At 55.1% G+C, this 68217-nt stretch overlaps 3 protein-coding genes across 6 annotated transcripts in view; 2 read left to right on the forward strand and 1 right to left on the reverse strand.

The window, feature by feature from the left end:
* Window positions 1–8340: 8340 nt before the first annotated feature.
* FLNC (filamin C, gamma) lies at window positions 8341–34218 on the forward strand. 3 transcript variants are annotated; one of them, XM_006861114.1, is made up of 48 exons: window positions 8341–8922; window positions 13190–13438; window positions 15107–15204; window positions 15332–15482; window positions 15568–15686; window positions 15819–15896; window positions 16110–16272; window positions 16385–16585; window positions 17805–17942; window positions 18255–18381; window positions 18527–18663; window positions 18879–19072; window positions 19160–19273; window positions 20098–20241; window positions 20456–20579; window positions 20740–20900; window positions 21106–21196; window positions 21287–21456; window positions 21638–21755; window positions 21851–22113; window positions 22442–23039; window positions 23767–23940; window positions 24048–24210; window positions 24390–24550; window positions 25112–25279; window positions 25358–25481; window positions 25812–25968; window positions 26042–26231; window positions 26369–26392; window positions 26493–26740; window positions 27344–27442; window positions 27704–27803; window positions 28014–28154; window positions 28406–28534; window positions 28631–28804; window positions 28934–29095; window positions 29181–29384; window positions 29735–29887; window positions 29971–30093; window positions 30197–30439; window positions 30563–30832; window positions 30925–31062; window positions 31289–31404; window positions 32325–32457; window positions 32595–32771; window positions 32961–33179; window positions 33715–33924; window positions 34031–34218. In XM_006861114.1, exons 1-48 carry the CDS (start codon window positions 8568–8570, stop codon window positions 34216–34218), a joined length of 8181 nt encoding a protein of 2726 aa, XP_006861176.1. In that variant the 5' UTR covers window positions 8341–8567. The 3 variants fall into 3 exon arrangements, with proteins under 3 accessions (XP_006861176.1, XP_006861177.1, XP_006861178.1); XM_006861115.1 differs by lacking the exon at window positions 27344–27442 and having other exon boundaries at window positions 8395–8922; XM_006861116.1 differs by lacking the exons at window positions 26369–26392; window positions 27344–27442; window positions 30197–30439 and having other exon boundaries at window positions 8631–8922; window positions 28937–29095.
* A 4091-nt stretch (window positions 34219–38309) lies between these two features.
* On the forward strand, window positions 38310–40523 carry ATP6V1F (ATPase, H+ transporting, lysosomal 14kDa, V1 subunit F). 2 transcript variants are annotated; one of them, XM_006861117.1, is made up of 3 exons: window positions 38357–38519; window positions 40114–40189; window positions 40316–40523. In XM_006861117.1, the coding sequence occupies exons 1-3, from the start codon at window positions 38357–38359 to the stop codon at window positions 40521–40523; spliced, it is 447 nt and encodes a 148-aa protein (XP_006861179.1). The 2 variants fall into 2 exon arrangements, with proteins under 2 accessions (XP_006861180.1, XP_006861179.1); XM_006861118.1 differs by lacking the exon at window positions 40114–40189 and having other exon boundaries at window positions 38310–38514; window positions 40322–40523.
* An 8462-nt stretch (window positions 40524–48985) lies between these two features.
* The window catches only part of KCP (kielin/chordin-like protein), a 37446-nt gene continuing 18214 nt past the window's right edge, over window positions 48986–68217 (reverse strand). The window contains 30 exon segments of the mRNA XM_006861220.1: window positions 48986–48997; window positions 49126–49218; window positions 50463–50624; window positions 50698–50982; window positions 53050–53261; window positions 53388–53694; window positions 54061–54225; window positions 55076–55177; window positions 55261–55372; window positions 55447–55619; window positions 55857–55999; window positions 56752–56851; window positions 56975–57054; window positions 59415–59535; window positions 60202–60284; window positions 60540–60713; window positions 61103–61196; window positions 61290–61372; window positions 62305–62395; window positions 62620–62705; window positions 64109–64285; window positions 65854–65964; window positions 66213–66401; window positions 66498–66591; window positions 66715–66797; window positions 66932–66965; window positions 66967–67160; window positions 67522–67615; window positions 67728–67834; window positions 67913–68065. Coding sequence (XP_006861282.1) covers window positions 48986–48997; window positions 49126–49218; window positions 50463–50624; window positions 50698–50982; window positions 53050–53261; window positions 53388–53694; window positions 54061–54225; window positions 55076–55177; window positions 55261–55372; window positions 55447–55619; window positions 55857–55999; window positions 56752–56851; window positions 56975–57054; window positions 59415–59535; window positions 60202–60284; window positions 60540–60713; window positions 61103–61196; window positions 61290–61372; window positions 62305–62395; window positions 62620–62705; window positions 64109–64285; window positions 65854–65964; window positions 66213–66401; window positions 66498–66591; window positions 66715–66797; window positions 66932–66965; window positions 66967–67160; window positions 67522–67615; window positions 67728–67834; window positions 67913–68065 — 3914 coding nt within the window.

Consider the following 68217-nt stretch of genomic DNA (forward strand, 5'->3'; position numbering starts at 1 on the left):
AGGTTATGGCTTCATTTTGCACATTTCATTTTTAAATCTATTTCCTCCCACATTGTACTGTAAGCAGCAAGAGAAATCAGGCTACCCCTTTATAAGTGCTCCTTAGAGGCCAAGATGGCCAAACTTCGTCTCTCATACTTTGGACATATTGTCAGGAGGGAACAGTCGCTAGAGAAGGATGTCATGCTTGGTAAGGTGGAGGGTCAGAGAAAAAGAGGAAGACCCCCAACAAGATGGATTGTCCAGGTGGCAGCATCGAAGGACTCAATCAAGTGTGGCAACAGTAGTGAGGTTGGTCCAGGATCAGTTGTTTCATTCTGCTGTGCATAGGGATCGCTATGAGTCGGTGCCGACTCGATGGCACCTAACAACAACAAGCCCCTCACTACTCAAAGGATGATCCACAGACCAGCAGCCTCAGCTGGGAGCTTGTTAGGCAGAATCGCAGACCCCACTCAGATTACTACTGATACAGTAGCTACATTTTGGCAAGATCCTTAGGTGACGTCCATCCACAGTGACGTTTGTGAGGCATTGTTCTAGTTCATTATGTTAGGGTCTATGTCCTTAGCTGTACGCTATAGAACTTCCTGCACAGCCCACCTCGTGCCACTGCCAGTTTCTGCTGAGTATAATGTGGCGCTGTGGGTTACTGCGCTGGACTGCAAAGTCGGTCTGAACCAAAAGGTACAGGTGGTTCAAGCTCACCAGCCACTCCTCAGAAACACTATACAGGGTCAGGACTATGGGTCGGAACTGACTCGACAGCACTTAACAACAATACTAAGAGCTACTTCTTATCTACCGTAGCCACCAGTTGGCTGGAGAACACATTCAGTGAAAACCACTGGACTCTAGAAGTCAGTTTCTGAGAATCACTGTAAGTACTAGTAGGTGTGTTTAGATTTGAATTAGAAGTTAAAATGTATGATAGGCAGATGGCCTCTTCTGGACCAGACCTCTAGTCTGGTTTCTTAGTTATCTAGTGATGCTTAACAGAAATGCCACAAGTGAGTGATTTTAAAGAACCAATTTACTTTCTAATGGTTTAGACGGGTAGAAATCTAAATGTAGGACACCGGCTCTAAGTTAAAGTTTTCTGTCCCCTCTAAGGGCAAATCCCTATTTCTAGGCCTGGAGTTCTTTAGTTCTTTGATGATCTCCACATGACATCTATCCCTATACTGATATGACCTCATTAGCATAACCAAGAAAACATTTCCAAATGGGGTTACACCCGCAGGTATTGGGATTAGGATTCACAACACATCCTTGGGAGACAAAGTTCATAACATTTTACCCTTTGCCAAAATTCACGTCCTTCCCACATGCAAAACACATTCACTATTAGATGATCCCAAGGAGCTCTAGTTAAGAGTCGGGCTGCTAACTTCAAGGTCAGCAGTTCGAAACTACCAGCTGTGCATGGGAGAAAGATGAGGCTTTCTGCTCCTATAAAGAGTTACAGCCTTAGAAACCCTATGCAGGGACACTATGAGTCGGAACCGACTCCACGGCACACCACCACCACCACAGAAGTCTTATCCCATCCGAGCATAACTCTAAATCCAAAACCTCATCGTGTGAATCATCTAAACCTGAAGTATACATAGATGAGACACTGGGCATACCCCATTCTGGGGCAAATTTTCTTTTCATCAGTGGGCCGTGTGACACCTTGAACACAAATTATCTGCTTCCATACAATAATAAGGAGCTCTGGTAGCATAGTGGTTATGAATCGGACTGTGAACCACAAGGTCAACAGTTTGAAACTACCAGCTGCTCCACAGGAGAAAGATGAGGCTTTCTGCTCCCATAAAGATTTACAGCCTTGGAAATGCTGTTCAGGGTCGTTATGGGTCAGAACCAACTCGACAGCACTTAAAACAACAACAACAATGTACAATAATGGAATAGGCACAAGGTAGACATTTCCACCCTAAATGGGAGAAATTGGAGGGGAAGAAAAGGGGTTATGGGCACCAAGCAAGTCCAAACGTGGCTTTCAAGGCTTGAAAAGAATCCTGTTTTCCAGAACTACCTGAGCATTGGCCCCACTCTCCAGACTCAGAGTGTTGATCCCCTTCTCTGGATTCTGGATGGAAGCCTCTTGCCCCTGGCTTCAGCCCCTCCTTTCTGGCCCCCTGGGATGTCAACCTAGCTTCGTCAACTTTGGATAACTCCATTTTCTTGATCCAACTGAGCGGTGGCCCCAGCTCCTTGGCCTGGGTGACTCTGTTGTCCTACCTCAGGCATAGCAACCTCTGAACTTTGAGAAAGACCCTGTCCTCCAGAATTGAGATGATGGAAATCCACTCTGAACCTTGTTAAGTGCCATCGAGTTGGTGCTGACGTATAATGACACTGTATAGAGTTTCCGGAGCAGAAAACCTCCTCTTTCTCCCAGAGCTGCTGGTGGGCTCAAACTGCAGACTCCGTGGTTCACAGTCCAGTTCCATCATACAGAGCAAACCTAGGAGGTAGTTTTCTCACCCTTTGGAACAGGCAGTCTTGCGTGCCATGGTTCCTCCGACAGTTCTGCTGATCTCTGAAGTGTTCCTGAGATGGTGCCTGCCTTTTTTTGTTGGACAACAGATGTTTGCAACCAAGCTGCTTTGTTGGTTCATTTTCTGCCTACAGGATTCCAGGGGAAAGAGCCCTGGTGGCACAGTGGTTAAAGTGTTTGGTTGCTAAACAAAAAGTTGGCAGTTCAAAACCACCAACTGCTCCATGGGAGAAAGATGTGGCAGTTTGCTTCTGTAAATATCTATAGCTTTCAAAGCCCACTGAATAGTTTCCATCTTGTCTAGACAGGTCTGGTGAAAGGAGATGGGGATAAGATTCTTATGATTCAATAGTGAGTAATTGTTATCATAACTAATTAATTATGACTGTCACAACTGTAAAGGTAGAAGTTTTCTAACAAAAAGGAGGGAGTGGTTAATCTTACAGTCCAGGAATAGAGAACCCTAGGACCATCAAGGAAGGAGAGCACAAGCAGAATGTGGGACCCTATCCAGAGAAGCAGCGACATCAGAGATGGAGGCAGAGATGGTGACATGGAGACAGAGCAGCTGATTACTCCAGACTCGGAAAGAGAAAGGCTGTGTGCTGGCGGCCAGGAGTCAGGCTTACAGAATGTACCCTTTGGTTGTTTAAATGATTATATATTCCTGAGTGTTTTTGTGTACATCAAAAACACAACAAAAATAAAAAAAGAAATGGAGGGTATAGAAGCAAATACTGTTGAATGATGATTCGTGGAGGGGATTGTAATCATTGCAATGAAACAAAATACAAAAAGATGAATGTAAAACCAATGTTCTCCCATATAAACTATCACTCAACTCACAATAAAAACTTAAAAAAAAAAAAAAGCTACAGCTTTCCAAACCCAATGAGCAGTTCTCCTCTGTCCTGCAGGGTCACTATGAGTCTGACTCAACTCGATGGCAGTGAGTTTTTCTTTTCTTAGGATTCCAGGAGACAGGCAGCTTGCCTTCATGTTGTACTACCTCTTCCCCTTTCAGCGTGCACTGACAGGATTTCTGTAGTGCTTTATTAGACCCATCAGGTACAGACTTAATTTCTTTAACAAAATATTGTTCTTAGTTTGTACAACAGAGTGGTCCATATCTTTAGGTTATGGCTTCATTTTGCACATTTCATTTTTAAATCTATTTCCTCCCACATTGTACTGTAAGCAGCAAGAGAAATCAGGCTACCCCTTTATAATCTTGCTTAGAAATATCAAATGCACAACTTCATTACTTACACATTCACTGAACATAATTCAAACAAGTTCTTTGCCACCTTAAAAAAAGCATCACTTTTGTCCAGTAAGTAACCTGTTCATCATTTCCTTTTAAAGTTTCTCCAGAAGCACATTCAACATCCACATTTCTACTACATTCTGTTTACAGTGATGCCTCTGTTGGCTTTGTTGTTGTTAAGTACTGTGAAGTTGGTTCTGACTCATAGTGACCTTGCACAGGGTTTCTGCAACTCTAAATCTTTATGGGTGCAGAAAGCCTCATCTTTCTCCTGCAGGATACCTGGTAGTTTCAAACTGCCGACCTTGAACTTAGCAGCCCAATTCATAACCACTGCACCACCAGAGCTCCTCAGGGGCCCAAAATCCTTGTCTCAGCTCTCTCACCCCAGCGCTCATTGGTTCCTTGGCCACCGCCACATGGCTTCTAGCCTTCCCCCACTGTGCCAGCTTCTCTCTGTGTCTAATCAGTTTTGTTTTTTTTCGTATCTCAAAAGTCATTAGGTTTAAGACATAGTCTACATTGAGATATATGTGGTCTCATTAACAGAACAAAAACTATTCCCAAATGGGATTACATCTGTAGGTACCTGGGAGTCTGACATATATTTTTTTGGGGGGGGGGGGGAGGAATACAGTTCAATCCTTAGCACAAGGTGTTGGCAGGATGTGACCTGGCCTTTCCCCATATCTTTTCCCTCAGAATACAGACCTCTTCCCTTTGAGACACTTACCTACCCTTATGTGAATATAAGCCCCTCTCTGTTCATTTAAGAACTTTACTCTTCATTTGGCTTGAACTTTGTGCCTCCTGGTCTTGTTGATGCACATTTTGTTGAATGTGGAACATTCTCTCTGGAGCTAGTTCAAGAAAAAAGAGAGAGGATTAATTTTAAGTTAACAGGGGTGTCTCATTGGAACCACGGGAAGGCATGCAGCCTGATGTGTGTACAGAGAGAGACAAGGACTCCAGACCCCTCAGGAGCCCCCATTTCTCACCTCTGCTGCCTGGTGTGGCCTTTCTTCTCTCTCCCTAAAGGCCAGCCCCCTCTGCTGCCCTGTCCTAGTGTGTGTGCTAGAGCACGCTGCCTGCCACTCCCCCCAAGGACTAGCTGCTCTTGGAGTCCGTTCTAGAGCTCAGAAGTGCTGCCGGCCCTGACTGGCAGGTGGAGGGTTAGGAGAGAGTCCCTAGGGAAGAGGCAAACAGAGTACATATCCTAACAGCGGGTATATACACTGGGTATAGAGGATTCCTGGTGTGGCACTGCTGTGGGTTAATGTGCCAGACTGCAAAGCCATTTGAACTGCAAGGTCGGCGGTTGACGCTCACCAGCTGCTCCTCGGAAACCCTATACAGGGTCGCTATGGGTCGGAACCGGCTCGAAGGCACTTAACAACAACAACAATAGAGACAGAGCTGTGAGGAAAGGATTCATCAGAATCCAGTTGGTCCCAAGATAACCAGCAAGGGAAGCAAATGACTCTTTTTGAGCACTGTATTCATCATTTTACATTCCATCTTTTATCTTCACACGTAAAAAAAAACCCTGAAAAAATTATTAAGTCCATTACATAGATGAAAAAACCGAGTCCCAGAAATATTGTACACTACTAGCCCACGGTTCCAGAACCAGAAGTGGAGAGAGGCTGGAATTCAACCTATGGATCCTTCCCTTCTACCACACTGTCCCTAGCACCACTGATAGGTCAGCATGCCTTTTGAGCCTGGATAGCTTCATTTCATCACTGGGAACTGTGGAAATGGCCCTCGAGTCTCCCCCAAAAAACCAGGATTTTCTAACCTGGCAGATTGGACCCAATGATTTGGATTCTGCTCAGCCCAAGTTAAATATGGCCAGTGTTGGGACTGAGGAGCTCCTTGATGGGGAAGGCAGGATAGGTGAAAGCCGGGGCAACCTGGTCTCCGGAGACAGATCAGCAGGTGGTGAGTCAAGGGGTTATAAACAGACCGTGGCCCCAGCCAGTGCATCCCCGTATTCTTAGCTGATGAAACCCCCTGTAAGCCCCTCCGTGTGCCCCTGCTGGTTCAAGGAGGAACAACACATGGACCCTCCTCAGGGAGGGGGCCTCACTTGGCAGGCCCCAGGACCAGCATTGTGCACGGTCTGTTCCGGCCCACATGGCAAGGCCTAGGGCCTGGGCTCATGGGCTATATTGAGGGCTGAGTCACCAGCCTGAGCCTGGGTCAGGCTGTGACTGGCTGGCTGGGGACTGAGTCAGGCCCCGATTTATCCTGGAGAGCAACAGGCTCAAATTTCCGGGGGGCGGAGGGGGACTGCTAGAGTGGGTGCCAGGAACCATCCCTTGGCACCCTGAATGCTCCTCTATGACCATTCAGCCAGTCCCCTGGCCAGGCACACTGGTATCTCCCAGAATGACATAATGAGTCAAAGGGAAGAGTGGGGGTGACTACTTGGGAATTCTTTTTCCACTTGCTGGCTTCTGTCTGAACTCTCCTCACCTCAATGGAGGCTCCTGGCTGATTGGGGGACCTCAGGGAATGCCCACACACAGGGATTTGAAAAGGAACTGCCAGCTCCAGATAACTCCATCTTACCCCTTTCTTCCTCCCCAGTAGCTCAGCTTCTCCATCAGGGTGGCAGAGTTCCTGGCCCCTTAGGTTTGAATGTCAAAGGCCTTTTACACACACAGTTTCCTGGAGAGACCCCACTATTGTGCCCCCAGAAGCTGGGTCTCTCTCCATAGAGGAGCTTAGCTTGTCAAATGGATAGGCAGCGCTGGTGTCTGATGGGTGGTTTGGGACACAAGATGAAGGTGGCTTGGGGAGAAGGAGAGTTCTGGAGATGGGGAGAATGTTTGCCAGTAGGAGAGTGGAATTCCTGAGCACCTAGTCACAGGCAGCCATCAGAACATGAGCTGCTAGGCCCAAGCTATTTTTATCTCTCCTGTCACTATCAGGGCCCCCAGAGTGCCCCTCCCCCAGCCACGCACAGCGGGCCCTTCTCTACTCCTCTCCCGCCCTACCTAGGGACCCAACAATCTCATTAAATGAGGAGAAAGAGAAGTCATCATGGACCCTGTCCCAATCCCAAAGTCCTAGAGTCTCTCACAGCTCCTTAAAAGGGACTGACCTCATTCTGCCCTTGGTGTGAGAGCCCCCAAAGATGGCCACACTCCCCTTTCTTTTCACCAGGTCTGTGGGAGGAGAGAAAAGGGATACAACGATTCACCTATCTGGTCCCAGAATCTCTCTCTCTCTCTTATCATATGACTTGAGTTGGAGGTTGCCTGGCTTGAAGAAACTTCTCAAGCTCAGATATGGCTTCCTACAGCTCAGTTTGCTGTTGTGATGTGAGTTTGCCTGCTTCTTCCAGACCCTCTCACCAAAATGTCACCCAAAACCTACTGGGTCTGGAAGGATGAGAAATCTGAGGAAAGATGAACTAAAGGGGAGACCAGGAGACAAGGAATTCATGTTTGCTATAGAATTGCAGGATATATCTTCTTTTCATGTAAACATATAGAATGTAAATACATTCTCTAGCTCTTTCTCCTCATCCCAGGCCAATTCATCTGTGTGCCTCAGTTTCTATGCCATCACCATTCCATCAGTCCTTGGCTCACTCTGAGCCCTACCTAGACATCCTGGCTGGCTCCAGTTCTCCCTTTCAACCAGAGCAAGCATGCTCCCCCTAGATGGCTCTTGGCAGGACTCTCCCTGTTTCTGTCTGGCTAACCCGCCCCCACTCTGGAAGCATCTACCTGTGGCCAAAATGGGCACCCTGCCCAGGGGGTTCCCTGGCACTAAGGGGGCACAGTTTTTCTCCCCCCTCTCACCACATCACCACATCGGTTGAGTCAGACGAAGGAGTACAGTGTGACTCACTGAGTACCCTTATCCTGAGCTCAGCTTCATTCTTAAAGGATGAGGCCAAATGGGCCGCTGACAGGGATACTGAGTCAGGGGAAGAAGCTTCAGTCTTCTCCTGAGTCCCTGGGTTCGGGTCCCAGATGGGGCCTTTCCCTCTGTCAGGTGGAGCAATGAGGACAGTCTCCTTCCTGGGCAACCTGCCCCTTATTCTCATGCATGACCCCATAAACCCACTTCTCTGCCCTGCCCACAGGTGGACAATACCCTGGGCCCTGAGCCAGGCCTTCCAAGGCCTGTTAGCAGCCCTGCCACCAACTCGTCCAGAATTTTCCGTCAAAGTGCTCTCTGTGTTCTCACTCTAACCATTGGCCTCAGTTTCCCCATTCACTCTTTAGCACTGGAGGGATGTGGAGGGGGTATAATTCATCTCTGACGAAAAGGACTAGTTTGGGTGTCGGGGTGCGGCCTCTCTGGCGCCCTCAGCCCCTGGCCCGCAGCCCCGCACGGGAAGGGGGGCCTAGAGGCGAAAGCCCAGCTTCCCCCGCGCAGCGCGCCCTCCCGCCGTGGGGGAGGGGAGGGGAGAGGCGGAGAGGGAGGCGGGGCGCCCCCCACCCCCACCCCCCCGCGGCCGGGCGGCATTCCTAGGAGGCCGGCGCTCTGACGTGGACTGGGGGCCGCGGGCTTCTTAAACCCCCCGGCCCGGCCTGCCGCACTTCCCGAGCACTGCTCCGCCCCCGAACGGAGAAGAGAGCCCGGAGCTAGGAGGCCCGCGAGCTGCCCGCCCAGCGCGACCCAAGTGAGAGAAGTTGCAGAGCGCGCAGCCCAGACCCCTGATCGCAGTCGCTCCCCGACAGCGCAACCAGCAACCCCAGCCCACCGACCCGGCCCGAACCCGGCCTCCTGAACCCAGCCTCAGCCCCTACCCGCCCGACTGCCAGCATGATGAACAACAGCGGTTACTCAGATCCCGCGGGCCTCGGCCTGGCCGACGAGGCGGACGAGATGCCGTCCACCGAGAAGGACCTGGCGGAGGACGCGCCGTGGAAGAAGATCCAGCAGAACACATTCACGCGCTGGTGCAACGAGCACCTCAAGTGCGTGGGCAAGCGCCTCACCGACCTGCAGCGCGACCTCAGCGATGGGCTGCGGCTCATCGCTCTGCTCGAGGTGCTCAGCCAAAAGCGCATGTACCGCAAGTTCCACCCGCGCCCCAACTTCCGCCAGATGAAGCTGGAGAACGTGTCCGTGGCCCTGGAGTTCCTGGAGCGCGAACACATCAAGCTCGTGTCCATCGGTCAGTGCGGGCAGCCAGGGCACAGTGGGAGGTGCCCCAAGGGGGAGTTGTCCCCTGGGGCAGGATGCACAGGTGCTGGTGGGACTGGGAGCAGGGGCCGGGCGGCCGGCAGGGAGACACCCCGTCCCGCGTCCCCGTACCGTCTGACTTAGGCCGCTGCCTTCAGGATGCTCAGGACCCTGGGCACCCGGGGTCCCCCAGCGAAGCCAGACCTTGTAGTTCCCAGCCCTCCAGCACCCCACACTCCCACCAACCCACCTCTGCTCAGTGTCCCTGTCCCTTCGTTGAGCAACTGGGACTCCCCCCAAAACAAAGCAGGTGGCCTCCCAACTTTCCAGCACCTCCACGAGAAGGTGGACACGGCAAACAGGTCCCCATCAACGCCTCGATCTACAAGCTCCCAAGTGAGGGGGAGCTGGTGGCCGACAGTAGGTCCAGGCCCACTTGGGGCGCGTGCTCAGTCAGCGCCTGGCTTCCGCGGGGGGCCAGGGCCTGCCTGACTCGGCCTCCAACTCCTAAAAAGGCCCGGAGCTGCGGCAGCCCGGGGAGGGGGCTCCGGCCGGTAGCCGGCCGCAACCCACCCGGAGCCGGGGATTGGCTGTAGCTAAGGGTCTGGCCGGGGCAGGAGGGGAGGCCTGGAGGAGGGAGTCATGGAGTGTAACCAGATTTGGAAGGTGTGTTGGGAGAAGGTGGGGGTGGGGAGGCACTTTAAGCCTGGCGGCTGAGAAGCCTAGGGTGGGCTTTGAGTGGCTAGTAGCGCCCCCTGCGCTCCCAGCCCCGCAGTCACTAGGGCAGGCTGGGAGGCCCAAGGAAGACCCCACCCCAGCCCTAGGGTGAGCGCTTAAGAGCCCTGCTGTGATTTACACCGAGAGGACCCATGTGGGGTACATCCCAGGGCCCTGTGAGAGCAACTTCACAGGGAAATGGCCAGATAACCTAAGAGACACCCCCAGATCATGGAGTGTCTGTCCACCCCCACTCTCCCTCAGGGCCATCTCTGGGCCTCCTGAATTAGCTGCTGAGGTCAGTCAGGGCCCTTTGCCCTGTCCAGTCCCCTCCCTCGGCTTTACCCCTCCTGCCCCAAGATGGCCCCCCCAGCCCCCACCCCAGCCGCCTGCTCCAGCCTGGAAATAGCCCTGCCTCCATGACACAGCAGATGTCTCTGAGCTTTACGAAGGACAAGCCTGAGGGCAGGGGTGGGGGAGGGGGCCCTGGGGTGCGGCGGGGGTGTGGGGGGCTGCAGACTTTGGGAGTGAGTGTGGAGGGAGTGACCGAGCCCATCCACCCTTTCACCACCGCCCTATCCTGGGATTTGAGAGGTGGGACTGAGTGTCCCAGGTGGGGTCTTCCGCTCCGCCTCCCTCCCTCTTTGGTCACTCTCCAGGCCTCATCCTTCCGGAACTCACCTCTCCCTCCCTCCCTCCTGGCAGTGCTGGGCCCAGTCCCTGGCCTGAGAGGTGGAGGGGCCCCCTCAGAGCCAAGGGGGAGGAAGCACAAGCTGGTCTGGGGGCGGGAGGGAAGTTTCTCCATCCTGCTGAGAGTTAGGGGAGCTGGTCCCCATTTGGCCCTAGTGGCTCCCTTGCCCCGATGAGATAAGCTGTCAGGAGTTCCACTGCTGGGGCCGAGACTGGAGATTGGAGTTGCCAGTCCTGAGTGTGAAGGGACAACCCGAGGGACGTCTGCTGCCTCGGGTTCCCCTCTTCTCTTCTCAAGTAGTGACGGGAAGGGGGCTGTCAAAGGGGCCCAGGCAGGGTCTCAGAACTGAAGTTGAGCATCTGGGCCCCTGGGGTTGGGGGTGGGCTGAAGACTCACCACTTCCCTTTCTAAGGAGTTAGGGATTGGGACCTGTGTGTTGGGGGGGAAACAGGGGGCAGGAAGTCCACCTGAGAAAGTGGGCTCAGGCTGGATTGAGGGAGCTGTGGTCCTTTGCTCCCCCCTCCAGCCTACCCCCCTCAGCCCCTCGGAACAAAGAGGCCTATGAGGCAGCTCTGTCCCGCAGCTGTTCCCCAGTTGCTATTCCTTCTCCTGGAGCCAACAGCCGAGGGAGGGGCTGGAGGGGGCAGCAGCTGTCCCAGCACCTCCCTCGGCCGGCCCAGTCTTCTTTCCTCCTCCCCCTTAGCTTGAGGCCTGGGGGGGCTCTAGGACTGTCTGTCTGGCCCCTCCCACCCTTTTGGGGGTATCTCCCCCTGGCGAGAAGCAAAGACTAGAGGGGGTGTGAGAGAGGAAGCCTGGCTGGAGCTGAGCTCCCCTCCCCAGGCCTCAGAGGGAGAGGAGGGAGAGGAAGGTCACTGCTCCCAGTGTGGGGCTTGGGGCTGCTGTCCCTCCCTTGCCCTGAGTCGGACCACTTGCTGTCTGGGCCTGGGCCAGTTGCTGAAGAGAAACCTCTCTCTCCTAGTATGAATGAGCGCTCCACACACTCCCTCCCTCCCTCCAGGGGTCATCCCCAGCTCACAGGAAGGCCTGCTAGGCGGGCAGCAAGACTTTGGAGACTGTGAGAGGCCAGGCCAAAGGGGCACTGAGGTGTCAAACTGTGTGGCCCTGCTGTGGGCCCGGGTGTGTTTGTGTGAGCTAGAGAGCCGAGTGCGCCGGGAAGCCGGCAGCGAGTGTGTCATGGAATTCGAAAGCTGCCAAACCATTGTGCTGCGGTGGAGCCAGGGGAAAGGGGGCGGGCCAGGGAGCTGCAGGGAAGGAAAGATGAATCAGTGAGTGGGGTGGGGATGAGGGGCCTGGGGATGAGGGGCCTATCTGCCCCACCAGAAGGGCTGGGAGACTAAGGTTCCACTAGGCAGGTGGGGGTGGGTGGGGGGTACCAGAGTTCCCTTGGGTTTCCTTCTACCCTCCCCCCAGATCTAGGAAGAGGAGAGAGGAAAAGATGTAAAAGAGGGAGCCTGCAGCCCCACCCTCTCCTATCTCTCAGGCAACATCAGTAAACAAGGCTGAGTCTTCCGCCCACTCGGAACCTCCTGATACAGCCCAGATTGGAGCTGGAGGCTTTCAGACCTGCATTGTCCTTTACAAACGGACTGGATTTCAACCATCTATTCTTCAGGCCCCAGCTCCGGGATATTTCCCTCTGGCTGCTCAAGGGGAAGTAGGCCCATACAGTCTGGGAGCCAGTTCTGGGCCATAGTAATCCTCAAAGGAAGTGATGAGTGGAGCTTCTGAGACTTAAGTCCACATGGGTAACATTTCCCCTGGCTCTTGTCAAATCCCACTGCCATCCAACATTTGCAAACATGACTTCCAAGCCTTAACTGAGCATGGTGCTGGACACCCTCTCTTCCTCCCAAAAGTCTTTCATGACATTTGGGATGGAAAGCAGGTTGGTCCCACTTCTCTCCAACTTCAGATTTTAAAAAAATATTCATTCACTCCATATTTATTGAGACACACTCAAGTTCCAACCATTGAAAACCCCCATGGAGGACAGTTTTACTTTGAGTCAGCTCAACAGCGGCAACTGATTTGTTTTATTCCAGAGACAATACCAGTTTGCACTTACTGCCTGTTGTCTGTCTCCTTTCATGCTCGACGACATTAGGTTAGATAAATCCTGTACTCCATGGGGGTTTTCAATGGTTGGTATTTCAGAAGTAGGTAGCTCTCCAGGCATTTCTTCCAAGGAGCTGTGTACTCAAACCACAAATTTCTTGGTTTTCAACAAGCACCATAGCCATTTGCACCCCCCAATTTATATAAAACTCTAGAAATTGCAAACTAATTTACAGTGACAGATGAGTAGTTTTCCCTGGGAAGAGAAAGGCAAAGTGGAGCAAGAGGGAGAGATTCCCAAAAGGTCAGAGCAAGAGAACATTTTAAAGTGATGGGTAGGTTTACTGTCTTGATGTGGGCGATGGCTTTCTGGCTTTCAGTCAAAGCTTATCAGATTTATATTCTTTAACATGTGTGGTTTATAACACCTCAATAAAATTGCTAAACAAGCAAAGAAACCAAAAAGAGAAGTATCTGCCTCCAGGAGGCTTAGAGTCCAGTAGGGTCAGACTGATCCTGGAGAATTACAGGATGCAGCATCCTGTAACAGGTAAAAGTACCTGTGCAGGTACACCCAGAGCAGCAGCCTCATTCTGAAGGAAAGGGCCCTCCCAACGAAAGGAGCTGGCAGCTCCACCTTGCAGCAGGGAGAGACATGGCAGGCTGAGAAGAGGTGAGATCTAGAAATGGGAGGCCATAGCTGGGCAGGTGCGGGAGACAGCTTGGGTCAGAGGGTGGGCAACCTGAGCCCTGCTGGTCCTCCTCCACTCTGCAGATAGCAAGGCCATCGTGGATGGGAACCTGAAGCTAATCTTGGGTCTGATCTGGACGCTGATCCTGCATTACTCCATCTCCATGCCCATGTGGGAGGATGAGGATGATGAGGATGCCCGCAAGCAAACACCCAAGCAACGCCTGCTGGGCTGGATCCAGAACAAGGTGCCCCAGCTGCCCATCACCAACTTCAACCGTGATTGGCAGGATGGCAAAGCTCTGGGTGCCCTGGTGGACAACTGCGCCCCTGGTGAGTGAGCTGGTGGGTGCCTCTCAGAGCCCTCAGCTGGTAGGAGCTGGTCCTGCTAAGGCTCCAGGTGGTCAAAATGCACCCCTCCCCCAGCTGAGATTTATGCTGTAGTCAGGTTCCCTGTAGTCAGTGTGGCAGATTTGACAAAGTCGGGAAGGGCTTCTTGTTGTTGGTACGTGCCATGGAATTGGTTCGAACTCATAGCAACCCTGTATGGAGGTTCCCATTTCACAGACAAGCATGCTGGGGGCCAGCGACTTATCCAAGGTCTCTCGGCTCAACTGACATAAAGGAACCTCAGCCCCAGACCTGCACACCCTGCCCCATACACTTTGTACTTAGCGCGATCCTGAATTGTGTGTGGTATAACCACCACCACCACCACCGCAGGCTAAGTCAGTTTGAACCTCAAGGTGGGCAATTCAAACTCACCAGCCGCTCCTCAGAAACCCTATACAGAGCTGATATGAGTCGGAACCGACTCAACAGCACTTAACAACAAGCAGCTTTGAAGGTGCCCTGGTAGCAGTGGGTTTACGCATTGGGCTGCTAAACAAAAGGTCAGCAGTTCAAATCTCCCAGCTGTTCCACTGGAGAAAGATGGGGCTTTCTGCTCCTGTAAAGATTTACAATCTTGGAAACGCTATATACAGCGTCGCTATGGGTCAGAACCGACTCGACAGTACATCACCACCAAGCAGCTTCGAGAAGAGACTGAGGCCCAGGATGATGTGGACTGAGGCTGGTGTGGTCAGGCAGGGGCTGGTCAGGGCCACGAGGAAACTGAGGCATCACAAACTATAGCCCCACCTTATGTACTATGTTGAACTCATGGGTGAATCCTTCCCCCACCTCGGGGTCAGCTGGGGAGCAGAGGGTGGGAGGCGGGGGCACTGGCCACCTGGGAAGCATTCCTAGCTGTTGAGCCACTGCCCACAGCTGGTGTGGCTGCCAGCGGTGAGCTCAGCTGCTCCGGCTGGTCATGCATTTCAGACTTGGAGCCCGTCCCCCTCCCCACCAGGGAGTGTCCCCTCCTCTAGCCCTAACCTAGACCAGGCACCCCACGCCCTTCATTGGAGTGATCAGCATTCTTTCTGTTAAGAGGGCTGGACTCTGGGCAGCCATAGAGAAGAATACATTCTTCATGCCTCAGTTTCCCTGAGTGGTTGTTTAGCAGGAGAGGAAGTTTTCTGCACTGAGACAGGTCTGGGAAGTGCTTAGAGAGCTAGGACTTCAGAAGAGCTGTGAGGAGATCTAGGGGAGAGGTCGGAAGCATATATGGGGTCAGGACAGTGACCTCCTCTGTTCACCCCTGGGGTAGCACAGTGGTGTTGGAGGGGTTCGGGAGGGGAGCCCTCTAGAGCTGGATGTTCAGGGTCTGTACTGCAAATTAGGCAGGAGGCTGGCGCAAGGCTGGTGCCAGGCTGCATCAGCCAGGCCAGAAAGGCCTCATTGTTGGTGCTAGGGAGGGCTGCCTGCTCTGAGCAGAGATGGGAATCCCAGCTGATGGGTCACAGCCTCGGCGGGTCAGCAGGTACCTGATTGGTTCAGGGACCTCAAGCTGACTGAAGAGGGATGTGGACCCACAGCCAGTGAGAGTGTAGGGTGAGTAAATGCATGCACCCTGGGTAACTGGTCTCCCCTCATCATCCTGCCCCATCTCTCTAGGTCTGTGCCCTGACTGGGCAGCCTGGGACCCCAACCAGCCTGTGGAGAACGCCCGGGAGGCTATGCAGCAAGCGGACGACTGGCTTGGTGTGCCCCAGGTACCCTAGCAGAGGCAGGGAAGGGCTGAGGGGGAGCCTTGGGTCTACAAGGATACTGGCCAGGATGCAGTTAAGGGTAGAGCTGCTAGTATGATGGGCATGTATAACCTGTTCTTCCCTGTGGCAGGTGATTGCCCCCGAGGAGATCGTGGACCCCAATGTGGATGAACATTCTGTCATGACCTACCTGTCCCAGTTCCCCAAGGCCAAACTCAAACCAGGAGCCCCTGTCCGCTCTAAGCAGCTGAACCCCAAGAAGGCCATCGCCTATGGGCCTGGTAGGTGCTCAGTCTGGGAGCCCTCCCAGGGCAGCTGTGCCCCTGTGGGATCCCCTCAGTAACTCGGCTATACCTCTGTCCCCAGGCATCGAGCCCCAAGGCAACACCGTCCTGCAGCCGGCTCACTTCACTGTGCAGACCGTGGACGCAGGCCTAGGCGAGGTGCTCGTCTACATTGAAGATCCCGAGGGCCACACTGAGGAGGTACAGGGGCCTAGTATGGAGCTGGAACCTCACACAACAAAGCCAATAAGAGGATGGGCGAGGCCTCACCTTGGGGGCGCTGCGTGGGGCTGTGAGTTCAGGAAAGACTTACAACCTTCTTCTTCCCATCAGGCCAAGGTAGTCCCCAACAATGACAAGGACCGAACCTACGCTGTCTCTTATGTGCCCAAGGTCGCTGGCTTGCACAAGGTATCCCTATAGGCCCTCATCTGCCCTTCTGTTCCACTCACATCTCTACTCAGGCCAAATGGACCACCTCTCTACTCACACCTCCCTCCTCCCCCAGGACACCACCCACCCATTTCTTCCCCTCCTCGACCCTGCTCTGCTCTCCGTTCCATCTCAGGCTGCCTTGCCTGCCCCCCGCACCCCGCAAACTAATCTTTGACTCCTGACCCTTAGGTAACCGTGCTGTTTGCTGGTCAGAACATAGAACGCAGCCCTTTTGAGGTGAATGTAGGCATGGCCCTGGGAGATGCCAACAAGGTTTCAGCACGTGGTCCTGGCCTGGAGCCTGTGGGCAATGTGGCCAACAAGCCTACCTACTTTGATATCTACACTGCAGGTAAAGATGGATGGGCAGCCCTTGACTGAGGGCTAGAGGAGATATCCCAAGGTGCGGGTGCCCTGGCCGCAATGTTAAGTGGGCACTGACATGTCGCCTGTATCCATGGCAGGGGCCGGTGCTGGTGATGTGGCCGTGGTGATCGTGGACCCTCAGGGCCGGCGCGACACAGTGGAGGTGGCCCTGGAGGACAAGGGAGACAGCACATTCCGCTGCACGTACAGGCCTGTGATGGAGGGGCCGCACACAGTACATGTGGCCTTCGCCGGTGCCCCCATCACCCGCAGCCCTTTCCCTGTCCACGTGGCCGAAGGTAAGGGCCTTTCACCCTTCCCCACGATCACCCTCCCTGGGGCTAGTGCAGCTGCCACCAGGTTCCGAGTCCTGGGGTTTATGGGAATTGAGGCTCTAGGTCCTTAGCATGTTGGGGGCTGTCTGAAGGTGTCAGATGGGCAGAAACCCCAGCTAGGGGTTGGGCTCTGAAAAGACTCCCATCCCATCATCTCTCTGCTCTTGGGCCTTGAGGAGGCTACAGTGAAGAATACCAGCAGAGGTGCCATGTTGAAAGGGTTGAAGGGGTACTGTGACAGGCAGGATCTGTGGAGGGCCGTCTGCACACACCTGGAGGCCTCTGCTGGTAACCCCCCACTTTTCTCCCTGCCACTCAGTACCCCTGCCATCACTCACCCCCATCCATACCCATCGTCCACCAAGCCAAGAGAGTGGTGCCACATTACTGCACTCCAGTGAAGGCTGGGTCAGGCATGGCCATAGCTGACCGGCCTCACCTAGGCTGTGTGGCAGGGCCCAGATGGTGTGGAATCACCCCGTTCTGTGGCATTCTGTGATAGGCCCCAGGTTCCATGCCATTGCCTGTGTTCTGTGGCACAGTTTCTTTGTCACTTGCCTGATGGTTTCTGTGATCGAGTCTAAACTCTGTGCCATTGCTGTGTTCTACGATGGGCCCTGGGTTCTGTAGCAGGTGGGATTGTAAATCCTGCCTGCTCGTGGCACCCTTGAGTCCTATGCCATTGTCTGTGGCCCGTGGCAGGCTGCGATCACCACTCTCTTGTCTGTGTGCGTTGGCAGGTCTGAGTTCTGTGGCAGGCTAATGTCCATGCCTTGCCTGTTCTGAACCAGGCTTCCTGTCACATGGACACAACTGAGTGTGCATGGCACGACTTTGTTCCCAAGGTGCTCTGGAGGCTCTAGGTGGACAGCCCTCTCCTGTTTCCTTAGTCCAGCTCTCTGTCCAGGCTCTGTCGTGGCTTTGTCTCAAGTGATAGTGACTCAGAATCCTAGCCAGAGGGTTCACTGGGAACTGCCTGCTCAGGAAGCTGTGGCCAGCTACCTGTCCAGCATGGCTCCCAGTAGCCCCAATTGTGTGGGAACACAATGGACAAAGGGTAGGGGTGCATGAGGCCTCAAACTGTGCCTTGGTTGGGGTCAGCTGGATAGTATGGAGTAAGGGGTGAGGGGCTAAGGCTCTGCTATGGCCCCTAGCACCCCAACCTGTCTCCTCCTCCCCTCAGCTTGCAACCCCAATGCCTGCCGTGCCTCTGGCCGGGGCCTGCAGCCTAAGGGCGTGCGTGTGAAGGAAGTGGCTGACTTCAAGGTCTTCACCAAGGGTGCTGGCAGCGGGGAGCTCAAGGTCACGGTCAAGGGACCAAGTGAGTGCTGGAGCCCAGGTTGGGGGTCGGGTGGGGGAGGAAATAGAGACAGCAACATCCAGCTCCAAGCCTCCTGGGGGAGAACCCTCTCCTGTTTCCCAAAGAGACATGTTGAGAAGAGGCCACAAGACCTCAGTTTCTCCATCTGTGAGTGGGAATGACTCTCAGCCATTCACCAGGCACAGAGGAGACATGTGGTCCATGTCTTGGGTTTTAGCTCTGCTGGGCCTGGGTGTCCCTGAGGGGTCTGGGTCAAAGAGTGCAGAGGCTGGGTTTCCCACAGTGCTGACCCCCGCCCCTGCTTCTCCTCAGAGGGCACAGAGGAGCCAGTGAAGGTCCGGGAGGCTGGGGATGGTGTGTTCGAGTGCGAATATTACCCAGTGATACCTGGGAAGTATGTGGTGACCATAACCTGGGGTGGCTATGCCATCCCCCGCAGGTAAGCACCATACACCCCTGCCTTCCTCCCTAAGCCATCTTGGGGTGAGCAGAGGGAGCAAAGAAGCCGGGGAGCCTGAGGGCAGAGAGGAGGGGCACCTGCACAGGGACACTCTGGCCCTGACACAGCTCCTCCTCTGTCCCAGCCCCTTTGAGGTACAGGTGAGCCCAGAGGCAGGAACGCAGAAAGTGCGTGCCTGGGGCCCTGGCTTGGAGACTGGCCAGGTAGGCAAGTCGGCCGACTTTGTGGTGGAGGCTGTCGGCACAGAAGTGGGAACACTGGGTGAGTGACTGAGTAGCAGAAGATGCGGATGCTGGGGCTGGGGTGATGAGGGGCCCTGGGAACTGACAGAGGATAGCAGGTGTGGATAGGAGGTGGGAATGCTTAGGAATGCCATGATGAGTCCCAGAGATGGTGTGCAGGGTCCACCAGGGCTTGATGGAAAGGAGATGGCCCCTGAGTCCCCTGACAGACCCCCGGGCCTGCCTCCCTTCCAGGCTTCTCCATTGAGGGGCCCTCCCAGGCCAAGATCGAGTGTGATGACAAGGGTGATGGCTCCTGTGACGTGCGCTACTGGCCCACGGAGCCCGGCGAGTACGCTGTGCATGTCATCTGTGACGATGAGGACATCCGAGACTCGCCCTTCATTGCCCACATCCAGCCAGCGCCACCTGACTGCTTCCCGGATAAGGTGTGACCCCCCTGCTCCTCGCAGCGGTCCTAGGGGCTAGCTGACCCTTCTCCAGCCTCACCAGTCTTCTGCTCTTGCCTCTGACAGGTAAAGGCCTTCGGGCCCGGCTTGGAGCCTACTGGCTGCATTGTGGACAAGCCTGCAGAGTTCACCATTGATGCCCGCTCAGCTGGCAAGGGAGACCTGAAGCTCTATGCCCAGGTGAGACATTGCCCAGTCTCAGCTGCCCTTACTCAGAGCCTCCAGGCAGGAAGTTATAGCATTGGGGCCAGTTCTCAGGGGTCCACATGTACAGTGTTGTTGTGCACTGGTGACTCTGTTCCCACTCAAAGCAGCCCTGTAGGACAGAGTCCAGTTCTCATCTTTGCAGGAGTAGGCTGGCATATCTTTTCTCCCAGTGAGCATCTGTGGTGGCTTTGAACTGCCACCCTATGTTCCGAAGCTGAGCACTTTAACCATTCTGTCACTAAGGGCTCCTTTCAAAACCTTACTTTAACCACGATAATAGCAAGACTTACATGTGCAGTAACCATTTACAATGGAAGGATGATCTCATTGAATAAGTCATTGATTTAAGTCAGATTTCCAAACTAGTGTCCATGGTCCCTAGAGGTTAATGAACATATCTGAAGGATCCAAGAAGATGACTCATCTTTAAAAGGGCATTATATGGGATTTGAAAACACGATTAGCCTAGCCTCTCGCCCACGGAGTGGCCATGCATCTGTTTCAAGGCCCCCACAGTGGATTTGGTTTGGGATTTTTTCTCCTCCTCCAGCACACTTCAGAAAAGAGAAAACCTCAGCCTAGAGAGGGCTTGGAGCCTGGTCTCTTGGCTCCCAGGGTGGGCCCCGGCCACTAGAGCTCGTGGCACTGGCCAGGGCCTGACGTCACTTGGGACAGGCAGTGAACCTGCAGCGGGTGGGCAAGGAGGATAGTGGGTTCTGACCTGAGGCCAGTAGAGGGCGCAGGAGCTCCAAGGAGCCCAAAGCCCACTGAGAACCCTGCTCTGGGGACATCCACAGGATGCCGAGGGCTGCCCCATCGACATCAAGGTGATCCCCAACGGCGACGGCACCTTCCGCTGTTCCTATGTGCCCACCAAGCCCATCAAGCACACCATCATTGTCTCTTGGGGAGGAGTCAACGTGCCCAAGAGCCCCTTCCGGGTTTGTCCTCCACACCCTGGCCTGCCCCATGTCCCCTGCCAGGGACCCTGAGCAAGGGAGGGAGGGTGGTGTCCCACTCAAGAATTGCTGGCTGTCCCTGGGCCCCGTTGACCCTCTTCATCGCTAGGGCCCCACAAAGAGGCTAAGACTGGTCCAAGGCTGGGGAGGGGGCGGACATTGAGGAGGATTCCTGAGCATGGTTCCTTTCTCACAGGTAAACGTGGGAGAAGGCAGTCACCCCGAGCGGGTGAAGGTGTATGGCCCCGGCATCGAGAAAACGGGTCTCAAGGCCAATGAACCCACCTACTTCACTGTGGACTGCAGTGAGGCAGGCCAAGGTGGGAGCCCAGCCCATAGTTTGGGTAGGATTGGAGCCTGGGGGTGTGGCATGCTGGGGTGGGCTGGGCCAGAGGCGGGGCTAGGGCTCTCCAGTGGGACCAGTCAGGTGGGAATGTTGTTGAGCCCCCCACTCACTGTCAGGTGACTGCCTCTCCTCAGGTGACGTGAGCATTGGTATCAAGTGTGCCCCCGGCGTGGTAGGCCCCGCAGAGGCTGACATTGACTTTGACATCATCAAGAATGACAATGACACCTTCACAGTCAAGTACACACCCCCAGGGGCCGGTCACTACACCATCATGGTGCTGTTTGCCAACCAGGTACCCCAGTCCCTTGGTGGGGCTGGAGTTTTGAGATGCTGTCACTTTGGGATGGGGTGGGAGTCCAAGTCCACAAAGATGAATGGGAGAAGGTCCTGTGGCTGGGTTGGTGGGGTGCAGAGGAGTCCTCTGGGAACATCCTGCCCCCCTGGGGACCAGCCCTGATGAGGGATGCAGACCCCTGACCAAGCCTTGCTCCACCCAGGAGATTCCTGCCAGTCCTTTCCACATCAAGGTGGACCCCTCCCATGACGCCAGCAAAGTCAAGGCCGAGGGTCCTGGGCTGAACCGCACAGGTAGGCATGTGGATAGAAGCCAGTCTAGACTGGCTTGTGCTGGGGTCAGCAGCCATCAGGCCCTCACCAGTGTCTCTGGGGGGTCCCCAGGTGTAGAAGTTGGGAAGCCCACTCACTTCACGGTGCTGACCAAGGGTGCCGGCAAGGCCAAGCTGGACGTGCACTTTGCCGGGGCAGCCAAGGGCGAGGCTGTGCGGGATTTTGAGATCATCGATAACCACGACTACTCATACACAGTCAAGTACACGGCTGTCCAGCAGGTACGCTGCCCCCCACCGGCCTGCCCACCTGTCTCGACTGACCTGGGGTCCAGTCTCCTTCCTCAGGTCTGGCCCTTGGCCACCTCCCATCTCCTCTCTTGTTGTGGGTGTCTGAGCCAAGGGTGACAGTGCCAGGTTGTGTCCAAGCCACCCAGTTCTGACCCACTGTTGTCCCCAACAGGGCAACATGGCAGTGACTGTGACTTACGGTGGGGACCCTGTGCCCAAGAGCCCCTTTGTGGTGAATGTGGCACCCCCACTGGACCTCAGCAAAGTCAAAGTTCAAGGCCTCAACAGCAGTAAGTGGGCAGGAGCCTCCAGGGGTGCTGGGGGGAACGGCGTGAAGGGGGGCCGAAGACGTCTCTGCTCACGGCGACCTTTGCTCCCTATGCAGAGGTGGCTGTGGGGCAAGAGCAGGCATTCTCTGTGAACACACGTGGGGCCGGCGGTCAGGGCCAGCTGGACGTGCGGATGACCTCACCCTCAAGACGGCCCATCCCCTGCAAACTGGAGCCTGGGGGTGGGGCTGAAGCCCAAACAGTGCGCTACATGCCCCCTGAGGAGGGACCCTACAAGGTGGACATCACCTATGATGGCCACCTGGTGCCTGGCAGCCCCTTCACGGTGGAGGGGGTCTTGCCACCTGACCCTTCCAAGGTGAGGAGACAGAGTTGATGGGTGCTGGGGAGGCCATGGCTGAATCACAAAGCCAGAGGGACTTGTGTATCTGGGAGTGGACACCACCAGGGACCCAGGGCCAGAGGTCTCCCTACCCCAGGGCCTGGCCTTAGACAATTAAAAGTCAGTCTTGAAGCCAGACCGGTTGGAGGGTCAGGTCCACTAATTGGGCTCTTTCAATTTCTCTCTGCCACCCTTTCCTCTTACCTACTCAGCCTGCACTCGCTGCTACGACAGAGGGGCTGAGTTGGGGGTGTGGCAAGGGAGCAGCCAGACACAGGGCACTCACACCTTGCTTCTCCCTCAGGTCTGTGCTTACGGCCCTGGTCTCAAGGGCGGGCTGGTGGGCACCCCAGCGCCATTCTCCATCGACACCAAGGGAGCTGGCACAGGTGGCCTAGGGCTGACCGTGGAGGGCCCCTGTGAGGCCAAGATCGAGTGCCAGGACAACGGTGATGGCTCGTGTGCTGTTAGCTACCTGCCCACGGAGCCAGGCGAATATACCATCAACATCCTGTTTGCTGAAGCCCACATCCCTGGCTCACCCTTCAAGGCCGCCATCCAGCCCGTGTTTGACCCGAGCAAGGTGCGGGCCAGTGGACCAGGCCTGGAGCGTGGCAAGGCCGGCGAGGCCGCCACCTTCACTGTGGACTGCTCGGAGGCGGGCGAGGCTGAGCTGACCATCGAGATCCTCTCTGACACCGGCGTCAAGGCCGAGGTGCTGATCCACAACAACGCCGACGGCACCTACCACATCACCTACAGCCCCGCCTTCCCCGGCACCTATACCATCACCATCAAGTATGGTGGCCACCCCGTCCCCAAGTTCCCCACCCGTGTCCACGTGCAGCCCGCTGTGGACACCAGCGGCATCAAGGTCTCAGGGCCCGGCGTGGAGTCGCATGGTGAGTGAGGGCTTAGGAGAAGAATCTCTAGAGTTCTGAAGAGGAGCCCAGGGGGAGTGTGGGACAGGAAGGGGAAATTTACCTCTGCTCTCATATGTTACGTTATGTCTTGTCCCACCCTCAGCACCCAGGCCTCTCCCTCTGTGCACTCCCCCTGCTTGGTCCTGCTCCCCACCTCCTTTGAGGCTCTCTTCCAGTGCCTGGGGTGGGGTGAGGATTTTCCTGGGGAGATCCTCTACTTTCATTAGATTAAGGGTACTGAACTCAAAAAGAGGGTCACTGTTAACCTACTAAGTGAGAGGTAGGTTGGTGGTTTGGATCTACCCAGAGGGGCCTCAGAAAAAGATTTCCAATATAGCAACCACCGAAAATGCTCTGGAAGCCAGTTCTAACCGGAATCAGCTTGAGTTGGGGGCAGCTCCACCACAGTGGGTTTGGTGTTTGGGTTTGGGGTCCAGAAGGCTAAGAACCCTGCTCTAGAGGTTGCCGAGGAAACGTGAGAGACAGACAGTGCTCCTTCTGGTCCACCCAAGGGAGAGCCCCCAGCCCTGGGGGTCAGGGGATCCTGACATGAACAGGCTGGCACTGAGCTGTGTATGGAGCTAAGGCAGAGGCTGTGGACGAGGCTCTTCGAGCTCACAGACTGAGGGGAGGCACAGCTCTGGGGTGGGGGACTATACAAGAGCTGCCTCCTCACCATGCTGAGTACTCTTTTCTTGGAACCCAGGTGTCTTGCGTGAGGTGACCACTGAGTTCACTGTGGACGCCAGGTCTCTAACAGCCACAGGAGGGAACCACGTGACGGCACGTGTGCTCAACCCCTCTGGTGCCAAAACAGACACCTATGTGACAGACAACGGGGATGGCACCTACCGGGTGCAGTACACAGCCTACGAAGAGGGTGAGGGGCTAGCCAGGGTAGAGCAGGGGTCCGGGCCATAGTGTCCTGGGTGGGCAGAGCCGAGTGAGTGTGCTGCCCCCCTGTAACCCCGCCTACCTGGCTTTCAGGAGTGCACCTGGTAGAAGTGCTGTACGATGAGGTAGCTGTGCCCAAGAGCCCCTTCCGAGTGGGCGTGACTGAGGGCTGTGACCCCACCCGAGTGCGGGCCTTTGGGCCAGGCCTGGAGGGCGGCTTGGTCAACAAAGCCAACCGCTTCACTGTGGAGACCAGGTATCCTTTCCTTGTCTTTGACCCCAAGACTTAGGGCACCCAGGGGTGATCCAAGGGCAAACTCTCCCCAACATCTCAGGTCTGCCCTTAGCTTGACCCTCAGCTAGCCCCCTCAGTCTGCTGTCCTCTCCCTCCCCACTCACTGGCCCTAGCTGAGCTGAGGGTCTGTTGTCTTGCAGGGGAGCCGGCACTGGGGGCCTAGGCCTGGCCATCGAGGGCCCCTCAGAAGCCAAGATGTCCTGCCAGGACAACAAGGATGGCAGCTGCACAGTGGAGTATACCCCCTTCACCCCTGGAGACTATGATGTCAACATCACCTTCGGGGGGCGCCCCATCCCAGGTACACAGAGAGGGCCACGAGAGGGGGCACAGGTACTGGGAGAGAGCCTCAAAGGAGGTGGGGAGCAGGGCCAAGCAGGGGGAACATGGGAGGGGGCGGCTTGGGTGGTAAGGGTGGGCTAAGAGCCAGGACTGGCTGATGCTAATCACAGCCCCTCCACATCAGCTCGGGTGTCCTGGCCCCTACCTGGGTCCTTCACTGTCCAGGCAAGGATAGCCTCTCCTGCCCTCTGCCCACAGTGTCTGCACAGCAGAGACACTCCCCCCCCCCCCACACACACACACATCACTGGGTGATTCCCCCTTCAGTGACTGCTGAAATTTGGACATTTTCTCCCCAGAACTGACCTCACTGATGTATGTTTTATTATCTTAATCACAAGTCAAACATGCCTGTCATTTGACATAGTCCACCTTTGACTTATTAGTGATTTAGGAAGGCCTTGCTCAGGCCTGCGGCCCACATGAGTGGGGGCAGCCCAGCCTTTCTTAGAAATGCATAGCAAGTTAGCCCCTACTCACCCACCCCTCATCCAGAGGGCTGACCCCCTTCTCGTTGCAGGGAGCCCATTCAGGGTGCCTGTGAAGGATGTGGTGGACCCCGGGAAAGTAAAGTGCTCGGGGCCAGGCCTGGGAGCTGGTGTCAGGGCCCGCGTCCCCCAGACCTTCACAGTGGACTGCAGTCAAGCTGGCCGGGCCCCCCTGCAGGTGGCTGTCCTGAGCCCCACAGGTATGGACTGGTCTGGGGTCAGGTGAAAAGAGGTGGGGCGGGGTGCTGGGAGGCTCTGCTGACATGCCCCCTGCCTAGGTGTGGCTGAGCCCGTGGAGGTGCGTGACAACGGGGATGGTACCCACACTGTCCACTACACCCCAGCCACTGATGGGCCTTACACAGTAGCCGTGAAGTATGCTGACCAGGAGGTACCACGCAGGTAAGGTCTGGCTGTAACTCTGGTGCTATGACAGCCACAGCTGTAGGGCCCTTATACAAGCTCCACCCTATCCCCAGCCTGCTCTGCTTTCCTGGGATTCCACCCTGGAGCCACACAGTTAGGCCCTGGGGGAGGGCTGTGAGCTGGAGAGGGTGCCCTGTGGACCCTCCAACAAACTACCACCTGCTCCCTGCCAGGGAGGGAATAGACACACTCCCCAAAACTCAGGGTGGGAGCTGGCCCCCTTCTTTCCTGCCCATGCATGAGGGAGGACACCAGGCCAACATGATGCAATGCCCCTGCTGATCCTATCCCTTCTGCCTCCTCAAGCCCCTTCAAGATCAAGGTGCTCCCAGCCCACGATGCCAGCAAGGTGCGGGCCAGCGGACCTGGTCTCAATGCCGCAGGCATTCCTGCTAGCCTCCCGGTGGAGTTCACCATTGATGCCCGGGACGCTGGGGAGGGACTGCTCACTGTGCAGATCCTGGTGAGTCCACAGGCCCCCACCCCCCTAGGCCAGCCCTGGCTAGGACAGGCCTTGACCTCTGCTGCTCCCCTAGGACCCCGAGGGCAAGCCCAAGAAGGCCAACATCCGAGACAATGGGGACGGCACGTACACCGTGTCCTACCTGCCAGACATGAGTGGCCGGTACACCATTACCATCAAGTATGGCGGTGATGAGATCCCTTACTCGCCCTTCCGCATTCATGCCCTACCTACAGGGGATGCCAGCAAGTGCCTCGTCACAGGTGGGCACCCACCCGCTTCCTCTGCCCCTGCTCCTAGCCCACATCTCTGGATGACTGGTCAGTGGACCTGTCCCTCCCATCCCAGCCCCACCCCCACCCCCGGGTTTGCACAGTCTCATGCTCTTTTCTTGTTACAGTGTCCATTGGCGGCCACGGCCTGGGTGAGTGCCCCCCTCTTCTCTCAGGAGGGTCGGGTGGTGTGGTGTGGGATGGCAGGGAGTCAGCCCCCACTGGCCCTGACTTGGTGTTTCTGTGTGGCAGGTGCCTGCCTGGGACCCCGCATCCAGATTGGAGAGGAGACGGTGATTACAGTGGACGCCAAGGCAGCTGGCAAGGGCAAGGTGACCTGCACGGTGTCCACTCCAGATGGGGCAGAGCTCGACGTGGATGTGGTTGAGAACCACGATGGTACCTTTGACATCTACTACACAGCGCCCGAGCCGGGCAAGTACGTCATCACCATTCGCTTCGGCGGCGAGCACATCCCCAACAGTCCCTTCCACGTGCTGGTAAGCTCCCGGCCACACAGGCAGGCTCCATGGGGCCAGGGGAGTGGGGTGGGCCCAGGCCCTCGGCAGTCGAAGGAATCGCAGACCTGCCCCAGGTCTGATGGTCTTGGGCCAGGTGCTCCGGGACCAAGTCTCCCAAAGTGGGTGGGGGGCTCAGCCTACCTTGGAGGAACTCAATGTTCCTCTGGACCCTCAGGCCCACCCTCTCCGGCTCCACCCACCAAGAGGTGACCCTGCAGGAGGAAGCAGAGAGTGAGAGTGAGACACTCAAGGTCTCCAACCTGGCCCCAGAAGCATCCCAGGATTTGGGGTCCCTGGGTGGGTCTAGGAGTCCCTGAGTGGCGCTGGACCGCTAACTGAAAGCTCAGCCATTTCAAAGTTCCCCCCTCCCACCCCGCTAACCCCCCGCCTCAGAGGCACTGTGGAAGAAAGGTCTGGCAATCTGCTTCCAAACAATCACAGCCATGAAAACCCTACAGGGCCGTTCTGCTCTGAAACACATGGTTGCCATGAATCCAAATCAACTTGATGGTTTTGGATTTGGGGCCAGTCCAGGCTGAATGTCAGCTCCCAGTCCTGCCACACTGTGCCTTGCCTCCCCAGGCATGTGACCCCCTGAGCCCCGTGGAGGAGCCCTCTGATGTGCTGCAGCTGCACCCGCCCTACGCCCCCCAGCGGTCAGGCGCCTATCCCCCACACTGGGTACTGTCGCCTCTACCAGGCGGACCCTGGTGCTCCTCTTCACTCTCCGTCACTCTTCCTTCTCGTCCTCAGCAGCCTGGGCCTCTTGGGGAGCAGGTGGACTCTGGGCGGGGCACGCGTCTCTTCTCCTGCAGCTGACACGTCTCTACTGCTGTTCGGGCTTCACCATTAACCATCTTCTTCCTTCCTGAACTCTCTGACTTGAGTTCACATGCCCCAGGCCTTCCCCAGCCAATGCCTACTCCCTCTTGCCCATCACAGGCCACTGAGGAGCCCGTAGTGCCCGTGGAACCCCTGGAGTCCATGCTACGACCCTTCAACCTGGTCATCCCCTTCACTGTTCAGAAAGGAGAACTGACAGGTACTGCCTGAGAGGTGAAAACCAGGCCCAGACAAGGGACAGGCGCTACCCAAGGCCACACAGCAAGCTAGCCACAGTCTGCTGTTCCAGGCTGGCACTGGGCACCAGACCTCAGGGTGGACACAGAACCACGTGGGAGTGGGGGCCCTGGGCCAGCAGGGGTTTGCAGTGGGAGCAGCCAGGGTCCATGCTAACTGTGTCTGCCCACAGGGGAGGTGCGGATGCCCTCTGGAAAGACCGCACGACCCAACATCACTGACAACAAGGACGGCACCATCACCGTGCGGTATGCACCCACCGAGAAAGGCCTGCACCAGATGGGCATTAAGTACGATGGCAACCACATCCCCGGTGAGTGTTGCTGCAGCTGCAGCGTCCTTCCTGCCTTCTTCCCTCCGAGGGCCTGTGAGGGAAGCGGGGCTGCTGGGCTTCCCACAAGCTGCGGTGTGCAGACACCAAGCTGGGCCCTGGTGGAGGCAAACTCCCAGGAGTCAGGTCCTTGCGGCTTATCATTCAGGAGGAAGGCTGCTGGGGTGTCAAGGTGGGCTCAGGCAGCCCTGTCCTCCCCACTGACCAGCCTCCTGCTCCTGTGCCTCCCACAGGGAGCCCACTACAGTTCTATGTGGATGCCATCAATAGCCGCCACGTGAGTGCCTATGGGCCAGGCCTGAGCCACGGCATGGTCAACAAGCCAGCCACCTTCACCATTGTCACCAAGGATGCTGGGGAAGGTAAGGAAGCTGTGGGCCCAGGACTGGGATGGGGCACTGGCCAGGCACTGGGCAAGAGGGCAGCATCTGTTAACTCAGCTCTGCCTCCATCTCCAGGTGGTCTGTCCCTGGCCGTGGAGGGTCCTTCCAAGGCAGAGATCACCTGCAAGGACAACAAAGATGGTACCTGCACTGTGTCCTACCTGCCCACGGCACCCGGAGACTACAACATCATCGTGCGCTTTGACGACAAGCACATCCCGGGGAGCCCCTTCACAGCCAAGATCACAGGTGGGTGGGCGCATACATGTGTGTGGCCTGTGGTTGAATCTAGCAGAGCCTGCCAGTTCTCCTGAGCCCCACAAGGGCAGGGTCTGCATGGAGTTACAACTACCTGACACCCCCCCACACACCCTCTAGGAGACGATTCGATGAGGACGTCACAGCTAAATGTGGGCACATCCACGGATGTGTCCCTGAAGATCACAGAGAGTGACCTAAGCCTGCTGACCGCCAGCATCCGCGCCCCCTCAGGCAATGAGGAGCCCTGCTTGCTCAAACGCCTCCCTAACCGGCACATCGGTGAGCATGGTGCTGCCTAGGAGCTTGGGAGAGAAGGGGTACCCTGCCAGGCCAAGGCCCGCACCTGATGGCCCTATCTCCACAGGGATCTCCTTCACCCCCAAGGAGGTGGGGGAGCATGTGGTGAGCGTACGCAAGAGTGGCAAGCATGTCACCAACAGCCCCTTCAAGATCCTCGTGGGGCCATCTGAGATTGGGGATGCCAGCAAGGTTCGGGTCTGGGGCAAGGGCCTGTCGGAGGGACACACCTTCCAGGTGGCAGAGTTCATCGTGGACACTCGCAATGCAGGTGTGTCTTCACCAGGACCCCTGTGCTCTCTACCAACAGCTGGTGCCTCTTCCCTGCTTGTCCAGGCTCTGACTGTTGGGGTTCACATTCTGGGGACTTGATGTCCCATGTCACTCCCAGGGGCAAGTCCAGCTGTCCTGAGCATTTCTCCCTCATTCCCTGGAATTTTCCAGACCGCCTACCGGATAGTCCCCACCTCACCCTCCTCCCAATGAACCATTGGTAGCAGTTAGTGTGCACCGGGGGTGCCCATCCTGTTCAGAGCCTGCTGTTGGGACCAATGGTGGCGGGTGGCAATGGGCGTGGTGGGCAGCAGGGCTGGTGGAAGACACATCCCTTGCTTTCCCCAGGTTATGGAGGTTTGGGACTGAGTATCGAAGGCCCTAGCAAGGTGGACATCAACTGTGAGGACATGGAGGATGGCACATGTAAAGTCACCTACTGCCCCACGGAGCCCGGCACCTATATCATCAACATCAAATTTGCTGACAAGCACGTGCCTGGTGAGGCCCTGGGCTGCAGAGGGCAGGGGAGGCCAAGAGGCTGGTGGTTTCGACCTGAGACACTGACCCCTTCCTCCCTGCAGGAAGTCCCTTCACTGTAAAGGTCACCGGGGAGGGCCGCATGAAGGAGAGCATCACGCGACGCAGACAAGCTCCTTCCATCGCCACCATCGGCAGCACCTGTGACCTCAATCTCAAGATCCCAGGTACAAACAGCGCAGGGCTGGGCCTGGCTCCAGAGCAGCCCTTGGAGTCTCCATCCTGGTTGGTCCCTCCTCACCTCCTTCCCTCCTTCATTGCACCCTGCAGGCAACTGGTTCCAGATGGTGTCAGCTCAGGAGCGCCTGACACGCACCTTCACGCGCAGCAGCCACACATACACGCGCACCGAACGCACAGAGATCAGCAAGACACGAGGCGGCGAGACCAAGCGGGAGGTGCGGGTGGAGGAGTCCACCCAGGTGGGCGGAGACCCCTTCCCCGCTGTCTTTGGGGACTTCCTGGGCCGGGAGCGCCTGGGCTCCTTCGGTAGCATCACCCGGCAGCAGGAGGGTAAGCAGGGGACAGCGGGCAGCAGTGCCAGAGTCTCCCGTCCTCTGGTCAGCTGGCCAGAGCTGGTGGGAGCAGAGGTGGGGGGCAACCCTGCTGAGGCCCTGACAGTCCCCATCCCTGTAGGTGAGGCCAGCTCTCAGGACATGGCTGCACAGGTGACCAGCCCGACAGGCAAGACCGAAGCTGCGGAGATCGTGGAGGGGGAGGATAGCGCGTACAGTGTGCGCTTTGTGCCCCAGGAGATGGGACCCCACACGGTCACTGTCAAGTACCGTGGCCAGCACGTGCCCGGCAGCCCCTTCCAGTTCACCGTGGGGCCCTTAGGAGAAGGCGGAGCTCATAAGGTGCGGGCCGGAGGCACAGGGCTAGAGCGAGGGGTAGCCGGCGTGCCAGGTGAGTGGCAGGGGTCCTGGAGGCTGTAGGGCCCTGGGCAGCCTGAGTTCAGCAATGGTGCTGACAGTCTGCCTGGCCCTTCCTGTCCCCAGCTGAGTTCAGCATCTGGACCCGAGAGGCTGGGGCCGGGGGCCTGTCCATTGCTGTGGAAGGGCCTAGCAAGGCAGAGATTGCGTTTGAGGACCGTAAGGACGGCTCCTGTGGTGTTTCCTACGTTGTCCAGGAGCCAGGTGGGTGGACCTTCCGGGCTGTGTCTGCACAGCAACCACAGAAGACCCCTTACCTGGTCCCTTGCTTTTTCTCTGTACAATCTCCCTCCACTCTATGCCCTGGGAACCTGTGTCTGTCTCTAGAGCTGAGGCCTGGTCTCAGGAATCAGTCCTGGGCTACAGCAGGCGGGGATGGTCCTGGTCCTGCTGTCCACACCCTGGGTGCTGACTGGCCTCCCTTCCTCAGGTGACTATGAAGTTTCCATCAAGTTCAATGATGAGCACATCCCAGACAGCCCCTTCGTGGTACCTGTGGCCTCCCTCTCAGATGACGCCCGGCGTCTCACCGTCACCAGCCTCCAGGTGTGTGTCCCCTTAGAGCTGGATCTCAGCGTTCCTCCCTCCCCTCCCATGGGTCTGGGACAAGGGGATGTACAAGCCCAGAGACAGTCATGCTGTGCCAAAGGTCCCTGCCTCAATGGCTCCAGGCTTGTTCTGCCTTTTAGTCTTGTCTCTGTCACCACCTGTCACTGTGTGTTGCTGAGATAGAAATCTAAAGAAACTGCATTTTGAATACACTATGAGCATAAGATAAATACAAAATCAGAGTAGGTGTGTTTTTAGAGTGGGCATGGACGTCAGCACCTGAACTTGGCTCCCCTGTGGCCTCTGGGAGGCCTACTGGGATTCCTGGGTCCCTGGGCTCCAGAAGTGAGGAAAGAACAGGGTCTTCCTTTTACTGTGTCCTATGCTGTACAGGGTCGCCCTGAACTCTTATGGGCCCAGCCCCCTTCCCCAGAACCCTTGTATCTGCCCCTTCAGTTATTTTAGCAGTTCCTTAGTTGGCTCACCCCCGGGCCTACTCTCATCCCTTTCCCTGAGCCCTCCCTGAGCTTACTCCACTCCTCCCCAGTGGTCCACCTCCTCCAGGAAGTTCCCTGGGCCTGCCCAGACCATACTCATATTGCTTTATCTGAGCAGCTTGGAGCTCCGTCCACACAGCTCTGTCAAGCACTTCTTGCCCACCATTGGGCCTGCTTTACAGCGTCTGGGACTTTCTTCCCAGCCTGGACAGGGGCATGCCATCCCCTCATCCCAGTGCCATGCTTGACATGGCCTGTGTCCTAGCAGGTGGACACTGAGGGTCATAGACCTAGCCTCTGCCTCCCACCTCCCACCCCAGCCTGTGGAGAGCAGCCCTTCCAATGGGGCTGGAGGCGGGAGCCCCTGGGCTGAGCTGCAGAGCGGCCCCCTCAGACCTGGTCCCCTTATGACTTCTGCAGGAGACAGGCCTCAAGGTGAACCAGCCAGCCTCCTTCGCAGTGCAACTGAACGGTGCACGGGGTGTGATTGATGCCCGCGTTCACACGCCCTCTGGCGCAGTGGAGGAATGCTATGTCTCTGAGCTGGATAGTGGTGAGCTGGCCCTGCCCACCTGGGACTCTGCCTGCCCAGGCTGGGACTCTTGGGGAAGAAGGGGGAGGGGCGGGCTGGGGCTATCAGGGAAGAAGGACAGAGAACAAAGGCTGACCCACCAACCTGCTGTCCCACAGACAAGCACACCATCCGCTTCATCCCCCATGAGAACGGCGTCCACTCCATTGATGTCAAGTTTAGTGGTGCCCACATCCCTGGCAGTCCCTTCAAGATCCGTGTTGGGGAGCAGAGCCAGGCAGGGGACCCAGGCTTGGTGTCAGCCTACGGCCCTGGGCTCGAGGGGGGCACTACTGGTGAGTGTTCTGGCCTGGGATGAACAGGGGTCCCCGGGATCTTCCTTGTCCCATGCCACCTTGCCCTGATGCAGGCACAGTGAAGAACTGGGCCTCAGTCTTTGCAGAAGCTGCTGAGGGCAAACAGGCCCTGCCTCACTCGGGGCTGAAAGCTTCCCCACTACAGTTCTGCCACCTCTGGTCCCGCAGGCGTGTCGTCAGAGTTCATTGTGAACACCCTGAATGCCGGCTCAGGGGCCTTGTCTGTCACAATTGATGGCCCCTCCAAGGTGCAGCTGGACTGTCGGGAATGTCCTGAGGGCCATGTGGTCACTTACACTCCCATGGCCCCTGGAAACTACCTCATTGCCATCAAGTACGGTGGTCCCCAGCATATCGTGGGCAGCCCCTTCAAAGCCAAGGTCACAGGTGAGTGCCCCAGGGTGTGGCCAGTCCACTCAGGCCAGCCTGCAGCCCAGCCTAATGTCTGCACTGTCATTCTCATTGGTTGTGGACACGTGATGATGAGTAGAGGGGAACTCTCCTGTGGGGTTGTGGGTCATCACCTTCACCAATCTTCCTCTCTCATTACTCCTTCACCTCAGTGGCTCCTTGTGCTCAAGTTCTTTCCTCCTGACTTCCCATCTTTTCCTAGATGACTGAATACCCACAAGCTTCCATTTTTGAAGCTATTAAGGATTAGTTAGCTGTATCTTCCTTTTTAAAGATGTCTTCACCTGTGACATACCTGTTTCCAGACAAAGCCTGGAAGATAGGCCTAGACTGGAGCCAGGAGCTTGGACACGTGTGGAATGGGGCTGTCGTTCCTGGGACGTCACAGCTGGGGATTTAGGCTGGGGCCACTTTTCTGGATAGCCAGGACCCCAAGTGATTTAGCTTTAGGGCGGTCAGTGCTGACTGAGAGCCCACTACTGACGACCCTCTGACCGGGCTGTTCCCTCAGGTCCCCGGCTATCTGGAGGCCACAGCCTTCACGAAACATCCACGGTTCTGGTAGAGACTGTGACCAAGTCATCCTCAAGCCGGGGCTCCAGCTACAGCTCCATCCCCAAGTTCTCCTCAGACGCCAGCAAAGTGGTGACGCGGGGCCCCGGGCTGTCCCAGGCCTTCGTAGGTCAGAAGAACTCCTTCACCGTGGACTGCAGCAAAGCAGGCAGGCTCCCGTGGAGAAGAGGAGGGAGGGCTGAAGGGTGGGAGCCAGGGCTGCTGGGAGCATGTGGCACTTGGAGTGAACCCATCCCACTTGCCTCCCTCTCTAGGTACCAACATGATGATGGTAGGCGTGCATGGACCCAAGACGCCCTGTGAGGAAGTATATGTGAAGCATTTGGGCAATCGAGTATACAACGTCACCTACACCGTCAAGGAGAAAGGGGACTACATTCTCATTGTCAAGTGGGGTGATGAAAGTGTCCCTGGAAGCCCCTTCAAAGTCAACGTGCCCTGAATCCAAAAGTACCTCCCCCAGCCTCAGCCTCCACCTCCAACCACTCACACTCACACAAACCCGGATGTTTCATACCCGGGCACACACGCGCAGTCAGACACCACAAATGCCTGCCTGGGGTGGGAGGCCAATGGCGCACCTCCCCTTTCATTGTGCCTGAAGTGTCAGAGGGCCTTGTGTGTCCCAGGGCAGTGGCCCTCCCCTCAACTAGGCCCTGAGGGCCAACTGGGGCTAGGCCCAGGGACAGAGGCTGGGACATAAGGCTGGGCCCCGAGTTTTCTGTGGGGTTGAGGCCAGTGGGGGCCTGTGTGTGTTGGGGAGGGGGTCCTGTGTGTGTGAGAGAGACCACCTCAACCCATACTACCCATCAGGCCCCCGGCCCTAAGAACAGTGCCTGACCCCTCTGGCGCCCCCACCCCCAGAGCATTCAGGACTTGAGAAGAAAGCGCAATAGGTGGAGACAACAGACGGAGCAGCAGCGTGCATCAGGATGGTGGGGTGATCCCCCACCCAGGCCAGGCTTTCTGGGGGACTGAGTTCTCTCTAGTCCTTTTTTTTTTTTTTTTTTTACGGTTGCACAGCTCTGCCCCATGGGGGCCTTTTGTACACACTGCAAGGCCCAGCTTTCTGGGGGGACTTTTGCACGTGTCATGCGGCTCAGCCGGGAACCGCGTAGGTGGAAAACTCCAGACCCAAATAAAGTTTGTGGCCAATCAATCACAGAGGCTATGATTGTTTCTTGGGGGTAGCCTTTTCATGGCTGGCTCCTCCTCACCAGTGGGTACCAAATCAGGCCCTGGGAGGCTGAGACCAACTGGTTGTACCCCAGAGGACTGACCTGAACCAAGGGAAAGGTCCTGGGACAGAGGGCCACCACTCTGGGCCATCTATTTGACAAGTTCTGAGACATTGGTGGAACTGTAGGATAAGCACTGCTATCCACGAGGTTGATGATTGAAATCCACCAGGAGCTCTGTGGAAGATGAAGATGGCTGCTCCGGTATAGTCTCAGAAACCTACATGGGGCAACTGTGAGTCAGAATCACTTGCTGGCAGTGGGTTCGGAACATTGGTGGAACTCAAGGGGACTCAGGAATACAGGCTCAGTCCTCAAGAGGGCTGTCTGGTAGAAGACAGGTGGACACGGTGTTCTAGAAGACTGCCCTAACCACTGGCGGTCCATTTCAGTTGTTTTGAAATTAGGACTTCAATACAGTGAGCCACCGACTCCATTAGGAAGGCCCCATACAAACCCAGAAGCCTTTACTCCAGCCAGTTCCTGGGTCAAACCTAGGTCTGCGTTTAGCCACCCTCTCTAGCTCTGACCAAGACTTGCTCAGGGCTCCTTCCTGAGTGCCTGAATCAGCCTCCAAACCAGTCTTCTGGTCCAACCTGCTCCTTCCAGCCTTGGCTGCTGCCAGAGAGAAGTCCATACCGGCTGGGTTGTGCCCCTTTCTGGGTTAGGGCCCTTCTGTGACTCCTGCTGGCTCCAGGTGGAAGTTGACTCCCTATAAGACCTCTCAGATCCACCAGTCTCCAGCCTCCCCCACCCATTTATTCCAGAACCCCTGTGTGCCTACTCACCCTTCCACCTCCAACTTTGTGGCCTCTAGTTTCCTGGGCACCCAGGATGCAGTTTGGACCCTCTTCCTGGAAACATCATTACATCCCCCCACCCCCACCCTCCTCCTCCTCCTCTTTCTGAACAACAGAAAGCTGTCCTGGGCCCATCCCTGCCCCTCCTGGAATAGCCCCCTCAGCTCCCATACTTCTCTAGGTCACATCCTGGTCTGTGACCAAGTATCCACCGGTTGGTCTCCCCTACCAGACTATGAGCTCCCTGGCTCTGGGGGGGTGGGGGTGTATCACAAATGAATAGACCAGTGGGTAACTGAGTAGCCAGAACAGGGCAAAGAAGCATTTCACACAATCATCCCACTGCACCCCCACCCCACCAAATTAAGACTAGCCCAAACATTCAGCACATAATGCTGGGTCTGAGAGAGAAGATACCAAGTACAAATGCCTCCAGCTCCTCCCTCCTCCCTCCTCACCTCTTCACACAGTAACACATCCACCTCCTCATTCCTTTAGAAGTTTCTTTCTTTCCACCTCCAAGTAAGAGGTACCTCCTCACTGTGTGTTCTGGATCCCACTCCTTCCGGAGTCCTCCAGGACTATGACCCCCGCCCATGACGTTTGCACGTCCTCAGTCCTTCAGGGAGCTCCTTGAGGAACGATGTTTTATCAATCTTGTGTCCCCAGCCCCTTGTCATGGGTACACTGGGGGAATGGATAAATGCTGGTTGAACGGAGTGAGCAGGGATGACTGTGTACTACCCTAGATCCTTCCTTTGTGACAAACCCACCAAAGGCGGCCTCAGAGGCCTGTTCTGGGTCAGGTACTGAGCCACGTGTTTGTACACACGCCCTTTCTCATGATCTGGTCACTTGCTGCCCTCTCAGATATGAGGGTTTGCTCTCCACTGGCTGACTTCCTCCAGTTTGCTCCTCAATTGATTCTAGTCACTCTAACCCAACCACAGGTGCACCCTGTGCAGAGAATCCTCACAACAGTCCTGTGTGGTGGGCATATTATTATCTGTGGAAAGCAAGACTTTCAGGGATGAGTCCAAAATTACACCTCTGAGATCTGATCCCAGGTGTGTTCAAATCCCAAGGCCTAGCCCTTAAATATAACCACTAGACCAGACTCTGGAGGCCTGGTGTGACAAGGGTTAATGAGCTGGGCTGCAGAGTCAGTTTGAACTGCAAGGTGGACGGTTCAAACTCACCAGCCGCTCCTCAGAAACCCTACACAGGGTCACTATGAGTCAGAACTGACTTGAAGGCACTTAACAACAACAGACCATATACTCCCTATACTCCAAACTCCTAAATGACATGCCAGACACCAGGGGTGAGGGAAAAGTAGATGTTTCCCTTCAACCTGTTCCTCTCACAGCCACTTTCTGACAGTGTTACTCCCATGCATAGACCGTCAGAAACCAACCGTCTGCCATCCCTTCCCAAACGCATCCAATCCCAAAATCAGTTTTGCCCATTCTGTCTCTAAAATTGCTCAACTCCTTCCACGGCTCCACATTTCCTGTTGCCACTCCCTCCCTGAGTTCCAGCCACCACCATCTCTCTACGGTGGTACCTGCAACTTGTCTCTCCTCCTTTAGCCTAGACTTCGCACCTAACGCAGTCACTGTTGTTGTTGTTGTTAAGTGCCGTCGAGTCGGTTCCGACCCATAGCGACCCTGTACAGGATTTCCGAGGGTGTAAATCTTTACGGGAGTAGAAAGCCTCATCTTTCTCCCGTGGAGCGGCTGGTAGTTTCGAACCGCTGACCTTAAGGTTCACAGCCCGATTCGTGGAGGTTCAAGTCCACCCAAAGGCGATATTGATGATGGTAGTGAGCCATGGAGTTGGTTCCGACTCATAGCGAGTCTGTATAGGGTTCCCGAGGCTTTAGAGGAATAGAAAACCTCATCTTTCTCCTGAGAAGCCGCTGGAAGATTCTAACTGCTGACCTTGTGATTAGCAGCCCAACTCTCAAGCCACAACGCTACCAGGGCGATATTACCTTATCGATTACAATTCTTCAATTGGCTTACCATTTAATTGCCTGTTCATTTGGCTTTATCTCAGGCAACCATATCATTATTAACTTGTCCATTCTTTTATTAATTGAACAAATAGGTATTGAATAACTTAATTATGTGCCAGGCACGATATAGACCTCGACCTTATCCTTGAGAATAGGAATTTTGTGTAATTCTTTGTGGTGTCATTATTCAACAATGCTAGGTTCAATACGTTTGTTGAAAGAACAAGTGAACCAGAGACTATCCGGAAAAACACGAACGAGTAACTCCACAGTGAGAGTTCGGGTGCACGGCCTTCTGGGATTCGTAGTTCCTTGGTTACGGCCGTTCTCTTTATGGCGCAGGCGTATTCAGAGGGACTTCTCCATCACTACCACCCTCTTTACTATTAATGCGCAAGCTCCGTAAGGCGGGGTAGAAGAACTGCGCATGTCTAGAGGGTGGAGGTGAGACTGAAAACGCCTGCGGAGGCGGGGCTTCAGTTACTTCGGAAAGACCTGGGTTGAGCTCCGCCGGTTGTGAGGATGGCAGGACGCGGAAAGCTCATCGCGGTGATCGGAGACGAGGATACGGTGACTGGCTTCCTGCTAGGGGGCATAGGGGAGCTTAACAAGAACCGTCACCCGAATTTCCTGGTGGTGGAAAAGGATACAACCATCAATGAGATCGAAGACACTTTCCGGTACGGTGGCTGGCGAGGCCTGGACAGGCCCTTCTGCTACCTGGAGGGCGTGGGGAAGGGGTGGAGTGGCGAAGGGTTCGACTGGAGCCAGCGCTGGGTTTTGCAGACGTGGCCGAAGTGTCAAGACTCCCCACTTTCGGGGGTCCCGGAAGTCTGAGCGCCCTTTCGAAGCGAAGGCCTCCGTCCTGCCGTCGCTCTAGGTTCCCGTTTGGGGCTCGGTGGGGCCGGGGCTGTGTCAGGTGCACGAGTTCGCCCCTCATGTGACAGTGAGTCAAGAAAGGAGGGAAGCTGAGCTCGTGACGGGCGCCGGGTGCCGCTCCTTGTCCCAGCCTGTCTCTGCCTTGGCTGGGCGTCTGGAGCGCTCAGCCCCCAAAGGCCCTGCCTCAGCTCCTCTTCCCCACGGTCAGGTCATCGGAGAGCAGGCACCTAACTTTGCAAGCATTCGGCTCTTTTGTGAGTTGGCCCCAAAGGAAGCACACACTGTGTCGTCTAGGCAGTGTGCTCGGCCTTTCTTGTGCTTTCATATCCATTGTTAAGCGCCGTCCAGTTGCTTAACAACAACAAAGTGGAGAAAGGTAGAGTTCAGAGAGGGACATACCCCAAATAGAAAGAGGCAGAGCTGGGATTTGAACCTAATCCCAACCCTCCCTCCCTTTTTTAAGAGGGGGGTTGTGCCGCTGTCTGCGACTACCTTGGGAATTTCCCGTTCGTCTTGATCATCTTCCTCAGATTATCAGGACTCTACCTGCCCTACTGCTGAGACCTTCAGCAGCTCTTGTACTTGAAGCCCTGACTTCCTGCCTGGGTGGAAGGTGGTGATTTAAGGTGTAGGGGTGAACAGGTGTCCTGGTGACTGGAATTGAGGGTGCCAGCCTTGTATTCTGCCCCTCATCCCTTTTCTTAGAGCCCCTGGGCCAAATCTCAGGAATAAACCACGCCTAGCTGTTTTCTCCTAAACAGCCCAGCCCAGAGCTTTGGCTGAGACTGGTTCCTTCTGCCTGGGGTCTGTCAGACTCTGACAGGGGACAGTGCTGCCTGCTAACGTCTGGGCAGTTTGATCAAGTGACTCAACTTCTTATGGAGGACAAACTACTACTTAGAATTTTCCATGTTTCCAATCAATCAGGATCTTAGAAACCACCAAGTCTGTCCAGTGCCTGGTGTGTTACTGAATGGGTGAATGAAATCATGGATGGTGGAGAATCTCAGTGTCAGGCTGAATCTGTGTGGAAAAGATGATTTCCCACCTATGTCTTCTTCCACCCCCAGAGAGGGCCACTTTGTTTCTTACCTTTCCAGTATTTTTCATGTAAATACAAGGGAAAACACATCTATATTCTTAACCACCCCCTTTCTTACACAAGTTGTCCCCTAGCCAACAGCTAACATGCTTGCCTGCTAACCAGAAGCTTGAGAATCAAGCTTACCCAGAGTCGCCTTAGCAGTCTACTTAAGAAATTCAGCCATTGAAAACCCTGTGGAGCATCATTTCTACTCTGGCACATGTGGGGTTGCCAGGAGTCACATGAACTTGATAGCAACTCATTATCATACACAAGGCAGCACATTGTATACACACACTCTGGTCTTCATTACCAGTTACTGGGAGCCTTCCCAGCAGGGCAGTAGAAGGCAACGCCGACAGACATGGCCCTCAACTTCTGGAGTGCATTGACTTGGTAGAATTGAGTGAATGTTTGACACCAATTCTTTCTACAGCCCAGCCTCATTACCCAGAAAGGGCTGCATGGGCAGCAGAGTGGCCCTTGAGCTGCCCTGGACATCTTTTTGTCATCTCTCCCTATAGGCAGTTTCTAAACCGAGATGACGTTGGCATCATCCTCATCAACCAGTACATCGCCGAGATGGTGCGGCATGCACTGGATGCCCATCAGCGCTCCATCCCTGCCGTCCTGGAGATCCCATCCAAGGAGCACCCCTACGATGCTGCCAAGGACTCCATCCTGCGCAGGGCTAGGGGCATGTTCAACGCCGAAGACCTGCGCTAGGGCTGCCCCCATCTTCCAGCCCCACCCCCACGTCTGGACCTCTCCCCAGTTTGGTCATCGCCCGTCTGTGCGTTCTGAGCCTCTGATTTCCCACTTCTTGCTTGGTCCTACTCCAGAGAAGCTGGGTGTCTGGCATTAAAACCAAGGCTGGTAAGAGGAAGCAGGTGGCCTGACCATCTTTCTTCCCCTGCACTACCTCCTCCCTGTGCTGTTATGAAGTGTCATCGTTGATGTTAAATTAAAGTAATATTCTTGTTCTCTCTCTAAGCTGTGGGCTGGTGCTAAGAAGGCCACGTCAGGGTTGTTGGGAGAGATTAGACTGGCAGGGCTGGAAAAGGTTCTGCTAAAGACCCAAGCATGGTAGCACTGGGCCAGGAAGTCATAACTCCAGGACTGGTCCTCTGAATCCAAGACTGGCTTTGTGGGAAGGATGGAGGAGACATAAAGCCCGCTGCCTCGACTTGAGATTGCAATGGGCTGGGCTGGGGGTCTGGTGAAAATATAGCACACCTCACAGACTGAGCCTGGGCCTGCAAGAAGTCTGGGGAGTCAGGACTCTTCTGCCCATGTGCACTGGCATGAGGCTACCTCAGGAAACAGGCCAGGTGTGCTCTGCTGAGGGCATGGAAAGTTGAACAGTGACCCTGTGTGAGGTGAGGCTTGGTTGCCAGGTGACTGTCCCTGGGCAGCCACCCCGGCTGTCAGAAGGAAAGCCTCCATTGACTCTGCTGGCCCCTGGTACTGCTGCTTCCTGGCCATCATGTCACGCCAACTCAACATGGACACACTGCGCCAAAACTTCTGGAAGGAGGAGTACCTGAGGGAGACGATGTTGCGTTGTAACTGGTACCACAAATATGGGTCACTGGTGAAGGCCAGGCAGAAGGCGAAGGCTGCTGCCCGCCTACCCCTCAAACTGCCCACCCTGCAGCCCCAAGCCCCACTCTTACCCCCACCTGTCCCAAAAGAAGTCCCTTCCAAGGCCTGCAGCCCTGTCCAGGAGACTCCTTTCCAGGCAGAAATGTGCCCAGTACCGCTTGCTACCCGGGCCCTGCTGTATGAAGGCATCTCCCACGACTTACAGGGGCGCTACCGCTACCTCAACACCCGAAAACTGGACTTGCCCGAGAAGCGCTACCTCTTTCCCATCACCACCAACTTCGCATATGGCTGGCAGCTGGGTGAGCCCCAACATTCAGAAATTACACATCTACTAAACACTGAACACTTAGCATGGGCCAGACGGTGCTCAGTATGAGGCAATGAAATGTGGCCTGGACATTCTGTGAAGGGGCCAGACCACAGACAGCAAGGGCCAAACCCCATGATGACATGAGGGAGTGACTGGGTAGACGTCTAGATTGGGTTGAGGAGAGGTGTTCAGGCTGACCCACATAATAAGGTGCTTAGATTTGATTCTCGGGGGGTGGGGGTGCTGGAGGAGGGTTTTATGCAGGTGAGTGATACCGGTCTTCTGGCTGGTCTGTGGTGGTGGTGATTATGTGCCATGGAGTGTAGATAATGGATATTTCAGGGGAATGAGGAGAAGCTGCCAGAGAAGTCACTTCTGAAGATGGCTAGGATTAGGGCACGAGCACACGAAGTGAGAGAAATGGAATCAGTATGTTTGCGGGGGGCGGGAAGGGATCAGTGCAACTGATGTGTATTCAATGTGCGAAGAAGTGAAAAGATCAGTGATGACACCCAGGTTCTGGGCTGGAACAGCAGTGCTGGGGAAAACTGGGAGAGAAGCAAGGTTGGAGGGTATGGGACTGGTACGTTTGGGCCACGGTAAGTCAGGCTGTGGACACTAGATGTAAATTCTGAGGTCAACAGAATATAAAACAGCAAAACCAGATACCCTTGGGTTGCCTGTTACTCATAGTGACCTCATGCACATTGGAGTAGAACAGTGCTCCATAGGTTTTCAGTGGCTTGTTTTTCAGCAGCTCACCAGGTCTCCTGAGGTGCCTTTGGGTGGACTTGAGTCTCCACTTGGTTAGCAGTCAAGTGCATTAACTGTTAGTACCACCCAGGGCCTCCCATTAAAATACATGAGAGTGAGTGGAACTACCTCTGGAACACAAGTTACTGGAAGTGGGGGGAGGGGGGCAGGGAGCTGGTGTTTGTGGGAAGACTGGCCCTCTGCCTTTGTGAGGTTAGTCTAGGGCATCAGCTGGGAGAGAGGAGCGGGCCTTGAAGCAGTTAGAGATGAAGAGTAAAAACTTGGGGAGAGCCTGGGTGGCCGCCTGGTGTGCAGTGCCTCTTGGTTCCCTGTGGTCCTAAGTTTAAAGTGAGACCACTAGTCTTTCTCCAGCTGTTTGAGTTGCAGATGCAGAAAGGGTGGATGGATGGTCAGGAGTAACTACAGCTGAGGTTTTGCCGAAGTTCCCCATTCTCCCCAGGGTTTTAATGGGGAAATAAAAGAGCAGCTTTCTAATAAGAGCAGTAGGTGAGCCCCACAAAGGGAGCAGGAAGTCCCATTCCCAGACAATCCTAGCTGTTTCCAGAAGGGCTGGTCCCCCTAGACAGATGACCCAGGGACTGAGGGTGGGGGTTGCTGGTAGTGGGTGGCTGACTATGATTCCTTCATAGACCGCTTGCTACATGCTGGTGCCTGGTTAGCTCCCAGTATTTTCACAAAGTCCTCTCGGAAACATCTCTTTACTTCTTCACACTTCACAGGCAGGGTACTAGGGCTATGCACACAGCCAGGGCCCCCTCTTCGGCCACCCTTTCCCAGGAACCCACTCCTTTTCTTCCCAGGCCCCCCAGTGAAGCAAGAACTGGTCTCCTGCAAAGTGTGCCGCATCGAGTCCTTCTTCCGAAAGAACGGCGCCTTCGCACTGCTGGACTCCCGCGACCTGGCCCTCTGACCTTGGGCCGGGGAGGGAAGATGAAATAACAAACTTGCTGAGGCGAAGCCATTGTGTCTGTGTGTCAGTTCTTGGGTCCTGAGGTGGCAGAAATTCCCTCCCACCTGCACTCGCTGACTTGCAGGTGGCCCCCTCACTCCACCCCCGCCCCCACTCCTCAATCACCCCCTGGAGGATCCAGCAACGACCAGAGTCCAGCGGAGGGTGAGCCCCTCTCTCCAGAAGCCGGCTCCTCGGCGCCAGGGGAGCACAGTAGCTCCTGGAAGTTCTGGGTGTTCCTGGGGGGAGAGTGGTCTGTCACAGCAGATGCCAAAGAGCGGGTCGCCCCTCACCGCCTCTTCCTGATGACTCCTCACCTGGCCCCGAAGGCCCGTAGCCTCCCAGTCCTCTCCCTGTGCACCTGCAGCAGCTGTTCCCGCAGCGCGCGCCGCTGTCCTGCAGCGTCCTCCTGGGCGGAGCCGAGCACTGAGCGCCTCCTCCCACTTCTGGGGTGGCCCTCCTCCGGAGGTGTCTTTGCACGAGGGTGGGCACGGACTTCCAAGAAACCCTGAGCCACGCCAAGCTCGCCCTCACCCCCTGTCCCGGACAGGATGGTAGTGGTCCCCCCGGGGGCTTGCCTGTGACGGGAACTGAGCAGGGCTGAAGGGTGGTCCCAGGGGGTGAACCCGGTATTGGCGGTTCCTGGCGAAGTTGAGACGTTCCAGGACCTGGGCGGGCACGGGGCGTCGACGATCAGCGGGCCCACCCCCAGTACCGCCCACCAGTTCAGCCCCGGGCCTAACGCTGTGGCGCACCCGGAGCCGCTGCAGCTCTTGCTCCTGGCGTAGCCGTCTCCGGGCCACGCTGTGCAGCTCCATCAGCCGCTGCAGTGCGGTCTCCCTCTGCACCTTGCTCACACCCGCCGCCGCTGCCGCCTCGCTGCCCTGGGGCTCGGACCACAGGGCCTTCGAGGGCTTGGGGTCCTGGGCCGCATCCCACAGCTCCCCGAAGGTGCCTGGGGGCCCCGCGGCACCGCCTGTCGTCAGGACTCTCACCTCACCCACTTCGCGTTCCGCTGTGCCAGGGCCTCTTTCCAGGGCCTGCAGCCCGAGCGAACCGCGTCTCAATCTTGGAGCCCCGGGACATGGGGCAGGGGGCTTCTGCTGCCCGTAGTCCCCGGTGCTGGGCACCTCCAGCATCGCCGCGCCTGGGAGCCGAGACCGTGCCGCGGGTCCCAGCAGATGGGGTGCCCTTGACTTTCCCACGGCTGGAACCGGCTCTTGGCTTTGACGATTGGTCTTTCTCCTTGGGCCTCGCCTCTCCCTTTCCCCAGGCTGGGGGATCTGCTCTCCCCGAAACCCGCAGACTTTCCTCGGGGAGCCCAAGGAGTCCCCCCAGAGCTGTGTGGGCGCTTCCCCCATGGCCACGTCCCAGGCCCATGGGACACTGCCTTCCGAAGACGGAGGGATTTTCGGTTCCTGACCCTGAGGGGCCTCCTTTCTATGACACTTGGGACTGTTTCCTCTCTCACCCTCAGACGTCTCCCCCCTCTGACCCTGCTGAGGTTTCTTTCTCGGACTCTGAGAAATTTCTTGGTTCCTTGCTTTCTGATCCTGAGGCTCCTCCTCTCTCTGACCCTGTGGGGTATCTGTCAACAGTTTCTCAAATTCTTCTCTCTCCTGGACCAGGCCCTCAGGGGGATCTTGGGTTTCCGACAGACCCGAGGATTCCTGGACTCCTTGAGCAAGCTCTTTCCCGTGGAGACGCCTGGATGGTGGTTGATGGAACCTCTGGGTTTGAGGCTCAATTTGGGTCCTGACTTCCGGCTGGGCCAGGTGCTGGGAAGGAAGAGTACTTAGAGAATTTTCCTTAAATCCTCCTGAGGGATTCTGGTTCTAGAGCCACTTTCTCCAGCAGAGCCTGGAGACCCCAGTAGCTTGGACTTCTCAGTGTGCCTCACCTTCCATTATACCCCTGGATTCAGTAAACCCATTTTATGTGATGTCAAAGGGGCTTCAGCAGTGGTGCTGTCTTCCCTCTGAGGAGAGGTGGCCATGATTCACCTCATCCCAGCATCCCTCACCCAGGCAGACCCCAGCCCTGCTATCCCCTATCAACCCTTTCACCTTCAACTCTGAGTGTCTCAGCTCCCCAACGGTCCTGCTGGTGGTGAGGTCCTGATCCTGTAGGCAACCTAAGGGAGAAAGAGCAACGTTTGGGAGACTCCCTGCTCATGCCCCTCCCCTTCCCAAATTAGCTTTCACCTGAATTGGAATCCAGGAAGTAGGTGAACTGAGGGCGTGTGCTTGAATTCAAAGTTGGTACAATTCATGCCACCCTTCATTCACACAACCTGCCACATGCCTGCTTGTCAACTTGACCTGCCAATAGTCAACTCCATCTTTCTCATCCTCTCACCCAGAGGAGCCAGCATACCGTCTTCCCCAAAGTTGACACTGGGTGCTTGGGAGTGGGAGGTCCTAATTGCTGAACTTAGCATAAGGACATCCCACTTTGACCAGGTGGGCCTGTTCCAGGCAGAAGATACTCAGTGTATACACCCTGATTTACTTTGTAAGGAAAACCCTCATTGGCCCTTTCCTTGTTTTACATTGAGAGTAAAATCCCATGAGCTTTAAGGCTAGAGTCTGTCCTAAAATCCATGAGTCTTCATGATTAACAAAAGGAACGTAATAAAAAAATGAGAACAGAACAAGCCCCCTATAGCTATGCAGATTGGAGCGTTATGTCTGCAGCCATAAAACTCATTACAAGAACCTGAGTTCATCAGGTCTTAAATTGAGAGCTTTCACACAGAATATTTCATCTTGTTGCATGGAGGGGATTATAATCATTGAGATGAAACAAAGTATACTTTGTTTACTGTAAAGCTGAAGATCTTGTCTATAAATCCTCACTGAATCCACAATAAAATGTTAGGGGGGGAAAACCCTAAAATACATCTCCTTAGAACTTGCACTCACTGGTTCTTGTTTTGATTAATCTAAGAGGTTCTCAATTAAGCTAAATTCCCTTCTTAAAAAAAAGAGAATATTTATATTTTATCTTGTTCTCTTATGCAATAGAGATATAAGAATATCCATAAAAGTTACTAAATGGATCTGTTCTCTGAGAAAATAAATCTGTCTTTTGAAGAGTTTGTTTTTTTTAAATAAAGAAGTCTAAGGACTCCCAAGACTTTGCCAAGAACTGGAAATAACCTTCAGCTGCCCCATCCCATGATCCAGTCTGTTGTCTTACCTCTTTTTGATTTCTCTGATAGTAATGTCCTTGATATCTCTGTAATCCCCCAAAATAAAAATACTTGTAAATTTTTGTCAATCAGTGAATAGTCACTGGCTTACTCCTCTTCTCCCGTATAAATGATATAACAATTTTATTTTATTGTTGAGAATCTCCACAGCAAAACAAATACCAATTCAATAGTTTCTACGGGTATAATTTAGTTATACGGATGATACAATTTAGTTACACTGACAATACAATTCAGTTACACTGAGGACATTCTTCAAGCAGTGCAACCAATCTCATCCTTTTTTACTGGGTTGTTCCTCATTAACATAAACTCACTGAGCCCCTAAATTTTAATCTAATCCCATATGGTGGTTGTGGTGTGCTGTGGAGTCTGTTCTGACCCATGTGACCCTGTATAGAGTTTCCAAGGCTGTAAACCTTTACGGGAGAAGAAAAGCTTCATCTTTCTCCCACAGAGCCGCTGATAGACTCGAACTGCTGACCTTGCAGTTAGCAGTCTAACTCATAACCCACTAGGCTATCAGGATTCCCTTGATCCCATATGATGGTGGTGGTGGTGATAGTTCTTAAAAGCATAAAGCTAAGGCAGTGCTTTTGGCATTGTTATACTCATTAAGCTAACCTACTGTTTGGTTTTAAGAAGTCTTCAGGAAGTGTTTTGGTTTAAGATTTAAAGATATTCCCAGGACAGTCATCTCCGCATGACTTTGAACCCATTCAACACAATTCAATAATTGCTGTCCTAAACAAGAGCAGCATGAGTGTTTCGTAGCAAACAAGTTGGTTGCCAGAAATATTTTGGCCTGTGTAGGAAACAAAGACAGCTGTGGCCAAGTCCAAAGATGGTGGCTAACCAACATTGGTTTGGATGTGTGTTGCTCTCCAGAGTCCTGCCAATAATTCAATCTCCTGCATCAGGCTCCTAAGACTTTCAGGAGGAAGAGCTCTGGGAGGATCTTTGGAGAGCAACACACGTTGAAAGCGGTCATCTACCGTGCAGCTACTGGTTTCTCCCTGTCCAGAGGAAAGAAGATTGATGCAAATTGAAGACGTTTGGAAACAATTAGTCCAATAGACTACATGGAACACATGAACATGTCTCCATGACCCTGAGACCAGAAGAACTAGATGTTGCCCGGCTACCATTACCAACTGCTCTGAAAGGGGTCACGGAGGTCTTGGATACACTGGGGGGAAATGTGAAACAAAACAAAATCATAAAAAAGACCAGACATACTGGTCAGAAAGAGACTAGAGGAACCTTGGAGACTGGCTCTTGGTCTCCCTTTAGAACTGAACTCACCTTGATGACTCGGTTTTCAGGCAAGAAGCAGAAAGGTATATAGAGGAAACAACTCTAGCAAGGTGTGCATACCATAGAATGACCAACCACTTGAGATCAATGGGGCAGCATTTGCCTAGGGACATAATTCAGGAGAAGGGTTGGGAAAGAAGAAAGACTAGAAATGGGGATCACAGGAAGGAGGTGGGAGAACTGGTTTGAATGGAGGGAAGGACTTGACTTGTAGAATGTAAAACTGTAAACTTCACTCAATTCACAATATAAAGCTAACAACAACAACAACAAAAAGTTCCAAAGCTCAAGCCCCATCACATTCTAATTGCCTATTTATTGTCACTCTTAGGAGCTGTGATCTCCTATTCTCTGATTATCCCAGTGCCTGGCACAGGGGGCAAAGGGGGCATGAAGCTGCTCCTTCCCCCTTTAGCCCTGGGAGGGCATGGACAGTCCTTTCTGACACCTCCTTCCCTGAGTTTCATTGTAGCTAAAACCAGTCCAGTGAAATTGGCACATCAGATAAAACCTCCTTGCCATTTCTGGGTCCCCCAGCACTCTAGAAAAGTGGGCAATAAAGAATGCATGAATTTGGCCTTGGGGTGACTTCCCAGCTTCCCCCAGTCTAGTCTAGCTACCCTAGGCCCAAGGACTCTCTGCCCTCCTGGCTGTCTGCCCACTCCTCCAGACAACATACCAGGTGTGGGCCCTGCAGGTGTGCCCAAGCTCTCCTCACTTGGGTCCACATGGCTCCTGACTTCCTCCAGACCTGAGGATGCTGATAGACTGCTCGCCTTCACCCTGCAGGAGCACAAAGGCTGCCCCAGCTGAGTCCCTCGGGCTGTGGGCTCTGAAGTGGGAGGAGCCTGACTTCCCCTCTCCCTAGCCCCAGCAGGCTGCAGAGTCTCCCCCATCCTAACGCCAGACTCTGAGCCAGGGCAGTCTCCCAGCCCTTCCCCCATCCCTGGGTTCTGGAAAATTGAATTCAGGAGTCACTTTTTCCAGGGACAGAGGGACAAGCACTGTATGAGGGCTCAGGGGGCACCCTGAGGCAGGAGGGGGGCACTGGGTGAGGTTGTGGAAAGGGACAGAACAGGGTCTAATGCTTGGCCACTTTGTGTGGCAACATGGAGGTCGGGGGGTCTGTGCACAAGATTCCAGAGAGAAGACTTACCCCTCTGGCAACTGATGGTCCTGGTTCAGGGAGTCCCCAGTCTGGAGCAGAGGGCACAGCCTGGAACTCTGGAAGGTTCAGAGGTGCCCCCGTCTACAGGGGGGAAGGCAGCCTCCAAGAGATCCCAGTGGCCCCTACTTCTGGGTGTCAATGCCTTTATATAACCCCTGCCCCACCACCTTGTGAATTCGCCTGGAAAGAGATCCCTCCTGCCTGGCTGATCCTTCAGATGAGACTGCAGCCCTGGTCAGCAACTTGACTTCAGCCTCATGAGAGATCTAGAGCCTAGAACCGAGCCACTCGTGGATCTCCATCCCACAGACACTGTGACATATGAAACATTTGTTTTAAACTGCTAAGTTTCAGGATCATTTGCTGCAATAGATAGCCAACACCCAGGAGCAGAATTCCTGACCTCTGACCACCCTTCATAACACTCCTGACCCCTTAGGCCAATCTAGAGAAAGAGAGCCCCCTTTCTGGCACTACTCTAGTGGGGAAGCTCCATATTGTCAATGTGGGCTGGGCACTTCCTTAGTGGTCTCCACTGCCATGCCCTTCTGCCACCGATCTGATCTGCCCTAAGTGATTCCTAGTTCCCAGTATGTTCCCTCCAGAAGGGGTCAGTCCAGGCCAGTCCTGAAGGAGGGACCGGTTTATGTCTGTGTCCCAGGGACACCCTGGGCATCAGTTTTTCTGGGATGCTGCCAGGCCTATTTCTTTCCAAGCTGTAAGATAAAAAAAAAAAAACAATAACAAATAAACCCATTGCCACAATTCTGACTCCCATGTGTTAGGGAGTAAAGCTGCTCCACAGAGGTTGCTTGGCTGTAATCTTTACAGACGCTGATCACCAGGCCTTTCTTCTGTAGCACTGTTGGGTGAGTCCAAACTGCCAACCTTTAGGTTAGTTTGTTGTTGTTGTTAAGTGCCATCAAGTTGGTTCCGACCCATAGCGACCCTGTACAGGGTTTCCTCCTTTAGGTTAGTAGTTGAATGCAAATCGTTGGTGCCACCAGCCCTGTCTTCTCAGGTGTCAACCCACAGTTGCTTCTGCCCCATGGAGTGACATTGATACCCATGGAGTGACAGCCACAGCCAGCACACAATAAGCAGGCGTTGTGGGCCAGGCCAGTGCTAACCTGTTACATTGATAAACTTGCCTCACCTGACCACCCTCTGAAGGTCTATTTCTGCAGCTGGGGGGTAGGGGACAAGGCCCACAGGGGGCATCCAAGACCTGAACCACAGCCATCTGGCTCCAAAGCCTGAACTTTCCCCACTCCCATCACTGCTGTGACCCACGATATCACACCAACCCCCGAATCCCTGCTCACCCCACTCAAAGGCCATTCAGAGTCCCCTCCTGTCCTGCCACACAGCTTGTCGTGCTGACTTGGGACACACTGGACCTGGCTCTTCAGGCCACAGACCTGGGCCCAAGGCGGCCAGAGGAGGCCCAGCCCTGCCCCAGTCAGCAGCTCCAAGTCCCACAGGAGCTGCAAGGAGATGGGGTGCCAAGGTGAGAGGGGCACCCACCCTGCCCTTGACCGCAGCCCCAGGCAGACCTACCTGCTCCCAGGCCTGCCGCCTCCGCTCCATCTCCAGAAGTACTGTGGTCAGCTCCAGCCACTGGGGGCAGCCCCAGCCCTCCTGCCCCTGAGGGAGACTGTGCACCCCAGGTCTCCCATGCCGCAGCACAGCCCAGAGCTGGCCCAGGCTTGCAGGGCACCGGAAGAGACGCTGGTACAAAGCCAAAGCCTGCTCATGGGTACAAGGGAGTCGTGGACCCCCAGGTGAGTCTGTCTGCTCCATGGGGCAGGGGCCAGGGCAGATGTTCCCTCCCTTTAGTTGCCACTGGAACCAGGAGAGGGGACGAAGAGCAAGAGCTGAGGCTCAGAGCTAGGAGGAGACAAAGGCTTTGGGTCTCAATAATGCAGCACCGGACACCTGAGCCTCACTCTGATATGGGTTTCGTGACTCGGGGTGGGGGTGGGGGGCCAGTGGCGGAGTGTGATCCTTATATAGAGGAGTGTGTATGTGCGCATGTGTGCGCATGCACTTTGCAATCTCAGTTGTGCATCTGTCGTACACATCAGTTTGCAGCTGCATTATATGGGGGTGTGATAATAACACAACAAAAACAGCTGCCGATGGCCAGGACACCAAACACTATACACATATCATTCTGTACAACAATGCCACAAAGCAGTTACTCCGATTACCCTTATTTTGCAGATAAAACAGCTGAGTTCCAGAGAGTGACTTGTCCAAACATGTGGCGATGTTTCCCTCACTGGAGGGCAGATGGATGTGATAAACTAGCTCTGGGACAACATGGGACAGGGAGCTTAAGTCATTCCATCACCAGAAAGTTAGGAACTGCAGTAACCAGCATTTGTCCCAGGTACAGGCTAGTCCATTTCTTCCTCATGAGATGCTTGTCACCACTACCTCATTTTACAGGTGAGAGGACACTTTATGCAAATTTTAATAATGAGCGGGGAGGAAGACATGAGATGGTCTACAGTCTGTCCTGTGTTGTTATGAGCAACTTTGCTTTGTCTGCTACGTGTAGCAGTTCGATGACAGATAAGATGACCTGACACAGAAAGAGCATGTCGTCACCAAGATGGAGCAGAGAGCAGGGCCATCTCTAGCTAAACATGACATTCTCTTACTTAAGGACACGCATGGGGACACTTGTGGTGGGTGGTCTCTCCTGGAGCCCTGAGCCTTTTATTCCTGTGGAAATATCATGGGCCTGCCAAAGCCGAGGGAGGCCCTAATGCTATAGCTGGTTGTTGTTGTTGGGCGCTGTTGAGTTAGTTCTGACTCATAATGACCCCATATGCAACAGAACAAAACATTTCCCGGTCCTCCACCCTCCCCACCGTTGTTGCTGTGTTTGAACTTATTGCAGTCACTGTGTCAACACGTCTCCTTAGGGATCGTCCTCTTTACCAAGCATAATGCCCTTTTCCAGAGACTGGTCCCTCCGGATCACATGACCAAAGGATGTGAGATGAAGTCTTGCCATCCCCACTTCTAAGGAACATTCTAGCTCTACTTCTTCCAAGGCAGTTTTCTTTGTTTTTCTGGCAGTCCATAATAATGTGATATCAACCTTCTGTGCCAACACCATCATTTTATATCTAAGGTCCCTAAAACACCAAACTCACAGAGCCGGTAGGTGACAGAAAGAAGACTCACATTCTGGACTGTTTTCTATTTCAAAACCCATGCTCTTTCCTCTGTACTGAAGTCTTCGTAGCCTGCACATGTGTCTACTGTCCCCACCCATGGCATGGCAGTGTGGACATGTGTGTGTTCACCATGTGTCTGGACTCTGTCATAGCTTCTTGTCTGGCTCTGTCCCTATCTCTCAGGCACGTGATCCTTGTATCACCAAGTATCCAGGAGGTGTGTGAACACACAGCACCCCAAACTAACAGGAAAGGAGTACCCCACATGGACTGATCCCTTGTTTATGATTCCTGGCAGAATCCCACATGGAAGCCCCAAGCACAGGGCTGGGACCAGGATACCTGTCTCCTTCTCAAGCAATCTGTTTGTTGTACGCTTACTGGTATGGCATTGGGGGGGCGGCGGGGGGGACAGCTTAGTGGTACAGAGAGGAGTGAGCAGGTCCAGGAATGAGCCCCTTCTGTCTTCACCTCCGTCTCCAGGAACTCTAACTGCTGGGACCCAAGGGCCCTCACCCCCACTCCAGGCGGAAACACACACACACAGGAAACTTGGGGCAGATTTAGAGTTTACAGTTTATGACTCAACACATGGGTACGTTTCCGGACACGGCCCAGACCCCCAGTATTGGGCTGGGAGACTTCAGGCCAAAGAATCCTAATCAGGTGTCTTCCTGGCTCAGGACTCCCCCTGTGGTTCCCTGCTGGTTGGCAGGACCCCAGTGAGCAGGACTTGGGGGCAGGCCTTAGGGGAGATACAGTGGGCCTCGTGCTCCACCAGGCCTGCCGGACACTGGCAGCCGGGCACGCAGGGCCTCACACAGCGGATGGACAGCTCTCCCAGGGGGACATGCTGGTTGAAGCAGGTGCGGGGACAGGGCGGGCCACATTCATCGAACACGAAGCCACGGTCCAGGGGGCAGCCCACCACTGCAGAAGAGTGGAAGGGGTCTCAGAACCACTGCATGCCCCACACTCCAGGGTTTCCCCAAGCCTACCCTGTCCAGATCTGAACCCCAGTTCCCTTCCCCCCGTTTGTCCCTCATTGCCCCTCACCGCAGAGTGTGGGGCCCCGCCAGGCAGGCGTCACTCCAGCCTGGCGACAGTGGCTGGCATAGGCTTCCAGGGCATCACAGAGGCAGGCATCTGCCAATGGGCCTGGGCCACAGGCACAAAGGTCATACACACAGGCAGCAAAAAAGGGCTCTGGGGGCACCACGGCATGGCATCGACGGAATGGAGCCGACTTCAGCACTGCACACCGGGCATTGGCCTCACGCCGGGCACGGTAGCCCGCTGCCCGGCACGGATCCACCTCTCGGCCTCTGGCACAGGGCCGGCTTGGCCCGGGTCCTTCAGGGATCTAGCCGGGGAGAATGATGCAACAGCACCCCCTGGAGGTCATGTGAGGCACTGACCTTTGTGTGCTCGGATCTTCTAAGCACTTGCTTCAGCCGCAGATACCTCCCTCCAAGACTGGAAGCAGTCTATCTACCTTTCCTTTGTTCCCATTTTACAGACGGAGTCAGTGACTTGTTCAAAGTCACACAGCCAGCGTGTGGCAAAACAAGATTTAGGCTTGGGAGGTCAGGGGGAATCTTCTAAAAGACAAGGGGTCCTCCAGACCACCCCAATTGCCCAAACACCATCTTGGGCCTCCATTCCATTTCAACTGGCTGCTGGAGGCTTCAGCGTGACTGTGCCAATGCCCCTCATTGTGCCCACTCACCTGCCAGCTATTCCCAAACGCAGCCTCCGTGGGGAGAAGCAGCTCTGAGGGACCCCGCAGGTCATCCTGGGCAAAGCCGTTGAAGTTCCCACAGAGCCCACAGGTCTGGCCCCGGTAGGAGCCAGGTACCCTCACCTCCACCTGGGACTTTCCATCCCACAGCACCTGTACAGAGAGGCCTGGGGCTGGGGAAGGGGAGGGATCCCAGAAGCCCAAGTCCAGCATGGTCCCATTTGCCATGTCAGTACACACATGCTGGGGAGGAGTGTGTTGTTGTTATGTGCCGTCGAGTCGGTTCTGACCCATAGCGACCCTGTACAGGGTTTCTGAGGCTGTAAATCTTTACGGGAGCAAAAAGCCTCATCTTTCTCCCGCAGAACAGCTGGTAGTTTCGAACTGCTAACCTTGAGGTTTGCAGCCCGATTTGTAACCATTACGTTTAATTGTTAGGAGTCTCTTAATTGTTAAAACTCTGGCTGGTTCAAATGGTAAAGTGTTGGACTGCTAACCAAAAGGTTGGTGGTTCAAACCCACGCAGAAGTACGTCAGAAGACACATCTAGTGATCCGTTTGTGAAAAGTTCCAGCCTTGAAAACCCCGTGGAGCAGTTCCACTCTGCACACATGGAGGCGCTGTGAGTCAGAATGGAACTGGCAAACCACCACCACCATCGGTTTAGTTGAGGAAAGGGTTGTAGCAGATAACTCTCCTATATAGGAGCTCAAAGGAATCTTGGAGACTTGGTTAATACCTCCCCCACTGACTCTTCCCCCATTTTATAGATGAGAAAACTGAGGCTCCGAGAGGGCTGTGACTGGCCTGAAAGTAGCTGAGTCACGAAACACCAGCCTCAAAACTCCTCTGCAAGCCTGGGAAGGGGCGCGGAGTCTCCTAGAACTCTCTCATCTCCCCCGAGGCCCTGGAGGGAGCTAGTGCCTCCATTCCCACTCAGATGTTGAAGCCCAAGCCTGTGGTTCCGAGAGCCCCAGCTCTGCCCACCTGGCGCCCCACGCACCTGGAGCCCTGACTGGGCGTGCAGGATCACCGTGCGGGCCCGCAACTCCACGTATACCAGTGACTCCCGCAGGAAGGGCAAAGCCTCGGGGTGCCCATCTACCTGGAGGAAGAGGGACGCGAGGGGTCACGTCAGGGACAGGTCGCACGGCGTGGGACCCACCTCCCCAACCCGCCGCGCCTCACCGTGACCGCCCCGCCCTGCAGCAGCCGCACCACCAGGCTTCCCAGTAGCACAGCCACCTCCTGCGTCCAAGACACGCCGCTCCGGCCACGGTCATCGTTGGTCACGTGGACGCTGTGGGCGCCAAGGTTCAGCAGAGAACGAATTACGGGGTCCAGAAGAAGGGCCCGGGGGAAGGGGGTGCCCACCTGAAGTCCCCTCCGCGGCAGTCCTTGGCCAGCACGTAGCTGCAGCCGCCCTGAAAGTGCAGCAGGCGGCCGTCGAAGGTGCGGTAGTGCGGGTCTCCAAAGGCCATGCAGGAGGCGGGTCGGGGCAGGCAGCGCGGGCAGCAACTGCCGGGACTCAGGGCGGGGGCCTCGTCCTGGCCGGGCCCCGGACCGGGTCAGAGACAGGCTTTCCCGCAGACCCGCGCAGACCCTACGGAAGGACCCATGACAGCCCGGGACCCCCGGGTCTCCACGCCACATTCCCAGGCGGGCTGAGAGCAGGGCTGGGGCGCCATCTGGTGGTCGCGCTGGGAATCGCACTGTTCCCGATCCGGAGTCCCACCCGGTGGGCAGTGCCACCCCCAAACTGGCCCGCCGCCCGCCGCACTCACAGGGCCACAGGAAAGCGGCGGGCAGCGCTGACTCTGGCAGCGCACGGTGCCAGCCACGCAGGAGCAGCTGGTGCAGGAGTCCACGGTCCAGCGCTCCCCGGAGGCGACTTCCCGGCCCTGGTGTACGCACGACGGAGCAGGGGCTGCAGGGAGGAAGGAGGGGAGCGTCCGCGGCTGCCCGGCTCCTTGGGCCTCCCACCCCCATCCCACCCGTCGTCTGGGCAGCACCTTGGCATCGCTCGCAGCAGCTGCCGTCCTCGCGCACCTGCACCCAGCCTTTGGGGCAGGTGAGGGTCTGGCACTCCTCCAGGTGACATTCCACGTGGCCCATCTGGGGACAGATGGCCTTGCTCTGAAAATTTCTTGTAAGTCCGGGGGCGGGGTCCCTGGCCTCACAATACTGGGGGCTCCTTGGTCCAGGGCTGAGGCAGCAGCCCGTTGTCTCTCTGCCCCTGCCCACCCTTACTTCATGTTCTTGTGGGCCAGGAAATCTAGCCCAGCTAGGCTGGCTCCTCAGCAGAGGAGGGCATCTTTTCCTAATTATCTCCAAGACCCCTTTGTCATAGAGGCCCTGATCACCCCTCTCGAGTCCATTTACAAAACCACGTTCATTCCCAGCTTACCCGGCAGCTGCAAGTGATGCAGGTGTTGCTGGGATCCCGCCAGCTCTGCCCATCTGCCACACGCAGACCCTCGGCCTCCACCACACATTCTGAGAGGGGAAGTGGGCATGGGAAGAGCACTGTGCCCACTGGCCAGCCCCCAGCTAGGTTAGAGTCCCGGCCGCCTTCTTCCTGCCTCCCTCTGTTCACCACAAGTCCCTCCCCCATCTCTGTAAAGGCACAGAGCCCAAGCTGCCCATCTCCCGTCTACCTCAGACTCTGAGGGTACTTACCCCAGCACAAGGGGCAGCAGCTCCCAGGGGGTGTATGGCGCTCTGATGGGGGACAGCTGAGCTCAGGACAGGCTTGGTGAATGCAGAGCCATGTTAAGTCCTGAGGGGCATGGGGACCCCAGGAGTCAGAGGGAGTCAGTGAGCAGGGCAGAGACAAAATCTGAGTGATGAGGAAACTTGGGAGAGGAAGGATCTTTGGGAGTCCACAGGCCTGGGGGCTCACCTGGCACTGGCAGGTGTAGCAAGGGTCTGGGGGAGCCACCTCAGACCCCAGCAGGCCCTCTGTGCAGTTACTCAGCGCTTCTGTACAGATGAAAATGTAGGGGTGAGGAGGTAAGTGGGAGTAGGATTGAAAGTCCAGCTGTCCTCAGACTTCTTGGGCCCCAGGTATGCACACAGCCCTAGCACATTTTGTTCTGAAAGCAATGTCCTTTGTCCTTAAAGAAACATTGGGGACTTAGCCACAGAGGGCAAGAGCTGAGAGTGAAGCATCCAGTTGATATGAAGTGAGGGGAGATGGCACAAGAACACCCAAACCTAGCCTCGACGGCTCAATAATCAGAACTCGACTAGAGGAAAATTGCAAAAAAACAACAAAAAAAATTTTTTTTGATAAAGGAAACAAGGGTAAATTGCTTCAATTTGATGAACCGGACCTATATTCAGAGCGAGAGTTACTCTAAATACCAACAGAGAGGGAAAGAGTCTTCACATCAAGTATCAATGCTATCTCCTCTGTACACAGACAAGGTAGATAGGGACGAGCAACTTAGACATTGGCTACCTAAAATGAGGGGGCAATAAAGGCACAAAATGACTGACTTACAAGGTTTCAAGAGGGAGTTTAGTTTAAGAGGGTGGGGGGAAAGAAAGAGGCCCTACTGAATAGCTGTCATCTTGTCTAGATGGGTCTGGTGAAAAGAGATGGCGATAAGTTTCCTAAGATTCAATAGTGAATAACTGTTACTATGACTAATTGCGACTGTCAAAATTGTAAAGGTAGAAATTTTGTAACAAAAAAAAGGGGAGTGGTTAATCTTACAGTCCAAAAACAGAGGACCCTAGGACCATCAAGAGAGAAGCGCACAAGCAGAATGCGGGACCTTATCCAGAGAAGCAGTGCCAGAGATGGAGGCAGAAATGGGAGGGGCATGAAGAGGGGGAGAGGCTGAGGACTAAGAAGAGAGGGACTAAGAGCTGGTGGCCAGGAGGCAGACTTGGAGAATGTGCCCTTTGGAGATGTAAATTATTATATATGCCTGAGTGGTTTTTTTGTTTGTTTGTTTTAAAAAAGTAGATAGAGAGAAATACTGTTAACTGATGGTACATGGAGGGGATTATAATCATTGTAATGAAACAAGGTGTATGGTTTGTTATGTAAAACTGATGATCCGCCCTGTAAACTTTCATTCAATCCACAATAAAAACCTTAAATAAATTTTAAAAAAGAAACGTTGGTAGATTATTAAGACCCTAAACCAAACCTGTTACCGTGGAGTTTTTTCCAATTCATGATGACCCATGTGTGTCAGAGTAGAACTGCACTAAGCAGTATCTTTCAGAAACAGATTACCCGGTCTTTCCTCCAAGGCACCTAAGGGTGAATTTAGGGGCTGCCCTTTCCCACTTCCTTTTTACTGTTTGCCTGAAACAGCACAGGGAAGCGCAATCCTGGATCCAGCACCCAGTGTCTGTGACGTTTTGGGCAGTCTAAGTAACCTCTCTAAGACTCAGTTTCTTCATCTGTAAAAAGGGACTAACAATAGCTACTTCATGGAATCCTTGAGAATTAAACAAAATGCTGCTTGGTAAACGCACCAAGCACAATCTGTGACATACCAAATCCCACCCAGCGCCGCCGAGTAGATTCTGACTCATAATGTTCCTATACAGAAGCCCTGAAAGCATAGTGAGTTATGTGTTGGGCTGCTAATCACAAGGACAATAGTTCTAATCCACCAGATGCTCCACAGAAGAAAGATGAAGCCTTCTGCTCTGGTAAAGTTTACAGCCTTGGAGACTCATCTCTTCTACTTTGACTCTATTGTTAGGGAGAGACTGATCTCCGGAGAAGGACATCATGCTTGGAAAAATGGAGGGTCAGCGAAAAAGAGGAAAACCTCCAACGAGAGGGATTGACAGTGGCAGCAATAATGGGCTCAAACATGATAACAATTGTGAGGTTGGCACTGGACTGGGCAGTGTTTCGTTCTGCTGTGCACAGAGTCACTGTGAGTCAGAACCGACTCAACAGCACCTAACTACAGTGCCTGGTGGCACAATGTTTAATTGCTCGTCTCCTAACCAAAAGTTGGTGATTTGAACTCACCACCCACTCGGAGGGAGAATAGACTCGACAGTCTCCTCCCATAAAGATTAAACCCACTGTTGGCAAATAGGTTCCAATTTACAATGAGCCTGGAGAACAAGGTAGAACTGCCAATAGCGCTTCTGAGGTTGTAATCTTTGTGGAAGGAGACCACCAAGTTGTTCTCCTATGGCACGGCTGATGTGTTTGAACTGCTGGCCTTTTGGTTAGCAGGTGCTTTAACTGCTGTGCCAGTAGGGCTCCTCCCATAAAGATCGGATGCAGTTCTAGTCTCTTAGATAGATGGCTGTGAGTTGGAATCCACGTGACAGCACACAGTCCTCCCAGGACTCACCGGCACAGGTAGGGCAGCAGTGATGAGGCCCAGGAGACAGGAGCTGGCTGGGGGGGCAGCCCACCAGGCTAGGGCACTGCCTGTGGTGACAGCGCAGGCTAGGGGGGCCCTCAGGCTGTAGCTACAAGAAGGATGAGTAACAGGGGTGCGTCTCCAGTCATGGAGCCAAGAGCTCCCCTCTTCCCTGGACTCCAGACCCTCCATCTGCCTGCTGCACCCCTCCCTAGACTTGCCTTCACCCTATATCCTAATCCCTGAAGAGGGTGCCCTTTCCTCCTTCCAGACTCATGTGACCTTTGACCTTCCTGTACTCTTTTACCCAAGGCCACACCTTCCTCCCCAACCCCACTGCCTAGCCTGTGCTGGGGTGATTATGTGCCATGGAGACGGTTCCAACTCACAGCGACCCTGTACAGGGTTTCCGAGGCTGTAAATCTTTACGGGAGCAGAACGCCTCATCTTTCTCCCGAGTCTGTGCTATAATCTGCCTACTCCAAATCCTCCTACAGCTCCAACACCTTTCAAAAACTGGAAAATTCATCTTCCACAATATCACCCCACCCTCTTCCCAGGAAGCCCCCCAGTCCTTCCCAACCTATGGCCACTGTCCCTCCCCCTACCACACACACACCTAACTCCAGACCTCCTGGCCCTATACCCCAAGTCCTGCCTCACCTCTTGGCCACAAGGCTACATCCTGTCTATGACCCCATACTGCTTCACTGTCTCCTCCCTGCCCACTGATGACCCCCAGCCCATATTCCCCTGAGCTTCAGCCTCACCCCACCTCACAGATGCACACTTCACAGGGGTCTGCTCCAGGCTGGAAGCTCTCCCCTGGCTCATACTTCCGGCCTTTGTGCTCACAGTCTGGGGGGTTAGAGGAAGAGAGGGTCAAGGCCAGGAGTCTTCAGGTGGGCAGCATTGTTAGGGCATGAGTCTTCCAAGCAGCCCCAAGAGAGGTGGGGGCTAGTATAAGAAGGGGGGTGTCTTCCTGGACAGTGTCTCTGCAGCTCAGCCCCACTCTGAGGGACTCTAACCAGGACAAGGCAGGAGGCTAGACTGGGGCAGAGCCAAGTAGGGGCTGCCTTCCTGCTCTCCCTCCCCCACCCCAGTTCCCAGTACCAGGGCATCTTGGGCAGCAGTCACCAGGCCCCTGGCGGGGCTGGGCACAGGAGCTGACACACTGGATGCGGGCACAGGTGGCGACACCCTCGTGACACATGCAGGAGGAGCAGGGGTTGTCTGGGGGCACCCAGCTGCTGCCTTCAGGGTGCTCCTCCCTGCCAACCATGCATCCTGCAGACCATGGTGGAGAAGAATTGGCTCTGAGTCTCAAGTCCCACCCTGGTAGCCCCCACACTGGTCAGCAGGGGTTGTGGATACCAGAAGAGGGTACACAGGGATATAGTGGGAAGCGGGGTGGTGGATACCAGGAGGGGGGACGTAAGGGCTGAGCTCTGGTCCTGGCTCTTGGTGGGTGCTCATCATTGGTAATGAGGTGGGTTAGGGAGGGGCCAGCTTTGAGGAACCTATCACTAGTACCAGGGAAGATGATCCAGGCAGATGGGGCAGGGAAGGGCTGAGGTGGGCAAGGGAGGAGCTCAGGTGCTGTGGACAAGGGGTCTAGAAAAGGGCAGAGGAAAGGGAATCGCAGGGTGCAGGGTAGCCCCAAGGGGTAAACATACCTCTGCAGCGAGGGCAACAGACCCCCGGGTCTGTGACCTGCAGCGAGCAGGGCAGAGGCGGGCACTGCTGCCGCACACAGCTGACCTGGCCAGCCTGCAGGAAACACGGAGTCAGCGGCCACTTCTCGAGACCCCCAGCCCAGCCCCACCCCATCCCCACTTCCCACCGGCCACCTTCCTACGATACCTGACAGTGACACCGCTCACAGCTGTCCGTGGGACCCTCAAACTCCTCCCCATCCTGGTGCTCCCGGCCCCCTGAGAAGCAGCCTGTGGGGACACACATCCTGGGTGGGGGTAAGTGTCCCACCCTGCCCCACCCAACCTCATCAAGGAGGGAGGGAGTAGGGGGTTATCAATTGAACTGTGTCCCCCAAAAAAACATGTGCTGGAATTCTAACCCTGTGCCTACAGATGGAATCTTGTTGGGAACAGGGTTGACTTTTGAGATATAAAAAGAGCATATTAGACACAGAGAAGTTGGCACAGTGGAGGAAGGCTAGCTGCCACGTGGAATGGTCACAGAACCAAACAGCACGGGGGCTAGAGAAGCGAAGACATGGATCCCCCACTCCTCAACAGCAGACAGAGAGAGCCAAGACACGGATCCCCCCACCCTCAACAACAGACAGAAAGAGCCAAGACACGGATCCCCTCACCCCTCAACAACAGACAGAGAGAGCCAAGACACAGATCCCCCCACCCCTCAACATCAGACAGAGAGAGCCAAGACACGGATCCCCCTAACCCTCAACAGCAGACAGGGAGAGCCAAGACACGGATCCCCCCATCCCTCAATAGCAGACAGGGAGAGCTTTCTGAAGCTGGTGCCCTGATTCAGACTCCAGGCCTCCTAAACTTGAGAAAATGAAATTTGTTTGATAAAGTCCCCCACTTGTGGTAGTAATTGTTTCTGGTATAGCAGCCCTGTAAGGAGCTCTGGTAGCGTAGTGGTTACGAATCGGGCTGCGAACCTTAAGGTCAGCGGTTCGAAACTACCAGCTGCTCCGCGGGAGAAAGATGAGGCTTTCTACTCCTGTAAAGATTTACACCCTCAGAAACCCTATACAGGGTCGCTATGGGTCGGAACCGACTCAATGGCACATAACACCACACACACCATAGCAGCCCTGTATAACTAAAGTGGAGGCTGTGGAGACCCAGGGAGGGGTTTGGAGACTGGGCACGTAGAAGTTGCTCACTGCGGCAGACAGGGCAGAAGCAGGGCCCTGGAGAGGGCTGGGGGCAGGGAGCTGGGGGGCAAGGCTTCTTCTGGCAGCGCACGGAACCTTCCTGTGGAAAGAATTCACTCTGACGCTTCTGACCCCCTCATCACTTGACCACATCCTTAAATCAGGCTGCATTCCACTCCAGAGTAGGCACCCCTGCCTTCCTTCCTCAGCCCCAGAGACCCGGCCCTCAGCCTGACCCACGAGCTGTCACAGGCAGAATGTATGCCCTTGAGACTGGAGGACCTAGAATGAAAGGCTCCCAAGTGCCCAAATGAGCCCCCTCACCTGGCAGGTGCAGAAGGAACAAGTGGGGTCGAGTGGGTCAGGAAAAGTCTCTCCAGAGACTACGGTGGCCCCATGATAGAGGCATCCTGGGAAAGAAGGGCTGCCATGAACAGAACCCTTCCCCCACCCCCTCCCCACCCCATCCCACTACACACACAGCCAGGCTTGGGACTTCTACAAAAGCTTTGGGAGTCAGAGAGGAGATGTGTGTATTTGAGAAGGTAAAGGGTGGCCTGCGAAGGGACTGGAAGACAGAAGCAAGATAAAGAGATGGACAAATCCGTTACCATGAACTTTGACTCATAATCACAGGGACCCTAAGAACAGAACAGAGCTGCCCCATAGGGTGTCCAAGGCTGTAATCTTTATCGAGGAGTCCTGGGGTGGCGCTGGGGCGCTAATGTGTCAGACTGCAAAGTCATTTGAACTGCAAGGTCGGTGGTTCAAGCTCACCAGCTGTTCCTGGAAACGCTCTACAGGGTCACTATGGGTCAGAGTTGACTCAACAGCATACAACAACAATCTTTATTGAAGTGGGCAGCCTTATCTTTTTCCTTTGGGTTAGTAGCTACTCACTCAACCAATTATGCCACAAGGACTCCAGGATGCTGCTGCTTCGTGCCATCAAGTCGGTTCCAACTCAGTGTGACGTAGTAGAGGGTTTCCAAGGTAGTAAATCATTAGGGGAGCAGAAAGCCTTATCTTTCTCCCAGGGAGCGGCTGGTGAATTTGAACTGCTGACCTTGCAGTTAGCAGCCCCGTGTGTAACCGCTATGCTTCCACGACTCCTTAAAGGTGGACTAAAACAAAAAAACACTCAACCAAACCCAGTGTCGCTGAGTGGAAGGCGGAGTAGAACTTCCCCAGGCTCTCCAAGGCTGGAGCCCTGGCAGCATAGAGGTTACAAGCTGGGCTGCTAACCACAGTCAGCCGTTCAGATGGACCAGTGTGCAGCTGGAGAAAGATGAGGTTTTCTGCCCCTGTAAAGATCTGCAGCCCTGGAAACCCTATACAGAACTGACTCTGTGGCGCAAAACCTTGAGGAAGCTGACTGCTCATCTTTCTCTGTGAAGTGGTTGATGGGCTTGAACCACCAACTTTTCAGTTAGCCTTAACCACTGAGTCACCAAGGCTTCTAGAGATAGACCACCAGAGGTTTACTATCTGTGGGCCTAAGGGGTAGAAGGGTAGTGAGGAAAGGAAGTAGGGAGGATGGAGGCTGAGGAATCCCCAGGGGATGGTGAGCGATTTTGAACAGACAGTGGTATAAGAGAATTTAAGACAGGAAGGTCTGGAAGCAAAAGGACTAGTTCTTCGGTGACTACAACAACCGAGTAGGAGGAGACAGGGGACAGAGAGGACTCAGTGGGCGTGGTAGAAGACAAGTCTAAGAAGAAGTCCAGGGTGTGTATCTGTCTCAGGGCTGGGATGATGGGAACATGCTGGGAGGCTCCAGGAGTGGGTGCAAAGGTGGGGCTGTCCTACCTACCCTGGCAGGTCGGGCAGCAGTGCCCAGATAGAGTGATTGGGTGACTGCAGCTCAAAGGCGCACAGAGGCGATGGCTGCAGGTCACGAAGCCTCTAAGGCAGATGCACAGGCTGCAGGGCTCCTGGGGGTCCGGGAACTCCTGACTGCTCAGGTAAGACTGCCCCAAGTACTCACACCCTATGAGAGAGGAGAGAGAGGGAGCAGGAGAGCCAGAGCCATGAGAGGAGAGCAGTTAGGGGCTCCGAGTCTGGATCTAGCCCTAAGACCCGGCATCTAACCCAGACCCAGTGGGTAGAGCTGCCTGGGGTGAGGGTGGCTCTGTTGGACTTCTCAGCCTGTGTGAATTTCCTTGTCAAATCTATAGGGGAAATCCCACAAGAAACCTATCCAAAATGAGGATCTGGGAATAGTTCAGATGACTTTAGGGGTGTGGATGCAAGGTCCCCACATGCTCTTTCAAGTCTTCTGATTATTCCGTGATGAGGGAGGGGGTAGTAGAGGAGGGGCAGTCTGTCCATTGACACTCTGGCCCTTGTTGGCCAAGCCTTCAGGCTCAAAACCTTGGCAGGCAAAAGTATCTGACTGAAATTGAATATTATCTATTTCATTATATCCACTTTTATGATAATCAGCGATTCCTGGCAAACACTCCATTTCTAGTATAGGAAAAAAATTTCCTTTCTAAATAAACTTAAATGGAAAACTGAGTTGATTTAAAGAAAATATTAAATAAATAAAGCTACATGTTGTTGTTGTTGTTAAGTGCGGTCGAGTCAGATCCAACTCATAGCGACCCTAAACAGGGTTTCTGAAGAGCAACTGGTGAGCTTGAACCACCGACCTTGCAGTTCAAACAGCTTTGCAGTCTGGTGCATTAACCCACAGTGCCACACCAGGACACAGGTTGTTGTTGTTGTTGTTGTTGTTATGTGCCATGGAGTCGGTTCTGACTCATAGCGACCCTGTACAGGGTTTCCGAGGCTGTAAATCTTTACAGGAGCAGAAAGCCTCATCTTTCTCCCGTGGAACAGCTGGTAGTTTCAAACTGCTGACCTTGTGGTTCGCAGTCCGATTCGTAGCCACTACGCTACCAGGATACAGGTGGTAGAGGATATATAACAAAAATATAAGAAGCTCTGGTTCAGATCTTTTCCTTACAGAGGTTAAAATGAGACCCCGAGGTTATATAACCAGACCAAGGTCATATGGTCAAAGAGCATGAGAAGCAGGAGAAAATCCAGAGCTTTTTTGGGGGACTGTAATGAATATTTGAGGAGCACGGTGGCTCTGTGGGATAAGCACTGGACTACAACGACAAGGCCAGCTCTTCCAGCCCACCAGATAGTCTACCAGAGAAAGATGAGGCTTTGTGTTCCCACAGATTTAAACTGGGAAACCCCATGCAGAGTCCCTATGAGTGGGAACAGACTCCACAGCACTTAATGACAACAGTAATGATGATTTCAGAGCCCCCTGGGGCAACTGTGATGACGCTGCTGGTTGTTGCTGTGAAGTGCTGATGAGCTTGAACCACCGACCTTGCACCTTGCAGTTCAAACGGCTTTGCTGTCTGACGCATTCGCCCACAGCTGTGAGTTAATGGCAATTTGAACCATAAGGTTGGCGATTCAAGCTCATCAGCAGCTCCTCGAAAACCCTATACAGGGTCACTATGAGTCCGAACCAACTCAACGGCACTTAACAACAACGGGGCAGTAAAGGCAAAGCTGACACAGCCTCCTCACCATCACAGGCAGGGCAGCAGTCGCCGGACACTGTCCCCTCCCAGCAGAGGCAGATGTGACAAGAAGGGGAGCGCTCCCCGCTGGCCAGCTCCTTCCCCTGGTACAGGCAGCCTTGGGGGGGCGGCTAATGGGCTGGGGCTGCGGGCAGCAATGGTGTCTACTATGCCCACCACCTTCCAGGTCCTGCTGATTGGACACTGTCCCCCACGTCCTTCCTGTGAAGCCCTACGTGGGAGACGCTGGGCCTTGCGACGGTGGGGTGGGGGCAGGAGAAGGACGCCACGGGGTAAGGGAGGCCTCCGGCGGGGAGCTGTGGACAAGGGGTCCTGGCCGGCAGAGGGCATCGCCCTGGGAGTTACCATCGCAGGCGGGGCAGCAGGGTCCCTGGCGCGGGTGGGCGCAGGGCGCTGGCGGGCAAGGTAGCTGCTGGCAGGATACCGAGCCGTCGAGGCAGAGGCAGCGGCGGCAAGGGTCGTCAGGCGGAGAGAAGTGCTCTTGGTGGCGAGCGGGGGTCGCGCCCCCGGGCCGCTGGCAGTCGGCGTGGGCTGCTGCGGTGAGAACGCGCGCAAGGAGCTCGCGTCAGGGGCGCAGGGCAGGTCGGGGAAGGGAGGCCCAGGGAGAAGGCGCGAGGGCGCGGCTCCTACCCGGGCACTGGGGGCAGCACTTTCCGGGCAGCAAAACTGGCTCTGGACAGGGCAGCGGCGGGCAGCGGCGGGTCAGGCACTGCACGTTGCCGCTCTGCCCACGGACGAACAAATGGACGACGCCGGGCTGAGTTAACGCTGGGAGGCCGAGAGGACACCCCCACTACACCCTGCCCCCACGGCCGCGACTCCTCCCCAGCCCAGGTCACAGACTCACCAGACAGCGACACAGGCGACAGGGGTCCGAGGGGTGTGGGAAATCGGCTCCGCTGGGGTACTCCTTCCCGGCAAAGGTACAGCCTGGAGGAAGGGGCAACTATAGGTCTGGGAGAGAGCCCATCTTCCCTAGGGGATGCTGCCCCTTGGCCCCCAAAGCCTTTGGTACAGCCAAGCCACTGTATGAGGACTCCCCTACTCCCATCCCATCTACCCACCACTGCAATAGTTGTGGCAGCAGGTACTGGGGCGGCGGGTGGGCACACAGAGCTCTAGGACAGGCCTGAACCTGGCAGTGGGCATGGCCCTCCTGACATTGGCATTCCTGGCAGGGGTCTCAGGGATGGGAGAATCTCTGGCCATCCACAAACACCTATTTCTCCAAGACAGTCTGAGCAGCGGACATGGGGACAGGCCATAGGAGGCAGGAGGGACAGCCCCTCTCTCCTTGGAGTCCAGAAGCAGAGTGAACTACCCCCTGGAGGGGCTGTGTAAACACCTGTGCATGTGTGTGCACTAGGGTCTGTTTACCTTCAGGCATATGTGTACCTGAGTGTGATGTGCATCCCATGTGTATTCATGTGTTTGTGGTAGTACATTAGCATAAATCCAGTGCCTCAGGCCCCACCCAACAGACCCAGTGTCCGATGCATGAACTTGAGTTATACAGATATTGGAAGGGAAAATAGAGACAAATCTCTTGTTTCCCTCCTACCCCACTGAGCCCCAGAGAGGTCTGTGCTGGGTCAGAAGCCTGTTGTTTGGAAGATCTCATTGGATCAGCCCGACAGGCACTGGAAACACATACCTGGGCACCGAGGGCAGCACTGACCAGGGCCACTCTGGGGCCTGGCACAGGTAGTAGGAGGGCAGTCAACCAAGGAGCAGCTCACAGTCCCGTCCTGGAGCAGGAAGAGGGCAGTGGGGGTGGGGGGACAGCTTGGTGGTGCTATGGAATAGGCCACTGAAGAATTCATTGGGGCTTGGAAGGCAGAGCAGGGGATGGGGGGGTACCTGGCAGCGGCAGATATGACAAGGGCTGCCTGCGTCTGTGAAGTTCTGGCCGTTGGCATACACCTGGCCCCGGTAGGTGCAGCTCTCACAACTGGGACAGCAGGCACCTGAGAGGCAGGGGGACAGGTTGGTGAGAGCTGCAGGGCAAGGCAGGGAAGTAGTCTGGCTGGAGCAGGGACACTCACCAGAGGGCTGGGTGGGGTGCTGGCAGAGGGCCAGTGGGCAGATGAGTGCCCTGCACATAGGCACCCCACCTTGACAGGAGCAGGTAATGCAGGGCTGGCCATCCAGCTGCCACTGGATGCCATTAGCAAACTCCTCTCCCTCCACTACACAGGCTGCAAGGGTGAGGGGCTGTCACCAGGGAGCCCGAACACTCCTCACCACCCCTGCCCAGCCCAGACCAGACCTCACCATCCCCAATGCAGCTTCCTGTGAAGGAACAGCCCCCCACCTCCACCCACTGTGAAAGCAGTACCCATCTCAGTTA

This window comes from Chrysochloris asiatica, unplaced genomic scaffold (genome assembly GCF_000296735.1).
Source record: "Chrysochloris asiatica unplaced genomic scaffold, ChrAsi1.0 scaffold00041, whole genome shotgun sequence".
NCBI classification, from domain to species: Eukaryota; Metazoa; Chordata; class Mammalia; order Afrosoricida; family Chrysochloridae; genus Chrysochloris; species Chrysochloris asiatica.

Bases quoted from the DNA above. Each gene is read 5' to 3' on its own strand.
- FLNC (XM_006861114.1), top strand. From the start codon at position 8,568: ATGATGAACAACAGCGGTTACTCAGATCCCGCGGGCCTCGGCCTGGCC. The intron at 25,969-26,041 runs GTGAGTCCACAG...CTGCTCCCCTAG, and splicing joins TGCTCACTGTGCAGATCCTG to GACCCCGAGGGCAAGCCCAA. The intron at 29,385-29,734 runs GTGTGTCTTCAC...TGCTTTCCCCAG, and splicing joins CGTGGACACTCGCAATGCAG to GTTATGGAGGTTTGGGACTG.
- ATP6V1F (XM_006861117.1), top strand. From the start codon at position 38,357: ATGGCAGGACGCGGAAAGCTCATCGCGGTGATCGGAGACGAGGATACG. The intron at 38,520-40,113 runs GTGGCTGGCGAG...CTTCATTACCAG, and splicing joins CGAAGACACTTTCCGGTACG to TTACTGGGAGCCTTCCCAGC. The intron at 40,190-40,315 runs CTTGGTAGAATT...TGTCATCTCTCC, and splicing joins CAACTTCTGGAGTGCATTGA to CTATAGGCAGTTTCTAAACC.